Genomic DNA, 68188 nt, shown 5'->3' with positions numbered 1-68188 from the left:
GGAAAGTGTGTGAGTGTGAGACTGGGAGAGTGTGAGACTGGGAAAGTGTGTGAGTGTGAGACTGGAAAAGTGTGTGAGTGTGAGAAAGAGAGAGTGTGAGACTGGGAAAGTGTGTGAGTGTGAGAGAGATTGTAAGAGAGACTGGGAAAGTGTGTGAGTGTGAGAGAGAGAGTGTGATACTGGGAAAATATGTGAGTGTGAGAGAGAGAGCGTGAGACTGGGAAAGTGTGTGAGAGACCTGGAAAGTGTGTGAGAGCGCGTGTGAGACTGGGAAAGTGTGTGTGAGAGAGAGTGTGAAACTGGGAAAGTGTGTGAGAGATAGTGTGAGAGACTGGGAATGTGAGTGAGAGAGAGAGTGTGAGAGACTGGGAATGTGAGTGAGAGAGAGAGTGTGAGAGACTGGGAATGTGAGTGAGAGAGAGAGTGTGAGAGACCTGGAAAGTGTGTGAGAGAGAGTGTGAGACCTGGAAAGTGTGTGAAAGTGTGAAAGAGATTGTAAGACTGGGAATGTGTGTGAGAGTGAGAGAGTGTGAGACTGGGGAAGTGTGTGAGTGTTAGAGAGAGAGTGTGAGACTGGGAAAGTATATGAGTGTGAGAGAGAGAGTGTGGGACTGGGAAAGTGTGTGAGTGTGAGAGAGAATGTGAGACCGGGAAAGTGTGTGAGTGTGAGAGAGAATGTGAGACTGGGAAAGTGTGTGAGTGTGAGAGAGAATGTGAGACTGGGAAAGTGTGTGAGTGTGAGACTGGGAAAGTGTGAGACTGGGAAAGTGTGTGAGTGTCAGTGACATCGTCAGTGAGAGAGTGTGAGAGACCTGGGAAGTGTGTGAAAGAGAGTGTGGGACTGGGAAAGTGTACGAGTGTCAGAGAGAGAGAGTGTGAGACTGGGAAAGTGTGTGAGTGTGAGACTGGAAAAGTGTGTGAGTGTGAGAAAGAGAGAGTGTGAGACTGGGAAAGTGTGTGAGTGTGAGAGAGATTGTAAGAGAGACTGGGAAAGTGTGTGAGTGTGAGAGAGAGAGCGTGAGACTGGGAAAGTGTGTGAGAGACCTGGAAAGTGTGTGAGAGCGCGTGTGAGACTGGGAAAGTGTGTGAGAGAGAGAGAGAGAGAGAGAGAGTGAGACTGGGAAAGTGTGTGTGAGAGAGTGTGTGAGAGTGGGAAAGTGTGTGAGTGTGAGAGAGAGAGCGTGTGAGACTGGGAAAGTGTATGAATGTGAGAGAGAGAGAGCGTGAGACTGGGAAAGTGTATGAATGTGAGAGGGAGTGAGTGTGAGACTGAGAAAGTGTATGAGTGTGAGAGAGAGAGAGTGTGAGACTGGGAAAGTGTGTGAGAGAGAGAGTGTGAGACTGGGAAAGTGTGTGAGTGTGAGAGAGAGAGTGTGAGACTGGGAAAGTGTAAGAATGTGAGAGAGAGAGAGAGTGTGAGGCTGGGATAGTGTGTGAGTGAGAGTGAGCATGTGAGTCTGGGAAAGTGTGAGATTGTGAGACTGTTATAGTGTGTGAGTGAGAGAGAGCGTGTGAGACTGGGAATATGTGTGACTGTGAGAGAGAGTGTGAGACTGGGAAATTGTATGAGTGTGTGAGAGAGAGAGCATGAGACTGGGAAAGTGTATGAATGTGAGAGAGAGTGAGTGTGAGAGACTGGGAAATTGTGTGAGTGTGAGAGAGTGAGCGTGTGAGACTGGGAAAGTGTATGAGTGTGAGAGAGAGAGAGCGTGAGACTGGGAAAGTGCATGAATGTGAGAGAGAGTGAGTGTAAGACTGGGAAAGTGTGTGAGAGAGAGAGTGTGAGACTGGGAAAGTGTGTGACTGTGAGAGAGAGAGTGTGAGATTGGGAAAGTGTATGAGTGTGAGAGAGATTGTAAGAGAGACTGGGAAATTGTATGAGTGTGAGAGAGAGTGTCTGAGACTGGGAAAGTGTGTGAGTGTGAGAGAGAATGTGAGACTGGGAAAGTGTGTGAGTGTGAGACTGGGAAAGTGTGAGACTGGGAAATGTGTGAGTGTCAGTGACATCGTCAGTGAGAGAGTGTGAGAGACCTGGGAAGTGTGTGAAAGAGAGTGTGGGACTGGGAAAGTGTACGAGTGTCAGAGAGAGAGAGAGTGTGAGACTGGGAAAGTGTGTGAGTGTGAGACTGGGAAAGTGTATGAGTGTGAGACTGGGAGAGTGTGAGACTGGGAAAGTGTGTGAGTGTGAGACTGGGAAAGTGTGTGAGTGTGAGAAAGAAAGAGTGTGAGACTGGGAAAGTGTGTGAGTGTGAGAGAGATTGTAAGAGAGACTGGGAAAGTGTGTGAGTGTGAGAGAGAGAGTGTGATACTGGGAAAATATGTGAGTGTGAGAGAGAGAGCGTGAGACTGGGAAAGTGTGTGAGAGACCTGGAAAGTGTGTGAGAGTGCGTGTGAGACTGGGAAAGTGTGTGAGAGAGAGAGAGAGAGTGAGACTGGGAAAGTGTGTGTGAGAGAGTGTGTGAGAGTGGGAAAGTGTGTGAGTGTGAGAGAGAGAGCGTGTGAGACTGGGAAAGTGTATGAATGTGAGAGAGAGTGAGTGTGAGACTGGGAAAGTGTATGAGTGTGAGAGAGAGAGAGCGTGAGACTGGGAAAGTGAATGAATGTGAGAGGGAGTGAGTGTGAGACTGAGAAAGTGTATGAGTGTGAGAGAGAGAGTGTGAGACTGGGAAACTGTGTGAGAGAGAGAGAGTGTGTGAGAGACCTGGAAAGTGTGTGAGAGAGAGTGTGAAACTGGGAAAGTGTGTGAGAGAGTTTGAGAGACAGGGAAAGTGTGTGAGAGAGAGAGTGTGAGAGACCTGGAAATTGTGTGACAGAGAGTTTGAAACTGGGAAAGTGTGTGAGAGAGAGTGTCACGGACTGGGAAAGTGTGTGAGTGTGAGAGAGAGAGTGTGATACTGGGAAAGTATGTGAGTGAGAGAGAGAGCGTGAGAGACTGGGAAAGTGTGTGAGTGAGAGAGAGCGTGTGAGACTGGGAAATTGTATGAGTGTGAGAGAGAGAGTGTGAGACTGGGAAAGTGTGTGAGTGTGAGAGAGGTAGTGTGATACTGGGAAAATGTGTGAATGTGAGGGAGAGAGAGTGTGATACTGGGAAAGTGTGTGAGTGTGAGAGAGAGAGAGTGTGAGACTGGGAACGTGTGTGAGTGTGAGCGAGAGAGAGTGTGATACTGGGAAAGTGTGTGAGTGTGAGGGAGAGAGAGTGTGATACTGGGAAAGTGTGTGAGTGTGAAGGAGAGAGAGTGTGAGACTGGGAACGTTTGTGAGTGTGAGGGAGAGTGTGTGAGAGACCTGGAAAGTGTGTGAGAGAGAGTGTGAGACTGGGAAAGTGTGTGAGAGAGAGTGTGTGAGAGTCCTGGAAAGTGTGTGAGAGAGAGTGTGAAACTGGGAAAGTGTGTGAGAGAGTGTGAGAGACTGGGAAAGTGTGTGAGTGTGCGAGAGAGAGCGTGTGAGACTGGGAAAGTATATGAGTGTGAGGGAGAGAAAGTGTGATTCTGGGAAAGTGAGTGAGTGTGAGGGAGAGAGAGTGTGAGACTGGGAACGTGTGTGAGTGTGAGGGAGAGTGTGTGAGAGACCTGGAAAGTGTGTGAGAGAGAGTGTGTGAGAGACCTGGAAAGTGTGTGAGAGAGAGTGTGAAACTGGGAAAGTGTGTGAGAGATAGTGTGAGAGACTGGGAATGTGAGTGAGAGAGAGAGTGTGAGAGACCTGGAAAGTGTGTGAGAGAGAGTGTGAGACCTGGAAAGTGTGTGAAAGTGTGAAAGAAATTGTAAGACTGGGAATGTGTGTGAGAGTGAGAGAGTGTGAGACTGGGGAAGTGTGTGAGTGTTAGAGAGAGAGTGTGAGACTGGGAAAGTATATGAGTGTGAGAGAGAATGTGAGACTGGGAAAGTGTGTGAGTGTGAGACTGGGAAAGTGTGAGACTGGGAAAGTGTGTGAGTGTCAGTGACATCGTCAGTGAGAGAGTGTGAGAGACCTGGAAAGTGTGTGAAAGAGAGTGTGGGACTGGGAAAGTGTACGCGTGTCAGAGAGAGAGAGAGTGTGAGACTGGGAAATGTGTGAGTGTCAGTGACATCGTCAGTGAGAGAGTGTGAGAGACCTGGAAAGTGTGTGAAAGAGAGTGTGGGACTGGGAAAGTGTACGAGTGTCAGAGAGAGAGAGTGTGAGACTGGGAAAGTGTGTGAGTGTGAGACTGGGAAAGTGTGTGAGTGTGAGACTGGGAGAGTGTGAGACTGGGAAAGTGTGTGAGTGTGAGACTGGAAAAGTGTGTGAGTGTGAGAAAGAGAGAGTGTGAGACTGGGAAAGTGTGTGAGTGTGAGAGAGATTGTAAGAGAGACTGGGAAAGTGTGTGAGTGTGAGAGAGAGAGTGTGATACTGGGAAAATATGTGAGTGTGAGAGAGAGAGCGTGAGACTGGGAAAGTGTGTGAGAGACCTGGAAAGTGTGTGAGAGCGCGTGTGAGACTGGGAAAGTGTGTGTGAGAGAGAGTGTGAAACTGGGAAAGTGTGTGAGAGATAGTGTGAGAGACTGGGAATGTGAGTGAGAGAGAGAGTGTGAGAGACTGGGAATGTGAGTGAGAGAGAGAGTGTGAGAGACTGGGAATGTGAGTGAGAGAGAGAGTGTGAGAGACCTGGAAAGTGTGTGAGAGAGAGTGTGAGACCTGGAAAGTGTGTGAAAGTGTGAAAGAGATTGTAAGACTGGGAATGTGTGTGAGAGTGAGAGAGTGTGAGACTGGGGAAGTGTGTGAGTGTTAGAGAGAGAGTGTGAGACTGGGAAAGTATATGAGTGTGAGAGAGAGAGTGTGGGACTGGGAAAGTGTGTGAGTGTGAGAGAGAATGTGAGACTGGGAAAGTGTGTGAGTGTGAGAGAGAATGTGAGACTGGGAAAGTGTGTGAGTGTGAGAGAGAATGTGAGACTGGGAAAGTGTGTGAGTGTGAGACTGGGAAAGTGTGAGACTGGGAAAGTGTGTGAGTGTCAGTGACATCGTCAGTGAGAGAGTGTGAGAGACCTGGGAAGTGTGTGAAAGAGAGTGTGGGACTGGGAAAGTGTACGAGTGTCAGAGAGAGAGAGTGTGAGACTGGGAAAGTGTGTGAGTGTGAGACTGGAAAAGTGTGTGAGTGTGAGAAAGAGAGAGTGTGAGACTGGGAAAGTGTGTGAGTGTGAGAGAGATTGTAAGAGAGACTGGGAAAGTGTGTGAGTGTGAGAGAGAGAGCGTGAGACTGGGAAAGTGTGTGAGAGACCTGGAAAGTGTGTGAGAGCGCGTGTGAGACTGGGAAAGTGTGTGAGAGAGAGAGAGAGAGAGAGTGAGACTGGGAAAGTGTGTGTGAGAGAGTGTGTGAGAGTGGGAAAGTGTGTGAGTGTGAGAGAGAGAGCGTGTGAGACTGGGAAAGTGTATGAATGTGAGAGAGAGAGAGCGTGAGACTGGGAAAGTGTATGAATGTGAGAGGGAGTGAGTGTGAGACTGAGAAAGTGTATGAGTGTGAGAGAGAGAGAGTGTGAGACTGGGAAAGTGTGTGAGAGAGAGAGTGTGAGACTGGGAAAGTGTGTGAGTGTGAGAGAGAGAGTGTGAGACTGGGAAAGTGTAAGAATGTGAGAGAGAGAGAGAGTGTGAGGCTGGGATAGTGTGTGAGTGAGAGTGAGCATGTGAGTCTGGGAAAGTGTGAGATTGTGAGACTGTTATAGTGTGTGAGTGAGAGAGAGCGTGTGAGACTGGGAATATGTGTGACTGTGAGAGAGAGTGTGAGACTGGGAAATTGTATGAGTGTGTGAGAGAGAGAGCATGAGACTGGGAAAGTGTATGAATGTGAGAGAGAGTGAGTGTGAGAGACTGGGAAATTGTGTGAGTGTGAGAGAGTGAGCGTGTGAGACTGGGAAAGTGTATGAGTGTGAGAGAGAGAGAGCGTGAGACTGGGAAAGTGCATGAATGTGAGAGAGAGTGAGTGTAAGACTGGGAAAGTGTGTGAGAGAGAGAGTGTGAGACTGGGAAAGTGTGTGACTGTGAGAGAGAGAGTGTGAGATTGGGAAAGTGTATGAGTGTGAGAGAGATTGTAAGAGAGACTGGGAAATTGTATGAGTGTGAGAGAGAGTGTCTGAGACTGGGAAAGTGTGTGAGTGTGAGAGAGAATGTGAGACTGGGAAAGTGTGTGAGTGTGAGACTGGGAAAGTGTGAGACTGGGAAATGTGTGAGTGTCAGTGACATCGTCAGTGAGAGAGTGTGAGAGACCTGGGAAGTGTGTGAAAGAGAGTGTGGGACTGGGAAAGTGTACGAGTGTCAGAGAGAGAGAGAGTGTGAGACTGGGAAAGTGTGTGAGTGTGAGACTGGGAAAGTGTGTGAGTGTGAGACTGGGAGAGTGTGAGACTGGGAAAGTGTGTGAGTGTGAGACTGGGAAAGTGTGTGAGTGTGAGAAAGAAAGAGTGTGAGACTGGGAAAGTGTGTGAGTGTGAGAGAGATTGTAAGAGAGACTGGGAAAGTGTGTGAGTGTGAGAGAGAGAGTGTGATACTGGGAAAATATGTGAGTGTGAGAGAGAGAGCGTGAGACTGGGAAAGTGTGTGAGAGACCTGGAAAGTGTGTGAGAGCGCGTGTGAGACTGGGAAAGTGTGTGAGAGAGAGAGAGAGAGTGAGACTGGGAAAGTGTGTGTGAGAGAGTGTGTGAGAGTGGGAAAGTGTGTGAGTGTGAGAGAGAGAGCGTGTGAGACTGGGAAAGTGTATGAATGTGAGAGAGAGTGAGTGTGAGACTGGGAAAGTGTATGAGTGTGAGAGAGAGAGAGCGTGAGACTGGGAAAGTGTATGAATGTGAGAGGGAGTGAGTGTGAGACTGAGAAAGTGTATGAGTGTGAGAGAGAGAGTGTGAGACTGGGAAAGTGTGTGAGAGAGAGAGTGTGAGACTGGGAAAGTGTGTGAGTGTGAGAGAGAGAGTGTGAGACTGGGAAAGTGTAAGAATGTGAGTGAGAGAGAGTGTGAGGCTGGGATAGTGTGTGAGTGAGAGAGAGCATGTGAGTCTGGGAAAGTGTGAGATTGTGAGACTGTTATAGTGTGTGAGTGAGAGAGAGCATGTAAGACTGGGAATATGTGTGACTGTGAGAGAGAGTGTGAGACTGGGAAATTGTATGAGTGTGTGAGAGAGAGAGCATGAGACTGGGAAAGTGTATGAATGTGAGAGAGAGTGAGTGTGAGAGACTGGGAAAGTGTATGAGTGTGAGAGAGTGAGCGTGTGAGACTGGGAAAGTGTATGAGTGTGAGAGAGAGACAGCGTGAGACTGGGAAAGTGCATGAATGTGAGAGAGAGTGAGTGTAAGATTGGGAAAGTGTGTGAGAGAGAGAGTGTGAGACTGGGAAAGTGTGTGACTGTGAGAGAGAGAGTGTGAGATTGGGAAAGTGTATGAGTGTGAGAGAGATTGTAAGAGAGACTGGGAAATTGTATGAGTGTGAGAGAGAGTGTCTGAGACTGGGAAAGTGTGTGAGTGTGAGAGAGAGAGTGTGATACTGGGAAAATGTGTGAGTGTGAGGGAGAGAGAGTGTGATACTGGGAAAGTGTGTGAGTGTGAGGGAGAGAGAGTGTGAGACTGGGAAAGTGTGTGAGTGTGAGGGAGAGAGAGTGTGATACTGGGAAAGTGTGTGAGTGTGAGGGAGAGAGAGTGTGAGACTGGGAACGTGTGTGAGTGTGAGGGAGAGAGTGTGAGAGACCTGGAAAGTGTGTGAGAGAGAGTGTGAGATTGGGAAAGTGTGTGATAGAGAGAGAGTGTGTGAGAGACCTGGAAAGTGTGTGAGAGAGAGTGTGAAACTGGGAAAGTGTGTGAGAGAGTTTGAGAGACTGGGAAAGTGTGTGAGAGAGAGAGTGTGAGAGACCTGGAAAGTGTGTGAGAGAGAGTGTGAGACTGGGAAAGTGTGTGAGTGTGAAGGAGAGAGAGTGTGAGACTGGGAACGTGTGTGAGTGTGAGGGAGAGAGAGTGTGATACTGGGAAAGTGTGTGAGTGTGAGGGAGAGAGAGTGTGATACTGGGAAAGTGTGTGAGTGTGAAGGAGAGAGAGTGTGAGACTGGGAACGTTTGTGAGTGTGAGGGAGAGTGTGTGAGAGACCTGGAAAGTGTGTGAGAGAGAGTGTGAGACTGGGAAAGTGTGTGAGAGAGAGTGTGTGAGAGTCCTGGAAAGTGTGTGAGAGAGAGTGTGAAACTGGGAAAGTGTGTGAGAGAGTGTGAGAGACTGGGAAAGTGTGTGAGTGTGCGAGAGAGAGCGTGTGAGACTGGGAAAGTATATGAGTGTGAGGGAGAGAAAGTGTGATTCTGGGAAAGTGAGTGAGTGTGAGGGAGAGAGAGTGTGAGACTGGGAACGTGTGTGAGTGTGAGGGAGAGTGTGTGAGAGACCTGGAAAGTGTGTGAGAGAGAGTGTGTGAGAGACCTGGAAAGTGTGTGAGAGAGAGTGTGAAACTGGGAAAGTGTGTGAGAGATAGTGTGAGAGACTGGGAATGTGAGTGAGAGAGAGAGTGTGAGAGACCTGGAAAGTGTGTGAGAGAGAGTGTGAGACCTGGAAAGTGTGTGAAAGTGTGAAAGAAATTGTAAGACTGGGAATGTGTGTGAGAGTGAGAGAGTGTGAGACTGGGGAAGTGTGTGAGTGTTAGAGAGAGAGTGTGAGACTGGGAAAGTATATGAGTGTGAGAGAGAGAGTGTGGGACTGGGAAAGTGTGTGAGTGTGAGAGAGAATGTGAGACTGGGAAAGTGTGTGAGTGTGAGAGAGAATGTGAGACTGGGAAAGTGTGTGAGTGTGAGACTGGGAAAGTGTGAGACTGGGAAAGTGTGTGAGTGTCAGTGACATCGTCAGTGAGAGAGTGTGAGAGACCTGGAAAGTGTGTGAAAGAGAGTGTGGGACTGGGAAAGTGTACGCGTGTCAGAGAGAGAGAGAGTGTGAGACTGGGAAATGTGTGAGTGTCAGTGACATCGTCAGTGAGAGAGTGTGAGAGACCTGGGAAGTGTGTGAAAGAGAGTGTGGGACTGGGAAAGTGTACGAGTGTCAGAGAGAGAGAGAGTGTGAGACTGGGAAAGTGTGTGAGTGTGAGACTGGGAAAGTGTGTGAGTGTGAGACTGGGAGAGTGTGAGACTGGGAAAGTGTGTGAGTGTGAGACTGGAAAAGTGTGTGAGTGTGAGAAAGAGAGAGTGTGAGACTGGGAAAGTGTGTGAGTGTGAGAGAGATTGTAAGAGAGACTGGGAAAGTGTGTGAGTGTGAGAGAGAGAGTGTGATACTGGGAAAATATGTGAGTGTGAGAGAGAGAGCGTGAGACTGGGAAAGTGTGTGAGAGACCTGGAAAGTGTGTGAGAGCGCGTGTGAGACTGGGAAAGTGTGTGTGAGAGAGAGTGTGAAACTGGGAAAGTGTGTGAGAGATAGTGTGAGAGACTGGGAATGTGAGTGAGAGAGAGAGTGTGAGAGACTGGGAATGTGAGTGAGAGAGAGAGTGTGAGAGACTGGGAATGTGAGTGAGAGAGAGAGTGTGAGAGACCTGGAAAGTGTGTGAGAGAGAGTGTGAGACCTGGAAAGTGTGTGAAAGTGTGAAAGAGATTGTAAGACTGGGAATGTGTGTGAGAGTGAGAGAGTGTGAGACTGGGGAAGTGTGTGATTGTTAGAGAGAGAGTGTGAGACTGGGAAAGTATATGAGTGTGAGAGAGAGAGTGTGGGACTGGGAAAGTGTGTGAGTGTGAGAGAGAATGTGAGACTGGGAAAGTGTGTGAGTGTGAGAGAGAATGTGAGACTGGGAAAGTGTGTGAGTGTGAGAGAGAATGTGAGACTGGGAAAGTGTGTGAGTGTGAGACTGGGAAAGTGTGAGACTGGGAAAGTGTGTGAGTGTCAGTGACATCGTCAGTGAGAGAGTGTGAGAGACCTGGGAAGTGTGTGAAAGAGAGTGTGGGACTGGGAAAGTGTACGAGTGTCAGAGAGAGAGAGTGTGAGACTGGGAAAGTGTGTGAGTGTGAGACTGGAAAAGTGTGTGAGTGTGAGAAAGAGAGAGTGTGAGACTGGGAAAGTGTGTGAGTGTGAGAGAGATTGTAAGAGAGACTGGGAAAGTGTGTGAGTGTGAGAGAGAGAGCGTGAGACTGGGAAAGTGTGTGAGAGACCTGGAAAGTGTGTGAGAGCGCGTGTGAGACTGGGAAAGTGTGTGAGAGAGAGAGAGAGAGAGAGTGAGACTGGGAAAGTGTGTGTGAGAGAGTGTGTGAGAGTGGGAAAGTGTGTGAGTGTGAGAGAGAGAGCGTGTGAGACTGGGAAAGTGTATGAATGTGAGAGAGAGAGAGCGTGAGACTGGGAAAGTGTATGAATGTGAGAGGGAGTGAGTGTGAGACTGAGAAAGTGTATGAGTGTGAGAGAGAGAGAGTGTGAGACTGGGAAAGTGTGTGAGAGAGAGAGTGTGAGACTGGGAAAGTGTGTGAGTGTGAGAGAGAGAGTGTGAGACTGGGAAAGTGTAAGAATGTGAGAGAGAGAGAGAGTGTGAGGCTGGGATAGTGTGTGAGTGAGAGTGAGCATGTGAGTCTGGGAAAGTGTGAGATTGTGAGACTGTTATAGTGTGTGAGTGAGAGAGAGCGTGTGAGACTGGGAATATGTGTGACTGTGAGAGAGAGTGTGAGACTGGGAAATTGTATGAGTGTGTGAGAGAGAGAGCATGAGACTGGGAAAGTGTATGAATGTGAGAGAGAGTGAGTGTGAGAGACTGGGAAATTGTGTGAGTGTGAGAGAGTGAGCGTGTGAGACTGGGAAAGTGTATGAGTGTGAGAGAGAGAGAGCGTGAGACTGGGAAAGTGCATGAATGTGAGAGAGAGTGAGTGTAAGACTGGGAAAGTGTGTGAGAGAGAGAGTGTGAGACTGGGAAAGTGTGTGACTGTGAGAGAGAGAGTGTGAGATTGGGAAAGTGTATGAGTGTGAGAGAGATTGTAAGAGAGACTGGGAAATTGTATGAGTGTGAGAGAGAGTGTCTGAGACTGGGAAAGTGTGTGAGTGTGAGAGAGAATGTGAGACTGGGAAAGTGTGTGAGTGTGAGACTGGGAAAGTGTGAGACTGGGAAATGTGTGAGTGTCAGTGACATCGTCAGTGAGAGAGTGTGAGAGACCTGGGAAGTGTGTGAAAGAGAGTGTGGGACTGGGAAAGTGTACGAGTGTCAGAGAGAGAGAGAGTGTGAGACTGGGAAAGTGTGTGAGTGTGAGACTGGGAAAGTGTGTGAGTGTGAGACTGGGAGAGTGTGAGACTGGGAAAGTGTGTGAGTGTGAGACTGGGAAAGTGTGTGAGTGTGAGAAAGAAAGAGTGTGAGACTGGGAAAGTGTGTGAGTGTGAGAGAGATTGTAAGAGAGACTGGGAAAGTGTGTGAGTGTGAGAGAGAGAGTGTGATACTGGGAAAATATGTGAGTGTGAGAGAGAGAGCGTGAGACTGGGAAAGTGTGTGAGAGACCTGGAAAGTGTGTGAGAGCGCGTGTGAGACTGGGAAAGTGTGTGAGAGAGAGAGAGAGAGTGAGACTGGGAAAGTGTGTGTGAGAGAGTGTGTGAGAGTGGGAAAGTGTGTGAGTGTGAGAGAGAGAGCGTGTGAGACTGGGAAAGTGTATGAATGTGAGAGAGAGTGAGTGTGAGACTGGGAAAGTGTATGAGTGTGAGAGAGAGAGAGCGTGAGACTGGGAAAGTGTATGAATGTGAGAGGGAGTGAGTGTGAGACTGAGAAAGTGTATGAGTGTGAGAGAGAGAGTGTGAGACTGGGAAAGTGTGTGAGAGAGAGAGTGTGAGACTGGGAAAGTGTGTGAGTGTGAGAGAGAGAGTGTGAGACTGGGAAAGTGTAAGAATGTGAGAGAGAGAGAGTGTGAGGCTGGGATAGTGTGTGAGTGAGAGAGAGCATGTGAGTCTGGGAAAGTGTGAGATTGTGAGACTGTTATAGTGTGTGAGTGAGAGAGAGCATGTAAGACTGGGAATATGTGTGACTGTGAGAGAGAGTGTGAGACTGGGAAATTGTATGAGTGTGTGAGAGAGAGAGCATGAGACTGGGAAAGTGTATGAATGTGAGAGAGAGTGAGTGTGAGAGACTGGGAAAGTGTATGAGTGTGAGAGAGTGAGCGTGTGAGACTGGGAAAGTGTATGAGTGTGAGAGAGAGAGAGCGTGAGACTGGGAAAGTGCATGAATGTGAGAGAGAGTGAGTGTAAGATTGGGAAAGTGTGTGAGAGAGAGAGTGTGAGACTGGGAAAGTGTGTGACTGTGAGAGAGAGTGTGAGATTGGGAAAGTGTATGAGTGTGAGAGAGATTGTAAGAGAGACTGGGAAATTGTATGAGTGTGAGAGAGAGTGTCTGAGACTGGGAAAGTGTGTGAGTGTGAGAGAGAGAGTGTGATACTGGGAAAATGTGTGAGTGTGAGGGAGAGAGAGTGTGATACTGGGAAAGTGTGTGAGTGTGAGGGAGAGAGAGTGTGAGACTGGGAAAGTGTGTGAGTGTGAGGGAGAGAGAGTGTGATACTGGGAAAGTGTGTGAGTGTGAGGGAGAGAGAGTGTGAGACTGGGAACGTGTGTGAGTGTGAGGGAGAGTGTGTGAGAGACCTGGAAAGTGTGTGAGAGAGAGTGTGAGATTGGGAAAGTGTGTGATAGAGAGAGAGTGTGTGAGAGACCTGGAAAGTGTGTGAGAGAGAGTGTGAAACTGGGAAAGTGTGTGAGAGAGTTTGAGAGACTGGGAAAGTGTGTGAGAGAGAGAGTGTGAGAGACCTGGAAAGTGTGTGAGAGAGAGTGTGAGACTGGGAAAGTGTGTGAGAGAGAGTGTGTGAGAGTACTGGAAAGTGTGTGAGAGAGAGTGTGAAACTGGGAAAGTGTGTGAGAGAGTGTGAGAGACTGGGAAAGTGTGTGAGTGTGAGAGAGAGAGCGTGTGAGACTGGGAAAGTATATGAGTGTGAGGGAGAGAAAGTGTGATTCTGGGAAAGTGAGTGAGTGTGAGGGAGAGAGACTGTGAGACTGGGAACGTGTGTGAGTGTCAGGGAGAGTGTGTGAGAGACCTGGAAAGTGTGTGAGAGAGAGTGTGTGAGAGACCTGGAAAGTGTGTGAGAGAGAGTGTGAAACTGGGAAAGTGTGTGAGAGATAGTGTGAGAGACTGGGAATGTGAGTGAGAGAGAGAGTGTGAGAGACCTGGAAAGTGTGTGAGAGAGAGTGTGAGACCTGGAAAGTGTGTGAAAGTGTGAAAGAAATTGTAAGACTGGGAATGTGTGTGAGAGTGAGAGAGTGTGAGACTGGGGAAGTGTGTGAGTGTTAGAGAGAGAGTGTGAGACTGGGAAAGTATATGAGTGTGAGAGAGAGAGTGTGGGACTGGGAAAGTGTGTGAGTGTGAGAGAGAATGTGAGACTGGGAAAGTGTGTGAGTGTGAGAGAGAATGTGAGACTGGGAAAGTGTGTGAGTGTGAGACTGGGAAAGTGTGAGACTGGGAAAGTGTGTGAGTGTCAGTGACATCGTCAGTGAGAGAGTGTGAGAGACCTGGAAAGTGTGTGAAAGAGAGTGTGGGACTGGGAAAGTGTACGAGTGTCAGAGAGAGAGAGAGTGTGAGACTGGGAAATGTGTGAGTGTCAGTGACATCGTCAGTGAGAGAGTGTGAGAGACCTGGAAAGTGTGTGAAAGAGAGTGTGGGACTGGGAAAGTGTACGAGTGTCAGAGAGAGAGAGTGTGAGACTGGGAAAGTGTGTGAGTGTGAGACTGGGAAAGTGTGTGAGTGTGAGACTGGGAGAGTGTGAGACTGGGAAAGTGTGTGAGTGTGAGACTGGAAAAGTGTGTGAGTGTGAGAAAGAGAGAGTGTGAGACTGGGAAAGTGTGTGAGTGTGAGAGAGATTGTAAGAGAGACTGGGAAAGTGTGTGAGTGTGAGAGAGAGAGTGTGATACTGGGAAAATATGTGAGTGTGAGAGAGAGAGCGTGAGACTGGGAAAGTGTGTGAGAGACCTGGAAAGTGTGTGAGAGCGCGTGTGAGACTGGGAAAGTGTGTGTGAGAGAGAGAGAGAGAGAGTGAGACTGGGAAAGTGTGTGTGAGAGAGTGTGTGAGAGTGGGAAAGTGTGTGAGTGTGAGAGAGAGAGCGTGTGAGACTGGGAAAGTGTATGAATGTGAGAGAGAGTGAGTGTGAGACTGGGAAAGTGTATGAGTGTGAGAGAGAGAGAGCGTGAGACTGGGAAAGTGTATGAATGTGAGAGGGAGTGAGTGTGAGACTGAGAAAGTGTATGAGTGTGAGAGAGAGAGTGTGTGAGACTGGGAAAGTGTGTGAGAGAGAGAGTGTGAGACTGGGAAAGTGTGTGAGTGTGAGAGAGAGAGTGTGAGACTGGGAAAGTGCAAGAATGTGAGAGAGAGAGAGAGTGAGGCTGGGATAGTGTGTGAGTGAGAGAGAGCATGTGAGTCTGGGAAAGTGTGAGATTGTGAGACTGTTATAGTGTGTGAGTGAGAGAGAGCGTGTGAGACTGGGAATATGTGTGACTGTGAGAGAGAGTGTGAGACTGGGAAATTGTATGAGTGTGTGAGAGAGAGAGCATGAGACTGGGAAAGTGTATGAATGTGAGAGAGAGTGAGTGTGAGAGACTGGGAAAGAGTGTGAGTGTGAGAGAGAGAGAGCGTGAGACTGGGAAAGTGCATGAATGTGAGAGAGAGTGAGTGTGAGACTGGGAAAGTGTGTGAGAGAGAGAGTGTGAGACTGGGAAAGTGTGTGAGTGTGAGAGAGAGAGTGTGAGACTGGGAAAGTGTATGAGTGTGAGAGAGAGCATGTGAGACTGGGAAGGTGTGTGAGTGAGAGAGAGAGCGTGTGAGACTGGGAACGTTTGTGAGTGAGAGAGAGCGTATGAGATTGGGAAAGTGTATGAGTGTGAGAGAGATTGTAAGAGAGACTGGGAAATTGTATGAGTGTGAGAGAGAGTGTCTGAGACTGGGAAAGTGTGTGATTGTGAGAGAGAGAGTGTGATACTGGGAAAATGTGTGAGTGTGAGGGAGAGAGAGTGTGATACTGGGAAAGTGTGTGAGTGTGAGGGAGAGAGAGTGTGAGACTGGGAAAGTGTGTGAGTGTGAGGGAGAGAGAGTGTGATACTGGGAAAGTGTGTGAGTGTGAGGGAGAGAGAGTGTGAGACTGGGAATGTGTGTGAGTGTCAGGGAGAGAGTGTGAGAGACCTGGAAGGTGTGTGAGAGAGAGTGTGAGATTGGGAAAGTGTGTGATAGAGAGAGAGTGTGTGAGAGACCTGGAAAGTGTGTGAGAGAGAGTGTGAAACTGGGAAAGTGTGTGAGAGAGTTTGAGAGACTGGGAAAGTGTGTGAGAGAGAGAGTGTGTGAGACCTGGAAATTGTGTGAGAGAGAGTGTGAGACTGGGAAAGTGTGTGAGAGAGAGAGTGTGTGAGAGATCTGGAAAGTGTGTGACAGAGAGTGTGAAACTGGGAAAGTGTGTGAGAGAGAGTGTGTGAGACTGGGAAAGTGTGTGAGTGTGAGAGAGAGAGTGTGATACTGGGAAAGTGTGTGAGTGAGAGAGAGAGCGTGAGAGACTGGGAAAGTGTGTGAGTGAGAGAGAGCGTGTGAGACTGGGAAATTGTATGAGTGTGAGAGAGAGAGTCTGAGACTGGGAAAGTGTGTGAGTGTGAGGGAGAGAGAGTGTGAGACTGGGAACGTGTGTGAGTGTGAGGGAGAGAGAGTGTGAGACTGGGAAAGTGTGTGAGTGTGAGGGAGAGAGAGTGTGACACTGGGAAAGTGTGTGAGTGTGAGGGAGAGAGAGTGTGAGACTGGGAACGTGTGTGAGTGTGAGGGAGAGAGTGTGAGAGACCTGGAAAGTGTGTGAGAGAGAGTGTGAGATTGGGAAAGTGTGTGATAGAGAGAGAGTGTGTGAGAGACCTGGAAAGTGTGTGAGAGAGAGTGTGAAACTGGGAAAGTGTGTGAGAGAGTTTGAGAGACTGGGAAAGTGTGTGAGAGAGAGAGTGTGAGAGACCTGGAAATTGTGTGAGAGAGAGTGTGAGACTGGGAAAGTCTGTGAGAGAGAGAGTGTGTGAGAGACCTGGAAAGTGTGTGACAGAGAGTTTGAAACTGGGAAAGTGTGTGAGAGAGAGTGTGACAGACTGGGAAAGTGTGTGAGTGTGAGAGAGAGAGTGTGATACTGGGAAAGTATGTGAGTGAGAGAGAGAGCGTGAGAGACTGGGAAAGTGTGTGAGTGAGAGAGAGAGAGTGTGATACTGGGAAAGTGTGTGAGTGTGAGGGAGAGAGAGTGTGATACTGGGAAAGTGTGTGAATGTGAAGGAGAGAGAGTGTGAGACTGGGAACGTTTGTGAGTGTGAGGGAGAGTGTGTGAGAGACCTGGAAAGTGTGTGAGAGAGAGTGTGAGACTGGGAAAGTGTGTGAGAGAGAGTGTGTGAGAGACCTGGAAAGTGTGTGAGAGAGAGTGTGAAACTGGGAAAGTGTGTGAGAGAGTGTGAGAGACTGGGAAAGTGTGTGAGTGTGAGAGAGAGAGCGTGTGAGACTGGGAAAGTATATGAGTGTGAGGGAGAGAAAGTGTGATTCTGGGTAAGTGAGTGAGTGTGAGGGAGAGAGAGTGTGAGACTGGGAACGTGAGTGAGTGTGAGGGAGAGTGTGTGAGAGACCTGGAAAGTGTGTGAGAGAGAGTGTGAGACCTGGAAAGTGTGTGAAAGTGTGAAAGAGATTGTAAGACTGGGATTGTGTGTGATAGAAAGTGTGAAAGAGGTTGTGAGACTGGGAAAGTGTGTGAGAGTGAGAGAGTGTGAGACTGGGGAAGTGTGTGAGTGTTAGAGAGAGAGTGTGAGACTTGGAAAGTATATGAGTGTGAGAGAGAGAGTGTGGGACTGGGAAAGTGTGTGAGTGTGAGAGAGAATGTGAGATTGGGAAAGTGTGTGAGTGTGAGAGAGAATGTGAGACTGGGAAAGTGTGTGAGTGTGAGACTGGGAAAGTGTGAGACTGGGAAAGTGTGTGACTGTCAGTGACATCGTCAGTGAGAGAGTGTGAGAGACCTGGAAAGTGTGTGAAAGAGAGTGTGGGACTGGGAAAGTGTACGAGTGTCAGAGAGAGAGAGTGTGAGACTGGGAAAGTGTGTGAGTGTGAGACTGGAAAAGTGTGTGAGTGTGAGAAAGAGAGAGTGTGAGACTGGGAAAGTGTGTGAGTGTGAGAGAGATTGTAAGAGAGACTGGGAAAGTGTGTGAGTGTGAGAGAGAGAGTGTGATACTGGGAAAATATGTGAGTGTGAGAGAGAGAGCGTGAGACTGGGAAAGTGTGTGAGAGACCTGGAAAGTGTGTGAGAGCGCGTGTGAGACTGGGAAAGTGTGTGAGAGAGAGAGAGAGACTGGGAAAGTGTGTGTGAGAGAGTGTGAGACTGGGCAAGTGTGTGAGAGAGAGAGTGAGACTGGGCAAGTGTGTGAGAGAGAGAGTGAGACTGGGAATGTGGTTGAGAGAGAGTTTGAAAGATATTGTAAGAGTGGGAAAGTGTCTGAGTGTGAGACTGGGAGAGTGTGAGACTGAGAAAGGGTGTGAGTGTGTGACTGGGAGAGTGTGAGTCTGGGAAAGTGTGTGAATGTGAGAGAGAGAGTGAGAGACTGGGAAAGTGCATCCCTGTGAGAGAGAGAGAGTGTGAGACTGGGAAAGTGTATGAGTGTGAGAGACAGTGAGTGTGAGACTGGGAAAGTGTATGAGTGTGAGAGAGAGTGAGTGTGAGACTGGGAAAGTGTATGAGTGTGAGAGAGAGAGAGAGTGTGAGACTGGGAAAGTGTGTGAGAGAGAGAGAGTGTGAGACTGGGAAATTGTATGAGTGTGTGAGAGAGAGTTTGAGACTGCTAAAGTGTATGAATGTGAGAGAGAGTGAGTGTGAGACTGGGAAAGTGTATGAGTGTGAGAGAGAGAGAGTGTGTGAGACTGGGAAAGTGTGTGAGAGAGAGAGTGTGAGACTGGGAAAGTGTGTGAGTGTGAGAGAGAGAGTGTGAGATACCTGGAAAGTGTGTGAGAGAGACTGTGAGAGACCTGGAAAGTGTGTGAGAGACAGTGTGAGAGACCTGGAAAGTGTGTGAGAGAGAGAGAGAGTGAGACTGGGAACGTGTGTGAGAGAGAATGTGAGACTGGGCAAGTGTGTGTGAGAGAGAGAGTGTGAAAGAGATTGTAAGACTGGGAAAGTGTGTGAGTGTGAGAGAGAGTGTGAGACTGGGTAAGTGTATGAGTGTGAGAGAGAGAGAGTGTGAGACTGGGAAAGTGTGTGAGTGTGAGAGAGAGTGTGAGACTGGGAAAGTGTATGAGTGTGAGAGAGAGAGAGTGTGAGGCTGGGATAGTGTGTGAGTGAGAGAGAGCATGTGAGACTGGCAAAGTGTGAGAGTGTGAGACTGGGATAGTGTGTGAGTGAGAGAGAGCGTGTGAGACTGGGAAGATGTGCGAGTGTGAGAGTGAGAGAGAGTGTGATACTGGGAAAGTGTTTGAGTGTGAGGGAGAGAGCATGTGAGACTGGGAACGTGCGTGAGTGTGAGGGAGAGAGAGTGTGAGACTGGGAAAATGTGTGATTGTGAGAGAGAGTGTGAGACTGGGAAAGTGTGTAAGTGAGAGGGTGTTTGAGAGAGTGTGAGACTGGGAAAGTGCATGAATGGAAAGTGAGAATGAGAGAGAGATTATGAGACTGGGAACGTGTGTGATTGTGATCGAGTGTGAGAGAGAGTGTGAGACTGGGAAAGTTTTGAGTTTGAGAGAGAGTGAGAGACTGGGAAAGTTTTGAGATTGAGAGAGAGCGAGAGACTGGGAAAATTTTGAGTTTGAGCGAGAGAGAGAGAGTGTGAGACTGGGAAAGTTTTGAGATTGAGAGAGAGTGTGAGACTGGGAACATTTTGAGTTTGAGAGAGAGTGTGAGAGTGGGAAAGTTTTGAGTTTGAGAGAGAGTGTGAGACTGGGAAAGTTTTGAGTTTGAGAGAGAGTGTGAGACTGGGAAAGTTTTGAGTTTGAGAGAGAGTGTGAGACTGGGAAAGTTTTGAGTTTGAGAGAGAGTGAGAGACTGGGAACGTTTTGAGATTGAGAGAGAGTGTGAGACTGGGAACATTTTGAGTTTGAGAGAGAGTGAGAGACTGGGAAAGTTTTGAGTTTGAGAGTGAGAGACTGGGAAAGTTTTGAGTTTGAGAGAGAGTGTGAGACTGGGAAAGTTTTGAGTTTGAGAGAGAGTGTGAGACTGGGAAAGTTTTGAGTTTGAGAGAGAGTGAGAGACTGGGAAAGTTTTGAGTTTGAGAGAGACTGTGAGACTGGGAACGTTTTGAGTTTGAGAGAGACTGTGAGACTGGGAACGTTTTGAGTTTGAGAGTGAGAGACTGGGAAAGTTTTGAGTTTGAGAGAGGGTGTGAGACTGGGAAAGTTTTGAGATTGAGAGAGAGTGTGAGACTGGGAAAGTTTTGAGTTTGAGAGTGAGAGACTGGGAAAGTTTTGAGTTTGAGAGAGAGTGAGAGACTGGGAAAGTTTTGAGTTTGAGAGAGGGTGTGAGACTGTGAAAGTTTTGAGATTGAGAGTGAGTGTGAGACTGGGAAAGTTTTGAGTTTGAGAGAGAGTGAGAGACTGGGAAAGTTTTGAGTTTGAGAGAGAGTGTGAGACTGGGAACGTTTTGAGTTTGAGAGTGAATGTGAGACTGGGAAAGTTTTGAGTTTGAGAGAGAGTGAGAGACTGGGAAAGTTTTGAGTTTGAGAGAGAGTGTGAGACTGGGAACGTTTTGAGTTTGAGAGTGAGAGACTGGGAAAGTTTTGAGTTTGAGAGAGAGTGTGAGACTGGGAACGTTTTGAGTTTGAGAGTGAGAGACTGGGAAAGTTTTGAGTTTGAGAGAGAGTGAGAGACTGGGAAAGTTTTGAGTTTGAGAGTGAGAGACTGGGAAAGTTTTGAGTTTGAGAGAGAGTGAGAGACTGGGAAAGTTTTGAGTTTGAGAGAGAGTGTGAGACTGGGAAAGTTTTGAGTTTGAGAGAGAATGTGAGACTGGGAAAGTTTTGAGTTTGAGAGAGAGTGTGAGACTGCAATAGTCATGTAAAGGTGAAGATTAGGGCCAACAGGTCAAGGGAACCCTGGATGTCAAGGGATATAGAGGATTGAATAAGGAATAAAAAGGAGGCTTATGACAGATTCAGAGTGCTGAAAACAGTGGAGGCCCCACAGGAGTATAGAAAATGTAGGGGAGTACTTAAAAAAGTAATTAGGAGAGCGAAAAGGGGATATAAAAAATCACTGGCAGACAAGATAAAGGAAAACCCATGGTGTTTTATAAGTATATTAAGGGTAAGAGGATAACCAGGGAAAGAGTGGGGCCTATTCGGGATCAAAGAGGCAATCTGTGTGTGGAGCCAGAGGACATAGGGGAGGTTTTTGAACGATTACTTTTCATCTGTGTTCACTATGGAGAAGGACGATGTAGGTGTAGAGATCAGGGAAGGGGACTGTGATATACTTGATCAAATTAGCATTGAAAAGGAGGAAGTATTAGCGGTTTTAGTGGGCTTAAAAGTGGATAAATCCCCAGGCCCAGATGAGATGTATCCCAGGCTGTTATGTGAGGCAAGGGAGGAGATTGCAGGGGCTCTGACACAAATTTTCAGATCCTCCCAGGCCACAGGAGAGGTACCAGAGGATTGGAGGACAGTGAATGTGGTACCATTATTTAAGAAGGGTAGCAGGGATAAACCAGGTAATTACAGGCCGGTGAGTCTAACATCAGTGGTTGGGAAACTATTGGAAAAAATTCTGAGGGACAGGATTAATCTCCACTTGGAGAGGCAGGGATTAATCAGGGATAGTCAGCATGGCTTTGTCAGGGGGAGATCGTGTCTAACTAACTTGATTGAATTTTTTGAGGCAGTGACAAAATGTGTAAATGAGGGTAAAGCAGTTAATATAGTCTATATGGACTCTATGGGAGATTGGTTAAGAAGGTAAGAGCCCATGGGATCCAGGGAAATTTGGCAAATTGGATCCAAAATTGGCTTAGTGGCAGGAGGCAGAGTGTGATGGTCGAGGGTTGTTTTTGCGAATGGACGTCTGTGACCAGTGGTGTATCACAGGGATTAGTGCTGGGACCCTTGCTGTTTGTAGTGTACATTAATGATTTAGACATGAATATAGGAGGTATGATAAGTAAGTTCACAGATGACATGAAAATTGATGGTGTCGGAAATAGTGAGGAGGAAAGCCTTAGATTACAGGGAGATATAGATGGGCTGGTAGGATGGGCGGAGCAGTGGCAAATGGAATTTAATCCTGAGAAGTGTGAGGTGATGCACTTTGGGAGGACTAACAAGACAAGGGAATATACAATGGATGGTAGGACCCTAGGAAGTACAGAAGGTCAGCGGGACCTTGGGTGCTTGTCCATAGATCACTGAAGGCAGCAGCACAGGGAGATAAGGTGGTTAGGAAGGCATATGGGATACTTGCCTTTATTAACCGAGGCACAGAATATAAGGGCAGGGATGTTATGATGGATCTGTATAAAACACTAGTTAGGCCACAGCTGGAGTACTGTGTACAGTTCTGGTCACCACATTATAGGAAGGATGTGATTGCACTGGAGAGGGTGCAGAGGAGATTCACCAGGATGTTGCCTGGGCTGGAGCATTTCAGCTGTGAAGAGAGACTGGAAAGGCTGTGGTTGTTTTCCTTGGAGTGGAGAAGGCTCAGGGGGGACCTGATTGAAGTACACAAAATTATGAGGGGCATTGATAGGATAGATAGGAAGAAACTTTTTCCCTTAGCGGAGAGGTCAATAACTAGGGGGCATAGATTTAAGGTAAGTGGCAGAAGGTTTAGAGGGGAGTTGAGGAATTTTTTCACCCAGAGCATGTTGGAATCTGGAATGCACTGCCTGAAGGGGTAGTAGAGGCAGGAACCCTCACAACATTCAAGAAATATTTAGATGAGCAATTGAAACGTCATAGCATACAAGGCTACGGGCCAAGTGAGGGGAAATGGGATTAGTTAGGTCAGATGCTTGATGGTTGGCATAGGCTGGTTGGGCTGAAGGGCCTGTTTCTGTGCTGTAAAACTCTATGACTCTATGTCTCTGTCACTATCTCTGTCTCTCTCTCTCTCTCGCTTTGTCTCTGTCTCTCTCTGTCTCTGTCTCACTCTCTCGCTCCTTCTCTGTCTCTGTCTCTCACTCTTCATCCCTCTCTCTGTCTCTCTCTTTCTTTATCTCTCTCTGTCTCTCTCTCACTGTCTCTCTTTCACTGTCTCTCTCCTTCTCTGTCTCTCGCTCTCTCTATCACTCTCTCTCTATTTGTCTCTCTCTGTCTGTCTGTGTATCTCTCTCTCTGTCTCTAGCTCTCTCTCGCTCTCTCTATCTGTCTCTCTCTATCTCTCTCTATCTCTCTGTCTTTGTGCTGCCTCGTCCATTCACCATGAAGTAGGCCGCAGCCGCAGGCTGAATATCAACAGCACAATGGGGAGATATCAGATCTCAACAGGCCCTGACTCCTTACATCAACCCCAACAACAGCTTACATTTATATAGTGCCTATAATGTAATAAAACATTCTAAGGTGCTTCACAGGAGTGCTACCAAACATAAATTTGACACCGAGCCGCAGAGAGAGAGAATGAGTGAGAGAGAGAGAGGTGGAGAGGTTTAGGGAGGGAATTCCAGAGCTCAGGACCCCGGGCAGCTGAAGGCACGGCAGCCAATGGTGGAGCGATGGAAATCGGGGAATGTTCAAGAGGCCGGAATTGGAGGAAAGCAGAGATCTCGGAGGGTTGTAGGAGGAGTACTGTCCTCTTCTCTCCTCCTTCTCTCACATGTTGTCCCTCTTAATCTTTTCTCTGCCTCTGTCTCTCTCTGTCTGTCTGTGGATCTCTCTCTCTGTCTCTCTCTCACTCTCTCTCTTTCCCTGCCTCTCTCTCTCTGTCTTTTTCTCTGTGTCTCTCTCTGTCTATCTGTGTCTCTACCTCTCTTTCTCTGTGTGTCTCTCTCTGTCTCGATCTCTCACTCTCTGCGTCTCTCCGTCTCCCCTCTCACTATGTGTGTGTCTCTCTCTCTTTGTTTGTCCCTCTCTGTGTCTCTCAGTCTCTCTCTGTCTCTCTATGTCTCCATCTCTCATTCTACGTGTCTCTCTCTCTCTGCCTCTCCCTCTCTCTTCTGTGTGTCTCTCTCTCTATCTATCTCTCTATTTCTCATTCTCTGTGTCGCTATCTGTGTGTCACTCTGTCTCTGTCTCTCTCTCTCTGTCAATCTATCTCTCTACTTCTCGTTCTCCGAGTCTCTCTCTCTGTGTCACTCTGTCTCTGTCTCTCTCTCTCTGTCTATCTCTCAATTTCTCGTTCTCTGTTTGTCTCTCTGACTCTCTCTCTGTCTATCTGTCTCTCTATTTCTCATTCTCTGTGTCTCTCTCTCTGTGTCACTCTCTCTCTCTCTCTCTGTCCATCTATCTCTCCATTTCTCATTCCCTGTGTCTCTCTCTCTCTCTCTGTCACTCTGTCTATGTCTCTGTCTCTGTCTCTCTCTGTTTATCTATCTCTCTATTTCTCATTCTCTGTGTCTCTCTCTGAATCTCTCTCTCTGTCTGTCTGTCTCTCTATTTCTCATTCTCTGTGTCTCTCTCTCTGTGTCACTCTGTCTTTGTCTCTCTCTCTCTCTCTGTCTATCTATCTCTCTATTTCTCGTTCTCTGTGTCTCTCTCTCTGCGTCACTCTGTCTATGTCTCTGTCTCTCTCTCTCTGTCTATCTATCTCTCTATTTCTCGTTCTCTGTGTCTCTCTCTCTGTCTATCTATCTCTCTATTTCTCGTTCTCTGTTTCTCTCTCTCTGCGTCACTCTGTCTCTGTCTCTCTCTCTCTCTGTCTATCTATCTCTCTACTTCTCGTTCTCTGTGTCTCTCTCTCTGTGTCACTCTGTCTCTGTCTCTGTCTCTCTCTCTCTCTCTGTCTATCTATCTCTCTATTTCTCGTTCTCTGTGTCTCTCTCTCTCTGTCTCTCTGTCTCTGTCTTTCTCTCTCTATCTATCTCTCTATTTCTCGTTCTCTGTGTCTCTCTCTGTGTGTCACTCTGTCTATGTTTCTGTCTCTCTCTCTCTGTCTATCTATCTCTCTATTTCTCGTTCTCTGTGTGTCTCTCTCTCTGTCACTCTGTCTATGTCTCTGTCTCTCTCTCTCTATCTATCTCTCTATTTCTCATTCTATGTGTCTCTCTCTCTCTGTCATTCTGTCTATGTCTCTGTCTCTCTCTGTCTATCTCTCTACTTCTCATTCTCTGTGTCTCTCTCTCTGTGTCACTCTGTCTCTGTCTCTCTCTGTCTATCTATCTCTCTATTTCTCGTTCTCTGTGTCTCTCTCTCTCTGTCACTCTGTTTCTGTCTCTCTCTCTCTCTCTGTCTATCTATCTCTCTATTTCTCGTTCTCTGTGTCTCTCTCTGTGTGTCACTCTCTCTCTCTCTGTCTATCTATCTCTCTACTTCTCATTCTCTGTGTCTCTCTCTCTGTGTCACTCTGTCTCTGTCTCTCTCTCTGTCTATCTATCTGTCTATTTCTCGTTCTCTGTGTGTCTCTCTCTCTCTGTCTCTATCTGTCTCTCTCTCTGTCTGTCTGTGTATCTCTCTGTCTGTCTCTGTCTCTCTCACTCTCTCTATTTCCCTGCCTGTCTCTCTCTCTGTCTTTTTCTCTGTGTCTCTCTCTGTCTATCTGTGTCTCTACCTCTCTTTATCTGTGTCTCTCTGTCTGTCACTCTGTCTCTGTCTCTCTCTGTCTATCTCTACTTCTCGTTCTCTGTGTCTCTCTCTCTGTGTCACTCTGTCTCTGTCTCTCTCTCTCTGTCTATCTATCTCTCTATTTCTCGTTCTCTGTGTCTCTCTCTCTGTGTCACTCTGTCTATGTCTCTGTCTCTCTCTGTCTCTCTATCTGTCTATTTCTCGTTCTCTGTGTCTCTCTTTCTCTGTCTCTCTGTCTGTCTGTGTATCTCTCTCTCTGTCTCTGTCTCTCTCTCACTCTCTCTCTTTCCCTGCCTCTCTCTCTCTGTCTTTTTATCTGTGTCTCTCTCTGTCTATCTGTGTCTCGACCTCTCTTTCTCTGTGTGTCTCTCTCTGTCTCGATCTCTCACTCTCTGTCTCTCTGTCTCGCCTCTCGCTATGTGTGTGTCTCTCTCTCTTTGTTTGTCCCTCTCTGTGTCTCTCAGTCTCTCTCTCTCTCTCTCTCTCTCTATGTCTCGATCTCTCATTCTCCGTGTCTCTCTCTCTCTGCCTCTCCCTCTCTCTTCTGTCTCTCTATCTCTATATATATCTATCTGTCCATTTCTCATTCTCTGTGGCTCTCTGTCTCTGTCTCTCTCTCTCTGTCTATCTATCTCTCTATTTCTTATTCTCTGTGTCTCTCTCTCTCTGTCACTCTGTCTCTGTCTCTGTCTCTCTCTGTCCATCTATCTCTCTACTTCTCGTTCTCTGTGTGTCTCTCTCTGTGTCACTCTGTCTCTGTCTCTCTCTCTGTCTATCTATCTCTCTATTTCTCATTCTCTGTGTGTCTCTCTCTGTGTCACTCTGTCTATGTCTCTCTCTCTCTCTGTCTATCTATCTCTCTATTTCTCATTCTCTGTGTCTCTCTCTGTGTGTCACTCTGTCTCTGTCTCTCTCTCTCGCTCTCTGTCTATCTATCTCTCTACTTCTCGTTCTCTGTGTCTCTCTCTGTGTGTCACTCTGTCTCTGTCTCTGTCTCTCTCTCTGTCTATCTATCTCTCTACTTCTCGTTCTCTGTGTCTCTCTCTGTGTGTCACTCTGTCTCTCTCTCTCTCTCTCTCTGTCTATCTATCTCTCTACCGATCGTTCTCTGTGTCTCTCTCTCTGTGTCACTCTGTCTCTGTCTCTGTCTCTCTCTCTGTCTATCTATCTCTCTATTTCTCATTCTCTGTGTGTCTCTCTCTGTGTCACTCTGTCTCTGTCTCTCTCTCGCTCTCTGTCTATCTATCTCTCTACTTCTCGTTCTCTGTGTCTCTCTCTCTGTGTCACTCTGTCTCTGTCTCTGTCTCTCTCTCTGTCTATCTATCTCTCTACTTCTCGTTCTCTGTGTCTCTCTCTGTGTGTCACTCTGTCTCTCTCCCTCTCTCTCTCTGTCTATCTATCTCTCTACTGATCGGTCTCTGTGTCTCTCTCTGTGTGTCACTCTGTCTCTGTCTCTGTCTCTGTCTCTCTCTCTGTCTATCTATCTCTCTATTTCTCATTCTCTGTGTCTCTCTCTGTGTCATTCTGTCTCTGTCTCTGTCTCTCTCTCTGTCTATCTATCTCTCTACTTCTCGTTCTCTGTGTCTCTCTCTGTGTGTCTCTCTGTCTCTGTCTCTGTCTCTCTCTCTGTCTATCTATCTCTCTACTTCTCGTTCTCTGTGTCTCTCTCTGTGTGTCACTCTGTCTATGTCTCTCTCTCTCTCTGTCTATCTCTCTACTTCTCATTCTCTGTGTCTCTCTCTCTGTGTCACTCTGTCTCTGTCTCTCTGTCTATCTATCTCTCTACTTCTCGTTCTCTGTGTCTCTCTCTGTGTGTCACTCTGTCCCTGTCTCTGTCTCTCTCTCTGTCTATCTAGCTCTCTACTTCTCGTTCTCTGTGTCTTTCTCTGTGTGTCACTTTGTCTCTGTCTCTGTCTCTCTCTCTGTCTATCCATCTCTCTACTTCTCGTTCTCTGTGTCTCTCTCTGTGTCACTCTGTCTCTGTCTCTCTCTCTCTCTGTCTATCTATCTCTCTATTTCTCATTCTCTGTGTCTCTCTCTCTCTGTCTATCTCTATATTTCTCGTTCTCTGTGTCTCTCTCTCTGTGTCACTCTGTCTCTCTGTCTATCTATCTCTCTATTTCTCATTCTCTGTGAGTCTCTCTCTCTGTCTCTGTCTCTCTCTGTCTATCTATCTCTCTATTTCTCGTTCTCTGTGTCTCTCTCTGTGTGTCTTTCTGTCTCTGTCTCTGTCTCTCTGTCTATCTCTCTACTTCTCGTTCTCTGTGTCTCTCTCTCTGTGTCACTCTGTCTCTCTGTCTATCTATCTCTCTATTTCTCATTCTCTGTGAGTCTCTCTCTCTGTCTCTGTCTCTCTCTGTCTATCTATCTCTCTATTTCTCGTTCTCTGTGTCTCTCTCTGTGTGTCTTTCTGTCTCTGTCTCTGTCTCTCTGTCTATCTATCTCTCTATTTCTCATTCTCTGTCTCTCTCTCTCTCTGTCTATCTATCTCTCTATTTCTCATTCTCTGTGTCTCTCTCTGTGTGTCACTCTGTCTATGTCTCTCTCGCTGTCTCTCTGTGTCACTCTGTCTATCTCTCTCTCTCTCTCTCTGTCTATCTATCTCTCTATTTCTCGTTCTCTGTGTCTCTCTGTCTCTCTCTCTGTCTATCTATCTCTCTATTTCTCGTTCTCTGTGTCTCTGTGTGCCTCTCTGTCTCTGTCTATCTATCTCTCTATTTCTCGTTCTCAGTGTCTCTCTCTCTGTGTCACTCTGTCTCTGTCTCTCTCTCTCTCTGTCTATCTATCTCTCTATTTCTCATTCTCTGTATCTCTCTCTGTGTGTCTCTCTGTCTCTGTCTATCTATCTCTCTATTTCTCGTTCTCAGTGTCTCTCTCTCTGTGTCACTCTGTCTCTGTCTATCTCTCTGTCTATCTATCTCTCTACTTCTCGTTCTCTGTGTCTCTCTCTCTGTGTCACTCTTTCTCTGTCTCTCTCTCTCTCTCTGTCTATCTATCTCTCTACTTCTCGTTCTCTGTATCTCTCTCTCTCTGTCATTCTGTCTCTGTCTCTGTCTCTCTCTGTCTATCTATCTCTCTATTTCTCATTCTCTGTCTCTCTCTCTCTCTGTCTATCTAACTCTCTATTTCTCATTCTCTGTGTCTCTCTCTGTGTGTCACTCTGTCTATGTCTCTCTCGCTGTCTCTCTCTCTCTCTCTGTCTATCTATCTCTCTATTTCTTGTTCTCTGTGTGTCACTCTGTCTATCTCTCTCTCTCTCTATCTATCTCTCTATTTCTCGTTCTCTGTGTCTCTCTCTCTGTGTCACTCTGTCTCTGTCTCTCTCTCTGTCTCTCTATTTCTCATTCTCTGTGTCTCTCTGTCTCTGTCTCTCTGTCTCTCTCTCTGTCTATCTATCTCTCTATTTCTCGTTCTCTGTGTCTCTGTGTGTCTCTCTGTCTCTGTCTATCTATCTCTCTATTTATCGTTCTCAGTGTCTCTCTCTCTGTGTCACTCTGTCTCTGTCTCTCTCTCTCTCTCTGTCTATCTATCTTTCTATTTCTCGTTCTCTGTGTCTCTCTCTCTGTGTCACTCTGTCTCTGTCTCTGTCTCTCTATTTCTCATTCTCTGTGTCTCTCTGTCTCTCTCTCTGTCTATCTATCTCTCTATTTCTCGTTCTCTGTGTCTCTGTGTGTCTCTCTGTCTCTGTCTATCTATCTCTCTATTTCTCGTTCTCAGTGTCTCTCTCTCTGTGTCACTCTGTCTCTGTCTCTCTCTCTCTCTATCTATCTATCTCTCTATTTCTCATTCTCTGTATCTCTCTCTGTGTGTCTCTCTGTCTCTGTCTATCTATCTCTCTATTTCTCGTTCTCAGTGTCTCTCTCTCTGTGTCACTCTGTCTCTGTCTATCTCTCTGTCTATCTATCTCTCTACTTCTCGTTCTCTGTGTCTCTCTCTCTGTGTCACTCTTTCTCTGTCTCTCTCTCTCTCTCTGTCTATCTATCTCTCTACTTCTCATTCTCTGTATCTCTCTCTCTCTGTCATTCTGTCTCTGTCTCTGTCTCTCTCTGTCTATCTATCTCTCTATTTCTCATTCTCTGTCTCTCTCTCTCTCTGTCTATCTATCTCTCTATTTCTCATTCTCTGTGTCTCTCTCTGTGTGTCACTCTGTCTATGTCTCTCTCGCTGTCTCTCTCTCTCTCTGTCTATCTATCTCTCTATTTCTTGTTCTCTGTGTGTCACTCTGTCTATCTCTCTCTCTCTCTATCTATCTCTCTATTTCTCGTTCTCTGTGTCTCTCTCTCTGTGTCACTCTGTCTCTGTCTCTCTCTCTGTCTCTCTATTTCTCATTCTCTGTGTCTCTCTGTCTCTGTCTCTCTGTCTCTCTCTCTGTCTATCTATCTCTCTATTTCTCGTTCTCTGTGTCTCTGTGTGTCTCTCTGTCTCTGTCTATCTATCTCTCTATTTATCGTTCTCAGTGTCTCTCTCTCTGTGTCACTCTGTCTCTGTCTCTCTCTCTCTCTGTCTATCTATCTTTCTATTTCTCGTTCTCTGTGTGTCTCTCTCTGTGTCACTCTATCTCTGTCTCTCTCTCTCTCTCTGTCTATCTATCTCTCTATTTCTCATTCTCTGTATCTCTCTCTGTGTGTCTCTCTGTCTCTGTCTATCTATCTCTCTATTTCTCATTCTCAGTGTATCTCTCTCTGTGTCACTCTGTCTCTGTCTCTCTCCCTCTCTATCTATCTCTCTATTTCTCGTTCTCTGTGTCTCTCTCTCTGTGTCACTCTATCTCTGTCTCTCTCTCTCTCTCTGTCTATCTATCTCTCTATTTCTCGTTCTCTGTGTCTCTCTCTGTGTGTCACTCTATCTCTGTCTCTCTCTCTCTCTCTCTCTGTCTATCTATCTCTCTATTTCCCGTTCTGTGTCTCTCTCTCTCTGTCACTCTGTCTGTCTGTCTCTCTCTCTCTCTCTCTCTGTCTATCTATCTCTCTATTTCTCATTCTCTGTGTCTCTCTCTCTCTGTGTCACTCTATCTCTGTCTCTCTCTCTCTCTCTCTCTGTCTATCTATCTCTCTATTTCCCGTTCTGTGTCTCTCTCTGTGTGTCACTCTGTCTGTCTGTCTCTCTCTCTCTCTCTCTCTGTCTCTCTATTTTTCGTTCTGTCTCTCTCTCTCTCTGTCACTCTGTCTGTCTCTCTCTCTCTCTGTCTATCTATCTTTCTATATCTCGTTCTCTGTGTGTCTCTCTCTGTGTCACTCTATCTCTGTCTCTCTCTCTCTCTCTGTCTATCTATCTCTCTATTTCTCATTCTCTTTATCTCTCTCTGTGTATCTCTCTGTCTCTGTCTATCTATCTCTCTATTTCTCGTTCTCAGTGTCTCTCTCTCTGTGTCACTCTGTCTCTGTCTCTCTCCCTCTCTATCTATCTCTCTATTTCTCGTTCTCTGTGTCTCTCTCTCTGTGTCACTCTATCTCTGTCTCTCTCTCTCTCTCTGTCTATCTATCTCTCTATTTCTCGTTCTCTGTGTCTCTCTCTCTGTGTCACTCTGTCTCTGTCTCTCTCTCTGTCTCTCTATTTCTCATTCTCTGTGTCTCTCTGTCTCTGTCTCTCTGTCTCTCTCTCTGTCTATCTATCTCTCTATTTCTCGTTCTCTGTGTCTCTGTGTGTCTCTCTGTCTCTGTCTATCTATCTCTCTATTTATCGTTCTCAGTGTCTCTCTCTCTGTGTCACTCTGTCTCTGTCTCTCTCTCTCTCTGTCTATCTATCTTTCTATTTCTCGTTCTCTGTGTGTCTCTCTCTGTGTCACTCTATCTCTGTCTCTCTCTCTCTCTCTGTCTATCTGTCTCTCTATTTCTCATTCTCTGTATCTCTCTCTGTGTGTCTCTCTGTCTCTGTCTATCTATCTCTCTATTTCTCATTCTCAGTGTCTCTCTCTCTGTGTCACTCTGTCTCTGTCTCTCTCCCTCTCTATCTATCTCTCTATTTCTCGTTCTCTGTGTCTCTCTCTCTGTGTCACTCTATCTCTGTCTCTCTCTCTCTCTCTGTCTATCTATCTCTCTATTTCTCGTTCTCTGTGTCTCTCTCTGTGTGTCACTCTATCTCTGTCTCTCTCTCTCTCTCTCTGTCTATCTATCTCTCTATTTCCCGTTCTGTGTCTCTCTCTCTCTGTCACTCTGTCTGTCTGTCTCTCTCTCTCTCTCTCTCTGTCTATCTATCTCTCTATTTCTCATTCTCTGTGTCTCTCTCTCTCTGTGTCACTCTATCTCTGTCTCTCTCTCTCTCTCTCTCTGTCTATCTATCTCTCTATTTCCCGTTCTGTGTCTCTCTCTGTGTGTCACTCTGTCTGTCTGTCTCTCTCTCTCTCTCTCTCTGTCTCTCTATTTTTCGTTCTGTCTCTCTCTCTCTCTGTCACTCTGTCTGTCTCTCTCTCTCTCTGTCTATCTATCTTTCTATATCTCGTTCTCTGTGTGTCTCTCTCTGTGTCACTCTATCTCTGTCTCTCTCTCTCTCTCTGTCTATCTATCTCTCTATTTCTCATTCTCTTTATCTCTCTCTGTGTGTCTCTCTGTCTCTGTCTATCTATCTCTCTATTTCTCGTTCTCAGTGTCTCTCTCTCTGTGTCACTCTGTCTCTGTCTCTCTCCCTCTCTATCTATCTCTCTATTTCTCGTTCTCTGTGTCTCTCTCTCTGTGTCACTCTATCTCTGTCTCTCTCTCTCTCTCTGTCTATCTATCTCTCTATTTATCGTTCTCTGTGTCTCTCTCTGTGTGTCACTCTATCTCTGTCTCTCTCTCTCTATCTATCTCTCTATTTCCCGTTCTGTGTCTCTCTCTCTCTGTCACTCTGTCTGTCTGTCTCTCTCTCTCTCTCTGTCTATCTATCTCTCTATTTCTCATTCTCTGTGTCTCTCTCTGTGTGTCACTCTATCTCTGTCTCTCTCTCTCTCTCTCTCTCTCTGTCTCTCTATTTTTCGTTCTGTCTCTCTCTCTCTCTCTCTCTCTCTCTCTGTCTATCTATCTCTCTATTTTTTGTTCTGTCTCTCTCTCTCTCTCTCTCTCTCTCTCTGTCTATCTATCTCTCTACTTCTCGTTCTCTGTGTCTCTCTCTGTGTGTCTCTCTGTCTCTGTCTCTGTCTCTCTCTCTGTCTATCTATCTCTCTACTTCTCGTTCTCTGTGTCTCTCTCTGTGTGTCACTCTGTCTATGTCTCTCTCTCTCTCTGTCTATCTCTCTACTTCTCATTCTCTGTGTCTCTCTCTCTGTGTCACTCTGTCTCTGTCTCTCTGTCTATCTATCTCTCTACTTCTCGTTCTCTGTGTCTCTCTCTGTGTGTCACTCTGTCCCTGTCTCTGTCTCTCTCTCTGTCTATCTAGCTCTCTACTTCTCGTTCTCTGTGCCTTTCTCTGTGTGTCACTCTGTCTCTGTCTCTGTCTCTCTCTCTGTCTATCCATCTCTCTACTTCTCGTTCTCTGTGTCTCTCTCTGTGTCACTCTGTCTCTGTCTCTCTCTCTCTCTGTCTATCTATCTCTCTATTTCTCATTCTCTGTGTCTCTCTCTCTCTGTCTATCTCTATATTTCTCGTTCTCTGTGTCTCTCTCTGTGTGTCACTCTATCTCTGTCTCTCTCTCTCTCTCTCTGTCTATCTATCTCTCTATTTCCCGTTCTGTGTCTCTCTCTCTCTGTCACTCTGTCTGTCTGTCTCTCTCTCTCTCTCTCTCTGTCTATCTATCTCTCTATTTCTCATTCTCTGTGTCTCTCTCTGTGTGTCACTCTATCTCTGTCTCTCTCTCTCTCTCTCTCTCTGTCTATCTATCTCTCTATTTCCCGTTCTGTGTCTCTCTCTGTGTGTCACTCTGTCTGTCTGTCTCTCTCTCTCTCTCTCTCTGTCTCTCTATTTTTCGTTCTGTCTCTCTCTCTCTCTGTCACTCTGTCTGTCTCTCTCTCTCTCTGTCTATCTATCTTTCTATATCTCGTTCTCTGTGTGTCTCTCTCTGTGTCACTCTATCTCTGTCTCTCTCTCTCTCTCTGTCTATCTATCTCTCTATTTCTCATTCTCTTTATCTCTCTCTGTGTGTCTCTCTGTCTCTGTCTATCTATCTCTCTATTTCTCGTTCTCAGTGTCTCTCTCTCTGTGTCACTCTGTCTCTGTCTCTCTCCCTCTCTATCTATCTCTCTATTTCTCGTTCTCTGTGTCTCTCTCTCTGTGTCACTCTATCTCTGTCTCTCTCTCTCTCTCTGTCTATCTATCTCTCTATTTCTCGTTCTCTGTGTCTCTCTCTCTGTGTCACTCTGTCTCTGTCTCTCTCTCTGTCTCTCTATTTCTCATTCTCTGTGTCTCTCTGTCTCTGTCTCTCTGTCTCTCTCTCTGTCTATCTATCTCTCTATTTCTCGTTCTCTGTGTCTCTGTGTGTCTCTCTGTCTCTGTCTATCTATCTCTCTATTTATCGTTCTCAGTGTCTCTCTCTCTGTGTCACTCTGTCTCTGTCTCTCTCTCTCTCTGTCTATCTATCTTTCTATTTCTCGTTCTCTGTGTGTCTCTCTCTGTGTCACTCTATCTCTGTCTCTCTCTCTCTCTCTGTCTATCTATCTCTCTATTTCTCATTCTCTGTATCTCTCTCTGTGTGTCTCTCTGTCTCTGTCTATCTATCTCTCTATTTCTCATTCTCAGTGTCTCTCTCTCTGTGTCACTCTGTCTCTGTCTCTCTCCCTCTCTATCTATCTCTCTATTTCTCGTTCTCTGTGTCTCTCTCTCTGTGTCACTCTATCTCTGTCTCTCTCTCTCTCTCTGTCTATCTATCTCTCTATTTCTCGTTCTCTGTGTCTCTCTCTGTGTGTCACTCTATCTCTGTCTCTCTCTCTCTCTCTCTGTCTATCTATCTCTCTATTTCCCGTTCTGTGTCTCTCTCTCTCTGTCACTCTGTCTGTCTGTCTCTCTCTCTCTCTCTCTCTGTCTATCTATCTCTCTATTTCTCATTCTCTGTGTCTCTCTCTCTCTGTGTCACTCTATCTCTGTCTCTCTCTCTCTCTCTCTCTGTCTATCTATCTCTCTATTTCCCGTTCTGTGTCTCTCTCTGTGTGTCACTCTGTCTGTCTGTCTCTCTCTCTCTCTCTCTCTGTCTCTCTATTTTTCGTTCTGTCTCTCTCTCTCTCTGTCACTCTGTCTGTCTCTCTCTCTCTCTGTCTATCTATCTTTCTATATCTCGTTCTCTGTGTGTCTCTCTCTGTGTCACTCTATCTCTGTCTCTCTCTCTCTCTCTGTCTATCTATCTCTCTATTTCTCATTCTCTTTATCTCTCTCTGTGTGTCTCTCTGTCTCTGTCTATCTATCTCTCTATTTCTCGTTCTCAGTGTCTCTCTCTCTGTGTCACTCTGTCTCTGTCTCTCTCCCTCTCTATCTATCTCTCTATTTCTCGTTCTCTGTGTCTCTCTCTCTGTGTCACTCTATCTCTGTCTCTCTCTCTCTCTCTGTCTATCTATCTCTCTATTTATCGTTCTCTGTGTCTCTCTCTGTGTGTCACTCTATCTCTGTCTCTCTCTCTCTATCTATCTCTCTATTTCCCGTTCTGTGTCTCTCTCTCTCTGTCACTCTGTCTGTCTGTCTGTCTCTCTCTCTCTGTCTATCTATCTCTCTATTTCTCATTCTCTGTGTCTCTCTCTGTGTGTCACTCTATCTCTGTCTCTCTCTCTCTCTCTCTCTGTCTCTCTATTTTTCGTTCTGTCTCTCTCTCTCTCTCTCTCTGTCTATCTATCTCTCTATTTTTTGTTCTGTCTCTCTCTCTCTCTCTCTCTCTCTCTCTCTGTCTATCTATCTCTCTATTTTTCGTTCTCTGTGTCTCTATCTGTGTGTCACTCTATCTCTGTCTCTCTCTCTCTCTCTGTCTATCTATCTCTCTATTTCCCGTTCTGTGTCTCTCTCTCTCTCTGTCACTCTGTGTGTCTGTCTCTCTCTCTCTCTGTCTCTCTCAGAATCACAGAACTGTTACAGCAAAGAAGTAGGTCATTCAACCTGTCATATCTCTAAATGATCAGTTCTCCTCAGTTCCATTTCCCTTGCCTTCTCCCCATAACTCTACACATTCTTCCTTTTCATACAACCGTCTAAATCCCTTTTGAATACTTCAATTGAACCTGCCTTCACCACACTCCCAGGCAGCACATTCCAGACCTTAACCACTCGCTGTGTGAAAAAAACAATCTCATGTTACTTTTGCTTCTCTTACCAAATACTTTCAATCTGTGCCCTCTCGTTCTTGATCCTTTCCCGAGTGGGAACAGTTTCTCTCTATCTGCTCTGTCCAGACCCCTCATTATTTTAATACCTCTATCAAATCACCTCTCAGCCTTCTCTTCTCCAAGGAAAACAGTCCTAACTTCTCCAGTCTATCTTCATAACTGAAATTCCTCATTCCTGGAACCATTCTAGTGAATTTTTTCTGCACTCTCTCCAATGCCCTCATGTCTTTCCTAAAGTGTGGCACCCAGAACTGGACACAATACTCCAGCTGAGGCCGCACTACTGTCTCGTACAAGTTCAACATAACTTCCTTGCTCTTGTACTCTATGCCTCTATTAATAAAGCCTAGGATCTTTCTTTGGCCTCCTTGTCTCGAGAGACAATGGATACGCGCCTGGAGGTGGTCAGTGGTTTGTGAAGAAGCGCCTGGAGTGACTATAAAGGCCAATTCTAGAGTGACAGACTCTTCCACAGGTGCTGCAGATAAAATTTGTTTTTCGGGGCTGTTACACAGTTGGCTCTGCCCTTGCGTTTTTGTCTTTTTTCCTGCCAACGGCTAAGTCTCTTCGACTCGCCACACTTTAGCCCCGCCTTTATGGCTGCCCGCCAGCTCTGGCGAACGCTGGCAACTGACTCCAACGACTTGTGATCAATGTCACACGATTTCATGTCGCGTTTGCAGACATCTTTAAAGCGGAGACGTGGACGGCCGGTGGGTCTGATATCAGTGGCGAGCTCGCTGTACAATGTGTCTTTGGGGATCCTGCCATCTTCCATGCGGCTCACATGGCCAAGCCATCTCAAGCGCCGCTGACTCAGTAGTGTGTATAAGCTGGGGATGTTGGCCGCCTCGAGGGCTTCTGTGTTGGAGATACGGTCCTGCCACCTGATGCCAAGTATTCTCCGGAGGCAGCGAAGATGGAATGAATTGAGACGTCGCTCTTGGCTGACATACGTTGTCCAGGCCTCGCTGCCATAGAACAAGGTACTGAGGACACAGGCTTGATACACTCGGACTTTTGTGTTCCGTGTCAGTGCGCCATTTTCCCACACTGTCTTGGCCAGTCTGCACATAGCAGTGGAAGCCTTACCCATGCGCTTGTTGATTTCTGCATCTAGAGACAGGTTACTGGTGATAGTTGAGCCTAGGTAGGTGAACTCTTGAACCACTTCCAGAGTGTGGTCGCCAATATTGATGGATGGAGCATTTCTGACATCCTGTCCCATGATGTTCGTTTTCTTGAGGCTGATGGTTAGGCCAAATTCGTTGCAGGCAGACGCAAACCTGTCGATGAGACTCTGCAGACACTCTTCAGTGTGAGATGTTAATACAGCATCATCAGCAAAGAGGAGTTCCCTGATGAGGACCTCCCGTACTTTGGTCTTCACTCTTAGACGGGCAAGGTTGAACAACTGCCCCCTGATCTTGTGTGGAGGAAAATTCCTTCTTCTGAAGACTTGAACGCATGTGAGAGCAGCAGGGAGAAGAAAATCCCAAAGAGTGTGTGTGCGAGAACACAGCCCTGTTTCACACCACTCAGGATAGGAAAGGGGTCTGATGAGGTGCCGCTATGCTGAATTGTGTCTTTCATATTGTCATGGAATGAGGTGATGATACTTAGTAGCTTTGGTGGACATCGGATCTTTTCTAGTAGTCTGAAGAGACCACGTCTGCTGACGAGGTCAAAAGCTTTGGTGAGATCAATGAAAGCAATGTAGAGGGGCATCTGTTGTTCGCGGCATTTCTCCTGTATCTGACGAAGGGAGAACAGCATGTCAACGGTCGATCTCTCTGCACGAAAGCCACACTGTGCCTCAGGGTAGACGCGCTCGGCCAGCTTCTGGAGCCTGTTCAGAGCGACTCGAGCAAAGACTTTCCCCACTATGCTGAGCAGGGAGATTCCACGGTAGTTGTTGCAGTCACCGCGGTCACCTTTGTTTTTATAGAGGGTGATGATACTGTATGCTTTATTAACTACTGTCTCAACCTGTCCTGCCATCTTCAATGACTTATGCACATATACACCCAGGTCCCTCTGCTCCTGCGCCCACTTTAGAATTGTACCCTTTATTTTATATTGTCTCTCCATGTTCTTCCTACCAAAAAGAATCACCTCACATTTCTCTGTATTGAACTTCATCTGCCACCTGTCTGCCCATTTCACCAACTTGTCTATGTCCTTTTGAACTTCTACACTATCCTCCTCACAGTTCACAATGCTTCCAAGTTTCATATCACTGCAAATTTTGAAATTGTTCCCTGTACACCGAGGTCTAGGTCACTAATATATATCAGAAAAAGCAAGGGTCCCAACACTGATCCCGGGGGAACTCCACTGCAAACCTTCCTCCAGCCCGAAAAACATCCATTAACCACTACTCTTTGTTTTCTGTCACTCAACGAAATTCATATCCATGTCCCTTTTTATTCCATGAGATACAAGTTTACTCACAAGTCTGTTGTGCGACACTGTATCAAAGACCTTTTGAAAGTTCATGTACACCACATCAACAGCATTGCCCTCATCAACCCTCTCTGTTACCTCCTCAAAAAACCCAAGCAAGTTAGTTAGCATGACTTTCACTGAAGAAATCCATTGCTGGCTTCCCTTAATGAACCCACATTCACCCAAGTGACTATTAATTTTGTCCCTAACTGTTGTTTCCAGAAGTTTCCCCACCACTGAAGTTAAACTGACTGGCCTGTAGTTGCTGGGATTATCTTTACCACCTTTTTTGAACAAGAGTGTAAGGTTTGCAATTCTCCCTGTCCCTCTGTGTCTCTCCCTTTCTCTGCCTCCCTCTGTGTGTGTGTGTGTGTGTGTGTCTGTCTGTCTCTCTCTCATTCTCTCTCTCTCCGACCCCCACACTTTCAGTGAGTGAATTCTGGGAGGTGACAGACTAGACTTTAGAAAAGTGTCCTCATTTTTATCCAATCAGAAATGAGAAAACAGATCCTTTGTATCACACCTGCATGAGGAAAATGATCAGAGTAATTGAGGTTAAAGAGAGTCAGAGAGAGAGAACGAGAGACAGATCCAGACAGAGACCGAGGCAGAGAGACAGGGACAGAGATAGAGAGACAGGGACAGAGAGAAAGAGAGGCAGAGAGAGAAAGAGAAAGACAGTGAGAGACACAGAGAAACAGAGACAGAGAGACAGGGACAGAGAGAGTGAGAGAGAGTGAGAGAGACAGACAGAGAAACACAGATAGAGAGACACACACACACAGAGACAGAGTGACAGAAACGGAGAGATAGGGACAGACAGAGAGAAAGAGAGGCGGAGACAAGAGAGAGGACACAGAGAGAGAGACAGAGAGGAAGAGAGAGACAGAGACAGGCAAGAGATAGTCACAAAGACAGAGTGGTAGAGGGAGAAAGAGAACGGGATTCCGAGAGAAGGAGACATAGACAGAAAGAGGGAGAAAGAGAGAATGAGAGACATGGAGAGAGGGAGAAAGAGAGCGAGAACATGCTTTTTCAATCAGGTCAGTCCCTATCTGATTTTACTTTCTGGTGTTATTGTTTTACAAACCTCACAGTAAATACTCTCCAGGGAATAACTATTAGTGGATTGGAGTCAATTATGCAAATTTACCTTGAGAGAAAGGGCATCTGGCAATGTGATGATTTTCACAGTAATCACTGAACAAAGTCAATGTGGCTGCTCCACCGTGTGAGGCAGCACCCTCGTGCTGGGGGAAGCCTCGTGCAGACTCCTAGACAGGGGTGAAGAGTGGCGGGGGTAGGGATGTGGGATCTCCCTGGGCATGTCTGTGACGCAGGACCCTGTGGGGAGCAATGCCAGGGGTGAAGAAGTGAGCAGGATCCCGCTGTGCGAGTCTGTGGGGAGCAATGCCAAGGGCGAGGGAGAGAGCGGGATCTTGCTGCGCGTGCCTGTGCCTCACGAACCCGTTGGGAGCAATGCCAAGTGTGAGGGCACAGGCGGGATCTCCCTGTGCGTGTCTGTGACTCAGGCCCCTGTGGGGAGCAATGCCGAGGGGTGGCCTGGGAGTGGGGTCACAGGTGTCTGATGAATCTCCCCTTTCCTCTCCCCCAGCAGAAGATGAGCCTTGCCCTCCTCCTCGGATTGGCTACCTTCCCATCGGTCCAGGAGTCCCTGCAAAGCTGCACGGGAAACCCCACTCTCCGAGCCACAGGTAGGTCAGAAACTGTTGGCCACTGCACCCCCACCGGGCATGGTACTGACCCCATCCCCCCCCCCCCCCTCTCCCTTACATACAGAGACACAGCAAGATCCCGTTCTCCTTCCAGCCTGTGGGCTCCGCATTCATCCCCTTCTGTGCCTGTGGGATCTTGCTTTGCATAATATTGCTGCCATGACCTTTTATGTGACGGCAGTCAGGAGAGGGATGATTAGGATGGGAATGGCTGCGTCAACTCTCCCTCCACCTCCTTACATTTCTCACTCCTTGTATCTCTCTCTATCTCCCTCTCTCATTCGCTCTGTCTCTGTCTCTGTCTCTCTCTCTATCTCCCTGTCTCCCTCTCATTCACTCTGTCTCTGTCTCTCTCTCTCTATCTCCCTCTCTCCCTCTCTCATTCGCGCTCTCTCTCTCTCTCTATCTCCCTGTCTCCCTCTCTCATTCACGCTCTCTCTCTCTCTATCTCCCTGTCTCCCTCTCTCATTCACGCTCTCTCTCTCTCTCTATCTCCCTGTCTCCCTCTCTCATTCACGCTCTCTCTCTCTCTCTATCTCCCTGTCTCCCTCTCTCATTCACGCTCTCTCTCTCTCTCTATCTCCCTGTCTCCCTCTCTCATTCACGCTCTCTCTCTCTCTCTATCTCCCTGTCTCCCTCTCTCATTCGCGCTCTCTCTGTCTCTCTCTCTCTCTCTATCTCCCTGTCTCCCCCTCTCATTCACGCTCTCTCTCTCTCTCTATCTCCCTGTCTCCCTCTCTCATTCGCTCTGTCTCTGTCTCTATCTTTCTATCTCCCTGATTCCCTCTCTCATTCACTCTGTCTCTGTCTCTCTCTATTTCTCTATCTCCCTCTCATTTGCTAAGTCCCTGTCTCTCTCTCTATCTCCCTGTCTCCCTCTCTCATTCACTCTGTCTCTGTGTGTGTGTCTCTCTCTCTCTCTATCTCCATCTCCCTCTCTCATTCGCTGTCCCTCTCTCTCTCTGCCTCTCTCTCTCTGCCTCTCTCTCTATCTCCCTGTCTCTCCCTCTCTCTCTGTCTCTGTCTTTCTGTCTCTCTCTCTCCCTTTGTCTCTCTCTCTCTGTCTCTCTCTGTCTTTGTCTCTCTCTGTCTCCCCGTCTCTGTTTCACTCTCTCCTTCTCTCTCTCTCTCTGTGTCTCTGTCTCTCTCTCTCTGTGTGTCTCTATCTCACTGTCTCTCCCCCTCTCTCGTTCGCTCTCTATCTCTCTCTCTCTCTGTGTCTCAATCTCTGTCTCTCCCCCTCTCTCGTTCGCTCTCTATCTCTCTCTCTCTCTGTGTCTCAATCTCTCTGTCTCTCCCCCTCTCTCATTCGCTGTCCCTCTCTCTGCCTCTCTCTCTCTGCCTCTCTCTCCATCTCTCTGTCTCTCCCTTTCTCTGTCCCTTTGTCTCTCTGTCTCTGTCTCTCTCTCTGTCTTTGTCTCTCTCTCTCTGTCACCCCATCTCTGTTTCACTCTCTCCTCTCTATCTGTCTCTATCTCTCTGACTCTCCCTCTCTCTCTGTCTCTGTCTTTCTGTCTCTCTCTCTCCCTTTGTCTCTCCGTCTCTGTCTCTCTCTCTGTCTTTGTCTCTTTGTCTCTGTCTCCCCATCTCTGTTTCACTCTCTCCTCTCTCTCTGTCTCTGTCTCTCTGTCTCTATCTCTCTCTATCTCTCTGTCTCTCCCTCTCTCTCTGTCTCTGTCTTTCTGTCTCCCCGTCTCTGTTTCACTCTCTCCTCTCTCTCTGTCTCTCTGTCTCTATCTCTCTCTCTATCTCTCTGTCTCTCCCTCTCTCTCTGTTCTGTCTTTCTGTCTCTCTCTCTCCCTTTGTCTCTCTGTCTCTGTCTCTCTGTCTCTGTCTCTCTCTCTGTCTTTGTCTCTCTCTGTCACCCCATCTCTGCCTCTCTATCTCTCTGACTCTCCCTCTCTCTGTCTCTGTCTTTCTGTCTCTCTCTCTCCCTTTGTCTCTCTGTCTGTGTCTCTCTGTCTCTGTCTCTCTCTCTGTCTTTGTCTCTGTCTGTCTCCCCATCTCTGTTTCACTCTCTCCTCTCTCTCTGTCTCTCTGTCTCTATCTCTCTCTCTATCTCTCTGTCTCTCCCTCTCTCTCTGTCTTTGTCTCTCTCTTTGTCTCTGTCTCTCTCTCTGTCTCCCCGTCTCTGTTTCACTCTCTCGTTCTCTCTCTCTGTCTCTGTCTCTCTCTCTCTCTGTGTCTCTATCTCTCTGTCTCTCCCCCTCTCTCGTTCGCTCTCTCTCTCTCTCACTCTGTGGTTCAGTCAGTTACATTGTTGCCTCGGAATCACAAGCTTTTGGTTTCAAATCCACTCCAGAGAATTGAGCATAAACCCGAAGGCTGACACTCCAATGCACTACTGAGGGAGTGCTGCACTGTCCGAGGTGCCGTCTTTCTGATGAGACATTAAACCCAGGCCCCCGTCTGCCCTCTCAGGTGGATGTAACCGATCCCGTGGCCACTATTGGAAGAGGAGCAGGGGGGAGAGCTCCCCCCTGGTGTCCTGGGGTCCAATATTTATCCCTCAACCAACATCACTGAAAAACAAATCACCAGGGTCATTATCACATTACTATTTTTGTGGGATCTTGCTGTGCACGAATTGGCTGCTGTGCTTCCTACATTATAAAACAGAGACTAGACTTCTAAAAGTATTTCATTGTCTTTCAAACGCATGGGGAGCTCCTGGGGTGGTGATAGGCGCTACTGAAATGCACATCAGTCTTTATCTTTTCATCTCACTCTCTCTCTCTCTCTCTCAATTCCAGCAAACAGTGATCTGATGGTATTTTGCAGCCTGCAGTACATTGAGCTGACCATTCTGCTGTGCCCGGCCTACTTCTCAGGCTACAATGAGACCTTGCTGGTCATGAACAACTTTGACCAGCCGGAGTGTTCCGGTGAAACGGACTGGAATTCCAGTGTTCCTATCCTCCGCTTCCAGTTCCCCATCACAGAGAGCTCAATCGACAAATGTGGCAACAGATTCCAGGTACTGAGGCCAACGGTTAGTTGTGGGGGTGGGTGGTGGGGGATTGAGGAGTCCCACAGTTATCTGGGCAGGTGATGGTGCTGTCTGTTTAACTGCAGGTCCTAGATGAAGGCGGCGTGGGGATTTTTTGGGATTATTCCCGAGTTCAGACGATGAACGTTTACGGATCGATCACATCGCTGGAGCCCAGGGAGAGGACGGTGTCATACAGAGAGCGTCTGCTCTATCATTATTCCTGTAGCTACCCACTGCTGTACATCATCAACAACACTCAGCTTTCAGTGTGAGTACCAGGGAGGGCTTCTCCAATCCCCAGGAATCGCTCAATCCCCAGAAATCTCTCAATCCCGGGAATCACAAAATCCTGGGAATCTCTCAATCCCAGCATTCTCACAATCCCCGGGATCTCCAATTAAACCCAGGACCGTCAACCTGGAGATCCCTCAATTCCAGGGTTCTCACCTCAATCCTGGGGAACTCCCATCAGTCTCTCAGCACCCAAATTCCAGTGGTCTCTCCCTCCCAGCTCTCTCTCCAGAATCCCAATGGTCTTCCCGAATCCTGGTGGAGGGTGTGGGGGCATGGCTTGGGAGGTCTCAAGGTCTCCCTGACGTTTGCGGGTGGTTTCGGGTGGGGATCACAGGGAGGCTTTGGGGGAGTGGGATTCTCTGGAGGTGTCCGAAATGTTCTTGGAGGGGTTGGGTTGTCTCTTTGCTTCTGACTCGGTTTCTTCCCTCCAGGAACGGTTTCAATGTGGCTATCAGGGACTATCGAGGAAAGTTCATCAGCACCCTGGGACTCGAGTTGTACTCGGTGAGAAACACTGTGCTCTATTATCAGCTCGAAACCCTTCCCCTCTCTCTGTCCACTCTCTCTGTCCACTCTCTCTGTCCACCTCTCTCTGTCCACCTCTCTCTGTCCCCTCTCTCTGTCCTCTCTCTCTGTCCTCTCTCTCTGTCCTCTCTCTGTCCCTCTCTCTGTCCCCTCTCTATCCCCCTCTCAATCCCTCTCTCTCTGTCCCCTCTCTCTGTCCCCTCTCTCTGTCCCTCTCTCTGTCCCCTCTCTCTGTCCCCTCTCTATCCCCCTCTCAATCCCTCTCTCTCTGTCCCTCTCTCTCTGTCCCCTCTCTCTGTCCCCTCTCTCTGTCCACTCTCTCTGTCCACTCTCTCTGTCCACCTCTCTCTGTCCACCTCTCTCTGTCCCCTCTCTCTGTCCACTCTCTCTGTCCTCTCTCTCTCTGTCCTCTCTCTCTCAGTCCCACTCTCTCTGTCCCTCTCTCTGTCCCTCTCTCTGTCCCTCTCTCTGTCCCCTCTCTCTGTCTGCCTCTCTGTCCCTCTCTCTGTCCCTCTCTCTGTCCCTCTCTCTGTCCCCTCTCTATCCCCCTCTCAATCCCTCTCTCTCTGTCCCTCTCTCTCTGTCCCTCTCTCTCTGTCCCTCTCTCTGTCCCTCTCTCTGTCCCCTCTCTCTGTCACCTCTCTCTGTCCCGTCTCTCTGTATGCCTCTCTGTCCCTCTCTCTGTCTGCCTCTCTGTCCCTCTCTCTGTCCCCTCTCTATCCCCCTCTCAATCCCTCTCTCTCTGTCCCTCTCTCTCTGTCCATCTCTCTCTGTCCCTCTCTCTGTCCCCTCTCTCTGTACGCCTCTCTGTCCCTCTCTCTGTCCCTCTCTCTGTCCCCTCTCTCTGTCCCTCTCTCTGTCCCCTCTCTCTGTCCCCTCTCTCTGTCCCCTCTCTGTCACCTCTCTCTGTCACCTCTCTCTGTCCGCCTCTCTCTGTCCGCCTCTCTCTGTCCGCCTCTCTCTGTCCGCCTCTCTGTCCCCCTCTCTGTCCCTCTCTCTGTCCCACTCACTCTGTCCCCTCTCTCTATCCCACTCACTCTATCCCACTCTCTCTGTCCCTCTCTCTCTGTCCCTCTCTCTCTGTCCCCTCTCTCTGTCCCCTCTCTCTGTCCGCCTCTCTGTCCCTCTCTCTGTCCGCCTCTCTGTCCGCCTCTCTGTCCGCCTCTCTGTCCCTCTCTCTGTCCCTCTCTCTGTCCCCCTCTCTGTCCCCCTCTCTGTCCCCCTCTCTGTCCCCCTCTCTGTCCCTCTCTCTCTATCCCTCTCTCTATCCCTCTCACTCTATCCCTCTCACTCTCGCCCCTCTTGAACCCCCCTCTCCCTGTCCCCCCTCTCCCTGTCCCCCCTCTCCCTGTCCCCCCTCTCCCTGACCCCCTCTCCCTGACCCCCTCTCCCTGTCCTCCCTCTATGCCCCCTCTCTATCCCTCTCTCTATCCCACTCACTCTGCCCCCTCTCTCTGCCCCCTCTCTCTGCCCCCTCTCTCTGCCCCCTCTCTCTGTCCCCTCTCTCTGTCCCCTCTCTATACCACTCTTCCTATCCCACTCTCTCTGTCCCCTCTCTCTGTCCCCTCTCTCTGTCCCCTCTCTCTGTCCGCCTCTCTCTGTCCGCCTCTCTCTGTCCGCCTCTCTGTCCCTCTCTCTATCCCACTCTCTCTGTCCCCTCTCTCTCTCCCCTCTTGATCCCCCCTCTCTCTGTCCCCTCTCTCTGTCCCCTCTCTCTGCCCCCTCTCTCTGCCCCCTCTCTCTGCCCCCTCTCTATATCCCCTCTCTATCCCTGTCTCTGTCCCACTCACTCTGTCCCCTCTCTCTGTCCCACTCTCTCTATCCCACTCTCTCTGTCCCACTCTCTCTGTCCCCTCTATCTGTCCGCCTCTCTGTCCCTCTCTCTGTCCCCCCCTCTGTCCCCTCTCTATCCGTCTCTCTATCCCCTCTCTCTCTACCCCTTTCTCTCTATCCCTTTCTCTCTGTCCCTTTATCTCTGTCCCTTTATCTCTGTTCCTCTCTCTGTCCCCTCTCTCTGTCCCCTCTCTCTGTCCCCTCTCTCTGTCCCCCCTCTCTGTCCCCCCTCTCTGCCCCCTCTCTATAAGTGTCTCTGTCCCCTCTCTCTGTCCCCTCTTGATCCCCCCTCTCTGCCCCCTCCCTATTCTTCTCTCTCTGTCCCTCTCTATAACTCTCTCTGTCCCCTCTCTCTGTCCCCTCTCTCTGTCCCCTCTCTATGTCCCCTCTCTCTGTCCCCTCTTGATCCCCCCTCTCTCTGTCCCCCCTCTCTGCCCCCTCCCTATTCTTGTCTCTCTGTCCCCTCTCTCAATCCCCTCTCTCTGTACCCTCTCTCTGTCCCTCTCTCGATCTCCTTTCTATCCCTCTCTCTCTCGCCCCTCTCCCTGCCCCCTCTCTCTCTCCCACTCTCTCTCTCCCACTCTCTCTCTCCCACTCTCTCTCTCCCACTCTCTCTCTCCCACTCTCTCTCTCCCACTCTCTCTCTCCCACTCTCTCTCTCCCACTCTCTATCCCACTCTCTATCCCACTCTCTCTGAACCCTCTCTCTGTCCGTCTCTCTGTCCCCTCTCTATCCATCTCTCTCTGTTCCCTCTCTCTCTATCCCTTTTCTCAATCCCCTTTCTATCCCTCTCTGTCCCCTCTCTGTCCCTCTCCCTGTCCCCCTTCTCTATCCCTCGCTCTCTATCCCTCGCTCTCTATCCCACTCTCTCTGTCCCTCTCTCTCTGTCCCTCTCTCTCTGTCCCTCTCTCACTGTCCCCTCTCGATAACTCTCTCTGTCCCCTCTCTATAACTCTCTCTGTCCCTCTCTCTCTGTCCCTCTCTCTCTGTCCCTCTCTCTCTGTCCAATCTCTATAACTCTCTGTCCCCTCTCTCTGTCCCCTCTTGATCCCCCCTCTCTCTGTCCCCCCTCTCTGCCCCCTCTCTATAACTCTCTCTGTCCCTCTCTCTCTGTCCCTCTCTCTCTGTCCCTCTCTCTCTGTCCTCTCTCTCTGTCCAATCTCTATAACTCTCTGTCCCCTCTCTCTGTCCCCTCTTGATCCCCCCTCTCTCTGTCCCCCCTCTCTGCCCCCTCTCTATAACTCTCTCTGTCCCCTCTCTCTGTCCCCTCTTGATCCCCCCTCTCTCTGTCCCCCCTCTCTGCCCCCTCTCTATTCTTCTCTCTCTCTCCCCTCTCTCAATCCCTTCTCTCTGTCCCCCCTCTATCACTCTCTCTGTACCCTCTCTCTGTCCCCTCTCTCTATCTCCTTTCTATCCCTCTCTCTGTGTCCCCTCTCTCTGTACCCTCTCTCTATCTCCTTTCTATCCCTTTCTCCCTGTCCCCTCTCTCTATATCCTTTCTATCCCTCTCTCTCTGTCCCCTCTCTCTGTCCCCTCTTGATGTCCATTCTCTCTGTCCCCTCTCCATAACTCTCTCTGTCCCCTCTCTATAAGTGTCTCTGTCCCCTCTCTCTGTCCCCTCTTGATCCCCCCTCTCTGCCCCCTCCCTATTCTTCTCTCTCTGTCCCTCTCTATAACTCTCTCTGTCCCCTCTCTCTGTCCCCTCTCTCTGTCCCCTCTCTCTGTCCCCTCTTGATCCCCCCTCTCTCTGTCCCCCCTCTCTGCCCCCTCCCTATTCTTGTCTCTCTGTCCCCTCTCTCAATCCCCTCTCTCTGTACCCTCTCTCTGTCCCTCTCTCGATCTCCTTTCTATCCCTCTCTCTCTCGCCCCTCTCCCTGCCCCCTCTCTCTGCCCCCTCTCTCTGCCCCCTCTCTCTGCCCCCTCTCTCTCTCCCACTCTCTCTCTCCCACTCTCTCTCTCCCACTCTCTCTCTCCCACTCTCTCTCTCCCACTCTTTCTATCCCACTCTCTATCCCACTCTCTATCCTACTCTCTCTGAACCCTCTCTCTGTCCGTCTCTCTGTCCCCTCTCTATCCATCTCTCTCTGTTCCCTCTCTCTCTATCCCTTTTCTCAATCCCCTTTCTATCCCTCTCTGTCCCCTCTCTGTCCCCTCTCTGTCCCTCTCCCTGTCCCCCTTCTCTGCCCCCTCTCTATCCCTCGCTCTCTATCCCACTCTCTCTGTCCCTCTCTCTCTGTCCCTCTCTCTCTGTCTCCTCACTTTCTGTCCCCTCTCTCTGTCCCCCTTCTCTGCCCCCTCTCTATCCCTCGCTCTCTATCCCACTCTCTCTGTCCCTCTCTCTCTGTCCCTCTCTCTCTGTCCCTCTCTCTCTGTCCCTCTCTCTCTGTCTCCTCACTTTCTGTCCCCTCTCTCTGTCCTCTCTCACTGTCCTCTCTCACTGTCCCCTCTCACTGTCCCCTCTCTCTGTCCTCTCTCACTGTCCCCTCTCGATAACTCTCTCTGTCCCCTCTCTATAACTCTCTCTGTCCCTCTCTCTCTGTCCCTCTCTCTCTGTCCCCTCACTCTCTGTCCTCTCTCTCTGTCCAATCTCTATAACTCTCTGTCCCCTCTCTCTGTCCCCTCTTGATCCCCCCTCTCTCTGTCCCCCCTCTCTGCCCCCTCTCTATAACTCTCTCTGTCCCCTCTCTCTGTCCCCTCTCTCTGTCCCCTCTTGATCCCCCCTCTCTCTGTCCCCCCTCTCTGCCCCCTCTCTATTCTTCTCTCTCTCTCCCCTCTCTCAATCCCTTCTCTCTGTCCCCCCTCTATCACTCTCTCTGTACCCTCTCTCTGTCCCCTCTCTCTATCTCCTTTCTATCCCTCTCTCTGTGTCCCCTCTCTCTGTACCCTCTCTCTATCTCCTTTCTATCCCTTTCTCCCTGTCCCCTCTCTCTATATCCTTTCTATCCCTCTCTCTCTGTCCCCTCTCTCTGTCCCCTCTTGATGTCCATTCTCTCTGTCCCCTCTCCATAACTCTCTCTGTCCCCTCTCTCTATCCCCTTTCTATCCCACCCTCTCTGTCCCCTCTCTCTGTCCCCTCTCTAACCCTCTCTCTGTACCCTCTGTGCCCTCTCTCTATCTCCTTTCTATCCCTCTCTCTCTGTCCCCTCTCTCTATCTCCTTTCTATCCCTCTCTCTCTGTCCCCTCTCTCTGTCCCCTCTATCTCCTTTCTATCCCCCTCTCTCTGTCCCCTCTCTCTATCTCCTTTCTATCCCTCTCTCTCTGTCCCCTCTTGATGTCCATTCTCTCTGTCCCCTCTCTCTGTCCTCTTGTCGCTATCCCCTTTCTTTCCCTCTCTCTCTGTCCCCTCTCTATCCCTCTCTCTGTAACATCTCTCTGTTCCCTCTTGATCCCCCTCTCTCTGTCCCCCTTCTCTGCCCCCACTCTATCCCTCTCTCTGTCACCTCTCTCTGTCCCCTCTTGATCACCCCTCTCTCTATCCCTCTCACTCTATCCCTCTCTCTCTGTCCCCTCTCTCTGTCCCCTCTCTCTGTCCCCTCTCTCTGCCCCCTCTCTCTGCCCCCTCTCTATCCCTCTCTCTATCCCTCTCTCTATGTCCCCACTCTCTGTCCCCTCTTGATGTCCATTCTCTCTGTCCCCTCTCTCTGTCCTCTGTCGCTATCCCCTTCTTTCCCTCTCTCTCTTTCCCCTCTCTCTGTCCTCTCTCTGTACCATCTCTCTGTCCCCTCTTAATCCCCCCTCTCTCTGTCCCCCCTCTCTGCCCCCTCTCTATCCCTCTCCCTCTGTCCCCTCTCTCTGTCCCCTCTCTCTGTCCCCTCTCTCTGTCCCCTCTCTCTGTCCCCTCTCCCCGTCCCCTCTCCCCATCCCCTCTCCCCGTCCCCTCTCTCTGCCCCCTCTTGATTTCCCCCTACTGTCCCCCGTCTCTGCCCCCTCTCTTTCCCTCTCTCTCTGTCCCCTCTCTCTGTCCCTCCTCTCTGTCCCTCCTCTCTGTCCCCTCTTGATCCCCCCTCTCTCTGTCCCCCCCTCTGCCCCTTTCTCTATCCCTCTCCCTCTATCCTCTCTCTCTGTCCCCTCTCTCTGTCCCCTCTATCTCCTTTCTATCCCCCTCTCTCTGTCCCCTCTCTCTATCTCCTTTCTATCCCTCTCTCTCTGTCCCCTCTTGATGTCCATTCTCTCTGTCCCCTCTCTCTGTCCTCTTGTCGCTATCCCCTTTCTTTCCCTCTCTCTCTGTCCCCTCTCTATCCCTCTCTCTGTAACATCTCTCTGTTCCCTCTTGATCCCCCTCTCTCTGTCCCCCTTCTCTGCCCCCACTCTATCCCTCTCTCTGTCACCTCTCTCTGTCCCCTCTTGATCACCCCTCTCTCTATCCCTCTCACTCTATCCCTCTCTCTCTGTCCCCTCTCTCTGTCCCCTCTCTCTGTCCCCTCTCTCTGCCCCCTCTCTCTGCCCCCTCTCTATCCCTCTCTCTATCCCTCTCTCTATGTCCCCACTCTCTGTCCCCTCTTGATGTCCATTCTCTCTGTCCCCTCTCTCTGTCCTCTGTCGCTATCCCCTTCTTTCCCTCTCTCTCTTTCCCCTCTCTCTGTCCTCTCTCTGTACCATCTCTCTGTCCCCTCTTAATCCCCCCTCTCTCTGTCCCCCCTCTCTGCCCCCTCTCTATCCCTCTCCCTCTGTCCCCTCTCTCTGTCCCCTCTCTCTGTCCCCTCTCTCTGTCCCCTCTCTCTGTCCCCTCTCCCCGTCCCCTCTCCCCGTCCCCTCTCCCCGTCCCCTCTCCACGTCCCCTCTCCCCGTCCCCTCTCTCTGCCCCCTCTTGATTTCCCCCTACTGTCCCCCGTCTCTGCCCCCTCTCTTTCCCTCTCTCTCTGTCCCCTCTCTCTGTCCCTCCTCTCTGTCCCTCCTCTCTGTCCCCTCTTGATCCCCCCTCTCTCTGTCCCCCCCTCTGCCCCTTTCTCTATCCCTCTCCCTCTATCCCCTCTCTCCGTCCGCTATCTCCGTCCACTCTCTCCGTCCCCTCTCTCCGTCCCCTGTCTCCGTCCCCTGTCTCCGTCCCCTCTCTCTGTCCCCTCTTGATCCCCCGTCTCTCTGTCCCTCTCTCTCTGTCCCCTCACTCTCTGTCCCCTCACTCTCTGTCCCCTCACTCTCTGTCCCCTCTCTCTGTCCCCTCTCTATCCCTCTCTCTGTACCCTCCGTGCCCTCTCTCTATCTCCTTTCTATCCCTCTCTCTCTGTCCCCTCTCTCTATCTCCTTTCTATCCCTCTCTCTCTGTCCCCTCTCTCTATCTCCTTTCTATCCCACTCTCTCTGTCCCCTCTCTCCATCCCCTCTCTCTATCTCCTTTCTATCCCTCTCTCTCTATCCCCTCTCTCAGTCCCCTCGCGATCCCTCTCTCTGTCCCCTCTCTCTGTCCCCTCTTGATGTCCATTCTCTCTGTCCCCTCTCTCTGTCCTCTGTCGCTATCCCCTTTCTTTCCCTCTCTCTCTGTCCCCTCTCTCTGTCCCCTCTCTATCCCTCTCTCTGTACCATCTCTCTGTCCCCTCTTAATCCCCCCTCTCTGCCCCCTCTCTATCCCTCTCCCTCTGTCCCCTCTCTCTGTCCCCTCTCTCTGACCCCTCTCTCTGACCCCTCTCTCTGACCCCTCTCTCTGTCCCCCTCTCTCTGTCCCCCTCTCTCTGTCCCCCTCTGTCTGTCCCCTCTCTCCGTCCCCTCTCTCCGTCCCCTCTCTCCGTCCCCTCTCTCCGTCCCCTCTTTCTGCCCCCTCTTGATTTCCCCCCTACTGTCCCCCTCTCTGCCCCCTCTCTATCCCTCTCTCTCTGTCCCCTCTCTCTGTCCCCTCTTGATCCCCCCTCTCTGCCCCCTCTCCCTCTATCCCCTGTCTCCGTCCCCTCTCTCCGTCCCATCTCTCTGTCCCCTCTTGATCCCCCGTCTCTCTGTCCCCCCTCTCTATCCCTCTCTCTCTGTCCCTCTCTCTCTGTCCTTCTCTCTCTGTCCCCTCTCTCTGTCCTCTCTCTCTGTCCCCTCTCCATAACTATCTCTGTCCCCTCTCATTATCCCCTTTCTATCCCAACCTCTCTGTCCCCTCTCTCTGTCCCCACTCTATCCCTCTCTCTGTACCCTCCGTGCCCTTTCTCTATCTCCTTTCTATCCCTCTCTCTCTGTCCCCTCTCTCTATCTCCTTTCTATCCCTCTCTCTCTGTCCCCTCATTCAGTCCCCTCGCGATCCCTGTCTCTGTCCCCTCTCTCTGTCCCCTCTTGATGTCCATTCTCTCTGTCCCCTCTCTCTGTCCTCTGTCGCTATCCCCTTTCTTTCCCTCTCTCTCTGTCCCCTCTCTCCGTCCCCTCTCTCTGTCCCCTCTCTCCGTCCCCTCTCTCCGTCCCCTCTCTCCGTCCACTCTCTCCGTCCACTCTCTCTGACCCCTCTTGATCCCCCGTCTCTCTATCCCCCCTGTCTATCCCACTCTCGCTGTCCCCAATCTCGCTGTCCCCTCTCTCTCTGTCCCCTCTCTCTCTGTCCCCTCTCACTGTCCCCTCTCACTGTCCCCTCTCTCTAGCCCTCTCTCTCTGTCCCCTCTCTCTAGCCCTCTCTCTGTCCCGTCTCTATTCCTCTCCCTGTCCCCTCTCTCCGTCCCCTCTTGATCCCCCCCTCTCTGTCCCCCCTCCCTATCCCTCTCTCTATCCCTCTCTCTATCTCTCTCTATCCCTCTCTCTATCCCTCTCTCTATCCCTCTCTCTCTATCCCTCTCTCTCTGTCCCGTCTCTATCCCACTCTCTGTCCCCTCTTCACCCCCCTGTCTATCCCTCTCTCTCTATCCCTCTCTCTCTATCCCCTCTCTCTGTCCCCTCTCTATAAATCTCTCTGTCCTCTCTCTCTGTCCCACGTCTCTGCCCCCTCTCTCTGTCCCCTCTCTATCCCTCTCCCTGTCCCCTCTTGATCCCCCCTCTTGCTGTCCCCTCTCTCTGTCCCCTCTCTATCCCGCTCCCTGTCCCCTCTTGATCCCCCCTCTCTCTGTCCCCTCTCTCTGTCCCCACTCTCTGTCCCCTCTCTCTGTCCCCTCTCTCTGTCCCCTCTCTCTGTCACTTCTCTCTGTCCCCTCTTGATCCCCCCTCTCTCTGTCCCCCGTCTCTGCCCCCTCTCTATCCCTCCCTCTCCGTCCCCTCTCTCCGTCCCCTCTCTCCGTTCCATGTCTCCGTCCCCCCTCTCTGTCCCCTCTCTCTGTCCCCTCTTGATCCCCCCTCTCTCTGTACCCCCTCTCTGCCCCCTCTCTATTCTTCTCTCTCTGTCCCCTCTCTCAATTCCTTCTCTCTGTCCCCCCTCTATCCCTCTCTCTGTACCCTCTCTCTGTCCCCTTTCTCTATTTCCATTCTATCCCTCTCTCTGTGTCCCCTCTCTCTGTACCCTCTCTCTGTCTCCTTTCTATCCCTTTCTCTCTGTCCCTTCTCTCTGTCCCCTTTCCATCCCACCCTCTCTGTCCCCTCTCTATCCCTCTCTCAGTACCCTCTGTCTATCTCCTTTCTATCCCTATCTCTCTGTCCCCTCTCTCTGTCCACTCTCTCTATCTCCTTTCTATCCCCCTCTCTCTGTCCCCTCTCTCTGTCCCCCCTCTCTATCTCCTTTCTATCCCTCTCTCTCTGTCCCCTCTTGATGTCCATTCTCTCTGTCCCCTCTCTCTGTCCTCTGTCGCTATCCCCTTTCTTTCCAACGCTCTCTGTCCCCTCTCTCTGTCCCCTCTCTAACCCTCTCTCTGCACCATCTCTCTGTTCCCTCTTGATCCCCCTCTCTCTGTCCCCCTTCTCTGCCCCCACTCTATCCCTCTCTCTGTCACCTCTCTCTGTCCCCTCTTGATCCCCTCTCTCTGTATCCCTCTCTCTCTATCCCTCTCTCTCTATCCCCTCTTGATCCCCCCTCGCTGTCCCTCTCTCTCTGTCCCCACTCTCTGTCCCCACTCTCTGTCCCCACTCTCTGCCCCCACTCTCTGCCCCCTCTCTCTGTCCCCTCTCTCTGTCCCCACTCTCTGTCCCCACTCTCTGTCCCCTCGCTATCCCTCTCTCTGTCCCCTCTATCTGTCCCCTCTCCCTGTGCCCTCTCTATAATTCTCTCTGTCCCCTCTCTCTGTCCCTTCCCTCTGTCCCCTCTTGATCCCCCCTCTCTCTGCCCCCTCTCTATCCCTCACCCTCTGTCCCCTCCCTCTGTCCCCTCTCCCTGTCCCCTCTCTATAACTCTCTCTGTCCCCACTCTCTGTCCCTTCTCTCTGTCCCTTCTCTCTGTTCCCTCATGATCCCCCCTCTCTCTGACACCCCTCTCTGCCCCCTCTCTGCCCCCTCTCTATCCCCTCCCTCTGTCCCCTCCCTCTGTCCCCTCCCTCTGTCCCCTCTTGATCCCCCCTCTCTCTGTCCCCCCTCTATCCCTCTCCCTGTCCCCTCTTGATCCCCCCTCTCTCTGTCCCCCCTCTCTGCCCCCTCTCTATCCCTCTCTCTCTGTCCCCCTCTCTCTGTCCCTTCTCTCTTTCCCCTCATGATCCCCCCTCTCTCTGTCCCCCCTCTCTGCCCCCTCTCTATCCCTCTCTCTCTGTCCCCCTCTCTCTGTCCCCTCTCTCTGTCCCCTCTTAATCCCCCCTCTCTGCCCCCTCTCTATCCCTCTCCCTCTATCCCCTCTCTCTGTCCCTTCTCTCTGTCCCTTCTCCCTGTCCCCTCTTGATGCAACCTCTCTCTGTCCCCCCTCTCTGCCCCCTCTCTATCCCTCTCTCTCTGTCCCCCTCTCTCTGTCCCTTCTCCCTGTCCCCTCTTGATGCAACCTCTCTCTCTATCCCTCTCTCTCTGTCCCGTCTCTATCCCACTCTCTGTCCCCTCTTCACCCCCTGTCTATCCCTCTCTCTCTATCCCTCTCTCTCTTTCCCTCTCTCTCTGTCCCTCTCTCTCTGTCCCTCTCTCTCTGTCCCCTCTCTATAAATCTCTCTGTCCTCTCTCTCTCTCCCCCGTCTCTGCCCCCTCTCTCTGTCCCCTCTCTATCCCTCTCCCTGTCCCCTCTTGATGCCCCCTCTCTCTGTCCCCTCTCTCTGTCCCCTCTCTCTGTCCCCTCTTGATCCCCCCTCTCTCTGTCCCCCGTCTCTGCCCCCTCTCCATCCCCTCTCTCCGTGCACTCTCTCCGTTCCATGTCTCCGTCCCCCTCTCTGTCCCCTCTCTCTGTCCCCTCTCTCTGTCCCCTCTCTCTGTCCCCTCTCTCTGTCCCCTCTTGATCCCCCCTCTCTCTGTCCCCCCTCTCTGCCCCCTCTCTATTCTTCTCTCTCTGTCCCCTCTCTCAATTCCTTCTCTCTGTCCCCCCTCTATCCCTCTCTCTGTACCCTCTCTCTGTCCCCTTTCTCTATTTCCTTTCTATCCCTCTCTCTGTGTCCCCTCTCTCTGTACCCTCTCTCTATCTCCTTTCTATCCCTTTCTCTCTGTCCCTTCTCTCTGTCCCCTTTCCATCCCACCCTCTCTGTCCCCTCTCTCTGTCCCCTCTCTATCCCTCTCTCTGTACCCTCTGTCTATCTCCTTTCTATCCCTATCTCTCTGTCCCCTCTCTCTATCTCCTTTCTATCCCCCTCTCTCTGTCCCCTCTCTCTATCTCCTTTCTATCCCTCTCTCTCTGTCCCCTCTTGATGTCCATTCTCTCTGTCCCCTCTCTCTGTCCTCTGTCGCTATCCCCTTTCTTTCCCACGCTCTCTGTCCCCTCTCTCTGTCCCCTCTCTAACCCTCTCTCTGTACCATCTCTCTGTTCCCTCTTGATCCCCCTCTCTCTGTCCCCCTTCTCTGCCCCCTCTCTATCCCTCTCTCTGTCACCTCTCTCTGTCCCCTCTTGCTCCCCTCTCTCTCTATCCCTCTCTCTCTATCCCTCTCTCTCTGTCCCCTCTCTCTGTCCCCACTCTCTGTCCCCTCTCTCTGTCCCCTCTTGCTCCCCTCTCTCTCTATCCCTCTCTCTCTATCCCTCTCTCTCTCTCCCTCTCTCTCTGTCCCTCTCTCTCTGTCCCCACTCTCTCTGTCCCCACTCTCTCTGTCCCCACTCTCTCTGTCCCCACTCTCTCTGTCCCCACTCTCTGTCCCCTCTCTCTGTCCCCTCTCTCTGTCCCCTCGCTATCCCTCTCTCTGTCCCCTCTATCTGTCCCCTCTATCTGTCCCCTCTATCTGTCCCCTCTATCTGTCCCCTCTCTATAATTCTCTCTGTCCCCTCTCTCTGTCCCTTCCCTCTGTCCCCTCTTGATCCCCCCTCTCTCTGCCCCCTCTCTATCCCTCACCCTCTGTCCCCTCTCTCTGTCCCCTCTCCCTGTCCCCTCTCTATAACTCTCTCTGTCCCCTCTCTCTGTCCCTTCTCTCCGTCCCTTCTCTCTTTTCCCTCATGATACCCCCTCTCTCTGACACCCCTCTCTGCCCCCTCTCTATCCCCTCCCTCTGTCCCCTCCCTCTGTCCCCTCTTGATCCCCCCTCTCTCTGTCCCCCCTCTATCCCTCCCCCGTCCCCTCTTGATCCCCCCGCTCTCTGTCCCCTCTCTCTGTCCCCTCTTTATCCCGCTCCCTGTTCCCTCTTGATTCCCCCTCTCTCTGTCCCCATTCTCTGTCCCCTCTCTCTGTCCCCTCTCTCTGTCCCCTCTCTCTGTCCCTCTCAATCTGTCCCTCTCTCTCTGTCCCTCTCTCTCTGTCCCCACTCTCTGGCCCCACTCTCTGGCCCCACTCTCTGGCCCCACTCTCTGGCCCCACTCTCTGGCCCCACTCTCTGCCCCCTCTCTCTGCCCCCTCTCTCTATACCCTGTCCCTGTCCCCTCTCTATAACTCTCTCTGTCCTCTCTCTCTGTCCCTTCCCTCTGTCCCCTCTTGATCCCTCCTCTCTCTGTCTCCCCTCTCTGCCCCCTCTCTTTCCCTCTCTCTCTGTCCCTTCTCTCTGTCCCTTCTTGATCCCCCCTCTCTCTGTCCCCTCTCTCTGTCCCCCCTCTCTGCCCCCTCTCTATCCCTCTCTCTCTGTCCCTTCTCTCTTTCCCCTCTTGACCCCCCCTCTCTCTGTCCCCCCTCTCTGCCCCCTCTCTATCCCTCTCTCTCTGTCCCCCTCTCTCTGTCCCTTCTCTCTTTGCCCTCTTGATCCCCCCTCTCTCTGTCCCCTCTCTCTGTCACCTCTCTCTGTCCCCTCTTAATCCCCCCTCTTAATCCCCCCTCTTAATCCCCCCTCTCTATCCCTCTCCCTCTATCCCCTCTCTCTGTCCCTTCTCTCTGTCCCTTCTCCCTGTCCCCTCTTGATGCAACCTCTCTCTGTCCCCCCTCTCTGCCCCCTCTCTATCCCTCTCTCTCTGTCCCCTTCTCTCTGTCCCTTCTCCCTGTCCCCTCTTGATGCAGCCTCTCTCTGTCCCCCCTCTCTGCCCCCTCTCTATCCCTCTCTCTCTGTCCCCCCTCTCTATCCCTCTCTCTATCCCTCTCTCTCTATCCCTCTCTCTCTGTCCCGTCTCTATCCCACTCTCTGTCCCCTCTTCACCCCCCTGCCTATCCCTCTCTCTCTATCCCTCTCTCTCTATCCTTCTCTCTCTATCCCTCTCTCTCTATCCCTCTCTCTCTATCCCTCTCTCTCTGTCCCCTCTCTCTGTCCCCTCTCTATAAATCTCTCTGTCCTCTCTCTCTGTCCCCCATCTGTGCCCCCTCTCTCTGTCCCCTCTCTATCCCTCTCCCTGTCCCCTCTTGATCCCCCCTCTTGCTGTCCCCTCTCTCTGTCCCCTCTCTATCCCGCTCCCTGTCCCCTCTTGATCCCCCCTCTCTCTGTCCCCTCTCTCTGTCCCCTCTCTCTGTCCCCACTCTCTGTCCCCACTCTCTGTCCCCTCTCTCTGTCCCCTCTCTCTGTCCCTTCTCTCTGTCCCCTCTTGATCCTCCCTCTCTCTGTCCCCCGTCTCTGCCCCCTCTCTTCCCTCCCTCTCCATCCCCTCTCTCCGTCCCCTCTCTCCGTTCCATGTCTCCGTTCCATGTCTCCGTCCCCCCTCTCTGTCCCCTCTCTCTGTCCCCTCTATCTCCTTTCTATCCCCCTCTCTCTGTCCCCTCTCTCTATCTCCTTTCTATCCCTCTCTCTCTGTCCCCTCTTGATGTCCATTCTCTCTGTCCCCTCTCTCTGTCCTCTTGTCGCTATCCCCTTTCTTTCCCTCTCTCTCTGTCCCCTCTCTATCCCTCTCTCTGTAACATCTCTCTGTTCCCTCTTGATCCCCCTCTCTCTGTCCCCCTTCTCTGCCCCCTCTCTATCCCTCTCTCTGTCACCTCTCTCTGTCCCCTCTTGAACCCCCCTCTCTCTATCCCTCTCACTCTATCCCTCTCTCTCTGTCCCCTCTCTCTGTCCCCTCTCTCTGTCCCCTCTCTCTGCCCCCTCTCTATCCCTCTCTCTATGTCCCCATTCTCTGTCCCCTCTTGATGTCCATTCTCTCTGTCCCCTCTCTCTGTCCTCTGTCGCTATACCCTTCTTTCCCTCTCTCTCTTTCCCCTCTCTCTGTCCCCTCTCTATCCCTCTCTCTGTACCATCTCTCTGTCCCCTCTCTCTGACCCCTCTCTCTGACCCCTCTCTCTGACCCCTCTCTCTGACCCCTCTCTCTGTCCCCCTCTCTCTGTCCCCTCTCTCTGTCCCCTCTCTCTGTCCCCTCTCTCTGTCCCCTCTCTCCGTCCCCTCTCTTCGTCCCCTCTTTCTGCCCCCTCTTGATTTCCCCCCTACTGTCCCCCTCTCTGCCCCCTCTCTATCCCTCTCTCTCTGTCCCCTCTCTCTGTCCCCTCTTGATCCCCCCTCTCTGCCCCCTCTCTATCCCTCTCCCTCTATCCCCTGTCTCCGTCCCCTCTCTCCGTCCCATCTCTCTGTCCCCTCTTGATCCCCCGTCTCTCTGTCCCCCCTCTCTATCCCTCTCTCTCTGTCCCTCTCTCTCTGTCCTTCTCTCTCTGTCCCCTCTCCATAACTCTCTCTGTCCCCTCTCATTATCCCCTTTCTATCCCAACCTCTCTGTCCCCTCTCTCTGTCCCCACTCTATCCCTCTCTCTGTACCCTCCGTGCCCTTTCTCTATCTCCTTTCTATCCCTCTCTCTCTGTCCCCTCTCTCTATCTCCTTTCTATCCCTCTCTCTCTGTCCCCTCTCTCTATCTCCTTTCTATCCCCCTCTCTCTGTCCCCTCTCTCTGTCCCCTCTCTCTGTCCCCTCTCTCCGTCCCCTCTCTCTATCTCCTTTCTATCCCTCTCTCTCTGTCCCCTCTCTCAGTCCCCTCGCGATCCCTCTCTCTGTCCCCTCTCTCTGTCCCCTCTTGATGTCCATTCTCTCTGTCCCCTCTCTCTGTCCTCTGTCGCTATCCCCTTTCTTTCCCTCTCTCTCTGTCCCCTCTCTCCGTCCCCTCTCTCCGTCCCCTCTCTCCGTCCCCTCTCTCCGTCCCCTCTCTCCGTCCCCTCTCTCCGTCCCCTCTTGATCCCCCGTCTCTCTATCCCCCCTGTCTATCCCACTCTCGCTGTCCCCAATCTCGCTGTCCCCTCTCTCTCTGTCCCCTCTCTCTCTGTCCCCTCTCTCTAGCCCTCTCTCTCTGTCCCCTCTCTCTGTCCCGTCTCTATTCCTCTCCCTGTCCCCTCTCTCCGTCCCCTCTTGATCCCCCCCTCTCTGTCCCCCCTCTCTATCCCTCTCTCTATCCCTCTCTCTATCTCTCGCTATCCCTCTCTCTATCCCTCTCTCTATCCCTCTCTCTCTATCCCTCTCTCTCTGTCCCGTCTCTATCCCACTCTCTGTCCCCTTTTCACCCCCCTGTCTATCCCTCTCTCTCTATCCCCTCTCTCTGTCCCCTCTCTATAAATCTCTCTGTCCTCTCTCTCTGTCCCACGTCTCTGCCCCCTCTCTCTGTCCCCTCTCTCTGTCCCCACTCTCTGTCCCCACTCTCTGTCCCCACTCTCTGTCCCCACTCTCTGTCACTTCTCTCTGTCCCCTCTTGATCCCCCCTCTCTCTGTCCCCCGTCTCTGCCCCCTCTCTATCTCTCCCTCTCCGTCCCCTCTCTCCGTCCCCTCTCTCCGTTCCATGTCTCCGTCCCTCCTCTCTGTCCCCTCTCTCTGTCCCCTCTTGATCCCCCCTCTCTCTGTACCCCCTCTCTGCCCCCTCTCTATTCTTCTCTCTCTGTCCCCTCTCTCAATTCCTTCTCTCTGTCCCCCCTCTATCCCTCTCTCTGTACCCTCTCTCTGTCCCCTTTCTCTATTTCCATTCTATCCCTCTCTCTGTGTCCCCTCTCTCTGTACCCTCTCTCTATCTCCTTTCTATCCCTTTCTCTCTGTCCCTTCTCTCTGTCCCCTTTCCATCCCACCCTCTCTGTCCCCTCTCTCTGTCCCCTCTCTATCCCTCTCTCAGTACCCTCTGTCTATCTCCTTTCTATCCCTATCTCTCTGTCCCCTCTCTCTGTCCACTCTCTCTATCTCCTTTCTATCCCCCTCTCTCTGTCCCCTCTCTCTGTCCCCCCTCTCTATCTCCTTTCTATCCCTCTCTCTCTGTCCCCTCTTGATGTCCATTCTCTCTGTCCCCTCTCTCTGTCCTCTGTCGCTATCCCCTTTCTTTCCAACGCTCTCTGTCCCCTCTCTCTGTCCCCTCTCTAACCCTCTCTCTGCACCATCTCTCTGTTCCCTCTTGATCCCCCTCTCTCTGTCCCCCTTCTCTGCCCCCACTCTATCCCTCTCTCTGTCACCTCTCTCTGTCCCCTCTTGATCCCCTCTCTCTCTATCCCTCTCTCTCTATCCCTCTCTCTGTCCCCTCTCTATCCCTCTCTCTGTCCCCTCTTGATCCCCCCTCGCTGTCCCTCTCTCTCTGTCCCTCTCTCTCTGTCCCCACTCTCTGTCCCCACTCTCTGTCCCCACTCTCTGCCCCCACTCTCTGCCCCCACTCTCTGCCCCCTCTCTCTGTCCCCTCTCTCTGTCCCCACTCTCTGTCCCCTCTCTCTGTCCCCTCTCTCTGTCCCCTCTCTCTGTCCCCTCGCTATCCCTCTCTCTGTCCCCTCTATCTGTCCCCTCTCCCTGTGCCCTCTCTATAATTCTCTCTGTCCCCTCTCTCTGTCCCTTCCCTCTGTCCCCTCTTGATCCCCCCTCTCTCTGCCCCCTCTCTATCCCTCACCCTCTGTCCCCTCCCTCTGTCCCCTCTCCCTGTCCCCTCTCTATAACTCTCTCTGTCCCTTCTCTCTGTCCCTTCTCTCTGTTCCCTCATGATCCCCCCTCTCTCTGACACCCCTCTCTGCCCCCTCTCTATCCCCTCCCTCTGTCCCCTCCCTCTGTCCCCTCTCTCTGTCCCCTCTTGATCCCCCCTCTCTCTGTCCCCCCTCTATCCCTCTCCCTGTCCCCTCTTGATCCCCCCTCTCTCTGTCCCCCCTCTCTGCCCCCTCTCTATCCCTCTCTCTCTGTCCCCCTCTCTCTGTCCCTTCTCTCTTTCCCCTCATGATCCCCCCTCTCTCTGTCCCCCCTCTCTGCCCCCTCTCTATCCCTCTCTCTCTGTCCCCCTCTCTCTGTCCCTTCTCTCTTTCCCCTCTTGATCCCCCCTCTCTCTGTCCCCTCTCTCTGTCCCCTCTCTCTGTCCCCTCTTAATCCCCCCTCTTAATCCCCCTTCTCTGCCCCCTCTCTATCCCTCTCTCTGTCCCTTCTCTCTGTCCCTTCTCCCTGTCCCCTCTTGATGCAACCTCTCTCTGTCCCCCCTCTCTGCCCCCTCTCTATCCCTCTCTCTCTGTCCCCCTCTCTCTGTCCCTTCTCCCTGTCCCCTCTTGATGCAACCTCTCTCTCTATCCCTCTCTCTCTGTCCCGTCTCTATCCCACTCTCTGTCCCCTCTTCACCCCCTGTCTATCCCTCTCTCTCTATCCCTCTCTCTCTATCCCTCTCTCTCTATCCCTCTCTCTCTGTCCCCTCTCTATAAATCTCTCTGTCCTCTCTCTCTCTCCCCCGTCTCTGCCCCCTCTCTCTGTCCCCTCTCTATCCCTCTCCCTGTCCCCTCTTGATCCCCCCTCTTGTGGTCCCCTCTCTCTGTCCCCTCTCTCTGTCCCCTCTCTCTGTCCCCTCTCTCTGTCCCCTCCCTCTGTCCCTTCTCTCTGTCCCCTCTTGATCCCCCCTCTCTCTGTCCCCCGTCTCTGCCCCCTCTCTATCCCTCCCTCTCCATCCCCTCTCTCCGTGCACTCTCTCCGTTCCATGTCTCCGTCCCCCTCTCTGTCCCCTCTCTCTGTCCCCTCTCTCTGTCCCCTCTCTCTGTCCCCTCTCTCTGTCCCCTCTCTCTGTCCCCTCTTGATCCCCCCTCTCTCTGTCCCCCCTCTCTGCCCCCTCTCTATTCTTCTCTCTCTGTCCCCTCTCTCAATTCCTTCTCTCTGTCCCCCCTCTATCCCTCTCTCTGTACCCTCTCTCTGTCCCCTTTCTCTATTTCCTTTCTATCCCTCTCTCTGTGTCCCCTCTCTCTGTACCCTCTCTCTATCTCCTTTCTATCCCTTTCTCTCTGTCCCTTCTCTCTGTCCCCTTTCCATCCCACCCTCTCTGTCCCCTCTCTCTATCCCCTCTCTATCCCTCTCTCTGTACCCTCTGTCTATCTCCTTTCTATCCCTATCTCTCTGTCCCCTCTCTCTGTCCACTCTCTCTATCTCCTTTCTATCCCCCTCTCTCTGTCCCCTCTCTCCATCTCCTTTCTATCCCTCTCTCTCTGTCCCCTCTTGATGTCCATTCTCTCTGTCCCCTCTCTCTGTCCTCTGTCGCTATCCCCTTTCTTTCCCACGCTCTCTGTCCCCTCTCTCTGTCCCCTCTCTAACCCTCTCTCTGTACCATCTCTCTGTTCCCTCTTGATCCCCCTCTCTCTGTCCCCCTTCTCTGCCCCCTCTCTATCCCTCTCTCTGTCACCTCTCTCTGTCCCCTCTTGATCCCCTCTCTCTCTATCCCTCTCTCTCTGTCCCTCTCTCTCTGTCCCCTCTCTCTGTCCCCTCTCTCTGTCCCCTCTTGATCCCCCCTCTCTCTGCCCCCTCTCTGTCCCTCTCTCTCTCTCCCTCTCTCTCTCTCCCTCTCTCTCTGTCCCTCTCTCTCTGTCCCCACTCTCTGTAACCTCTCTCTGTCCCCTCTCTCTGTCCCCACTCTCTGTCCCCTCTCTCTGTCCCCTCTCTCTGTCCCCTCGCTATCCCTCTCTCTGTCCCCTCTATCAGTCCCCTCTCCCTGTGCACTCTCTATAATTCTCTCTGTCCCCTCTCTCTGTCCCTTCCCTCTGTCCCCTCTTGATCCCCCCTCTCTCTGCCCCCTCTCTATCCCTCACCCTCTGTCCCCTCCCTCTGTCCCCTCCCTCTGTCCCCTCTCCCTGTCCCCTCTCCCTGTCCCCTCTCTATAACTCTCTCTGTCCCCTCTCTCTGTCCCTTCTCTCTGTCCCTTCTCTCTTTTCCCTCATGATACCCCCTCTCTCTGACACCCCTCTCTGCCCCCTCTCTATCCCCTCCCTCTGTCCCCTCCCTCTGTCCCCTCCCTCTGTCCCCTCCCTCTGTCCCCTCTTGATCCCCCCTCTCTCTGTCCCCCCTCTATCCCTCCCCCTGTCCCCTCTTGATCCCCCCGCTCTCTGTCCCCTCTCTCTGTCCCCTCTTTATCCCGCTCCCTGTTCCCTCTTGATTCCCCCTCTCTCTGTCCCCATTCTCTGTCCCCTCTCTCTGTCCCCTCTCTCTGTCCAATCTCTCTGTCCCTCTCTCTCTGGCCCCACTCTCTGGCCCCACTCTCTGGCCCCACTCTCTATACCCTGTCCCCTCTCTATAACTCTCTCTGTCCTCTCTCTCTGTCCCTTCCCTCTGTCCCCTCTTGCTCCCCCCTCTCTCTGTCTCCCCTCTCTGCCCCCTCTCTGCCCCCTCTCTATCCCTCTCTCTCTGTCCCCCTCTCTCTGTCCCTTCTCTCTTTCCCCTCTTGATCCCCCCTCTCTCTGTCCCCCCTCTCTGCCCCCTCTCTATCCCTCTCTCTCTGTCCCCCTCTCTCTGTCCCTTCTCTCTTTCCCCTCTTGATCCCCCCTCTCTCTGTCCCCTCTCTCTGTCACCTCTCTCTGTCCCCTCTTAATCCCCCCTCTTAATCCCCCCTCTCTGCCCCCTCTCTATCCCTCTCCCTCTATCCCCTCTCTCTGTCCCTTCTCTCTGTCCCTTCTCCCTGTCCCCTCTTGATGCAACCTCTCTCTGTCCCCCCTCTCTGCCCCCTCTCTATCCCTCTCTCTCTGTCCCCTTCTCTCTGTCCCTTCTCCCTGTCCCCTCTTGATGCAGCCTCTCTCTGTCCCCCCTCTCTGCCCCCTCTCTGTCCCCCCTCTCTGCACCCTCTCTATCCCTCTCTCTCTGTCCCCCCTCTCTATCCCTCTCTCTATCCCTCTCTCTCTATCCCTCTCTCTCTATCCCTCTCTCTCTGTCCCGTCTCTATCCCACTCTCTGTCCCCTCTTCACCCCCCTGCCTATCCCTCTCTCTCTATCCCTCTCTCTCTATCCCTCTCTCTCTATCCCCTCTCTATAAATCTCTCTGTCCTCTCTCTCTGTCCCCCATCTGTGCCCCCTCTCTCTGTCCCCTCTCTATCCCTCTCCCTGTCCCCTCTTGATCCCCCCTCTTGCTGTCCCCTCTCTCTGTCCCCTCTCTATCCCGCTCCCTGTCCCCTCTTGATCCCCCCTCTCTCTGTCCCCTCTCTCTGTCCCCTCTCGATCCTCCCTCTCTCTGTCCCCCGTCTCTGCCCCCTCTCTTTCCCTCCCACTCCATCCCCTCTCTCCGTCCCCTCTCTCCGTTCCATGTCTCCGTCCCCCCTCTCTGTCCCCTCTCTCTGTCCCCTCTATCTCCTTTCTATCCCCCTCTCTCTGTCCCCTCTCTCTATCTCCTTTCTATCCCTCTCTCTCTGTCCCCTCTTGATGTCCATTCTCTCTGTCCCCTCTCTCTGTCCTCTTGTCGCTATCCCCTTTCTTTCCCTCTCTCTCTGTCCCCTCTCTATCCCTCTCTCTGTAACATCTCTCTGTTCCCTCTTGATCCCCCTCTCTCTGTCCCCCTTCTCTGCCCCCTCTCTATCCCTCTCTCTGTCACCTCTCTCTGTCCCCTCTTGAACCCCCTCTCTCTATCCCTCTCACTCTATCCCTCTCTCTCTGTCCCCTCTCTCTGTCCCCTCTCTCTGCCCCCTCTCTCTGCCCCCTCTCTCTGCCCCCTCTCTCTGCCCCCTCTCTCTGCCCCCTCTCTATCCCTCTCTCTATGTCCCCACTCTCTGTCCCCTCTTGATGTCCATTCTCTCTGTCCCCTCTCTCTGTCCTCTGTCGCTATACCCTTCTTTCCCTCTCTCTCTTTCCCCTCTCTCTGTCCCCTCTCTATCCCTCTCTCTGTACCATCTCTCTGTCCCCTCTTAATCCCCCCTCTCTCTGTCCCCCCTCTCTATCCCTCTCCCTCTGTCCCCTCTCTCTGTCCCCTCTCTCTGTCCCCTCTCTCTGTCCCCTCTCTCTGTCCCCTCTCCCCGTCTCCTCTCCCCGTCTCCTCTCCCCGTCCCCTCTCCCCGTCCCCTCTCCCCGTCCCCTCTCACCGTCCCCTCTCTCTGCCCCCTCTTGATTTCCCCCTACTGTCCCCCCTCTCTGCCCCCTCTCTTTCCCTCTCTCTCTGTCCCCTCTCTCTGTCCCTCCTCTCTGTCCCCTCTTGATCCCCCCTCTCTCTGTCCCCCCCTCTGCCCCTTTCTCTATCCCTCTCCCTCTGTCCCCTCTCTCTGTCCGCTATCTCCGTCCCCTCTCTCCGTCCCCTCTCTCCGTCCCCTGTCTCCGTCCCCTGTCTCCGTCCCCTGTCTCCGTCCCCTCTCTCTGTCCCCTCTTGATCCCCCGTCTCTCTGTCCCCCCTCTCTGTCCCTCTCTCTCTGTCCCTCACTCTCTGTCCCCTCACTCTCTGTCCCCTCACTCTCTGTCCCCTCACTCTCTGTCCCCTCTCCATAACTCTCTCTGTCCCCTCTCATTATCCGCTTTCTATCCCACCCTCTCTGACCCCTCTCTCTGTCCCCTCTCTCTGTCCCCTCTCTCTGTCCCCTCTCTCTGTCCCCTCTCTCTGTCCCCTCTCTATCCCTCTCTCTGTACCCTCCGTGCCCTCTCTCTATCTCCTTTCTATCCCTCTCTCTCTGTCCCCTCTCTCTATCTCCTTTCTATCCCTCTCTCTCTGTCCCCTCTCTCTATCTCCTTTCTATCCCACTCTCTCTGTCCCCTCTCTCCGTCCCCTCTCTCTATCTCCTTTCTGTCCCTCTCTCTCTATCCCCTCTCTCAGTCCCCTCGCGATCCCTCTCTCTGTCCCCTCTCTCTGTCCCCTCTTGATGTCCATTCTCTCTGTCCCCTCTCTCTGTCCTCTGTCGCTATCCCCTTTCTTTCCCTCTCTCTCTGTCCCCTCTCTCTGTCCCCTCTCTATCCCTCTCTCTGTACCATCTCTCTGTCCCCTCTTAATCCCCCCTCTCTGCCCCCTCTCTATCCCTCTCCCTCTGTCCCCTCTCTCTGTCCCCTCTCTCTGACCCCTCTCTCTGACCCCTCTCTCTGACCCCTCTCTCTGACCCCTCTCTCTGTCCCCCTCTCTCTGTCCCCCTCTCTCTGTCCCCTCTCTCTGTCCCCTCTCTCTGTCCCCTCTCTCTGTCCCCTCTCTCCGTCCCCTCTCTCCGTCCCCTCTTTCTGCCCCCTCTTGATTTCCCCCCTACTGTCCCCCTCTCTGCCCCCTCTCTGCCCCCTCTCTATCCCTCTCTCTCTGTCCCCTCTCTCTGTCCCCTCTTGATCCCCCCTCTCTGCCCCCTCTCTATCCCTCTCCCTCTATCCCCTGTTTCCGTCCCCTCTCTCCGTCCCCTCTCTCCGTCCCATCTCTCTGTCCCCTCTTGATCCTCCGTCTCTCTGTCCCCCCTCTCTATCCCTCTCTCTCTGTCCCTCTCTCTCTGTCCTTCTCTCTCTGTCCCCTCACTCTCTGTCCTCTCTCTCTGTCCCCTCTCCATAACTCTCTCTGTCCCCTCTCATTATCCCCTTTCTATCCCAACCTCTCTGTCCCCTCTCTCTGTCCCCACTCTATCCCTCTCTCTGTACCCTCCGTGCCCTTTCTCTATCTCCTTTCTATCCCTCTCTCTCTGTCCCCTCTCTCTATCTCCTTTCTATCCCTCTCTCTCTGTCCCCTCTCTCTATCTCCTTTCTATCCCCCTCTCTCTGTCCCCTCTCTCAGTCCCCTCGCGATCCCTCTCTCTGTCCCCTCTCTGTCCCCTCTTGATGTCCATTCTCTCTGTCCCCTCTCTCTGTCCTCTGTCGCTATCCCCTTTCTTTCCCTCTCTCTCTGTCCCCTCTCTCCGTCCCCTCTCTCCGTCCACTCTCTCCGTCCACTCTCTCCGTCCACTCTCTCCGTCCACTCTCTCTGTCCCCTCTTGATCCCCCGTCTCTCTATCCCCCCTGTCTATCCCACTCTCGCTGTCCCCAATCTCGCTGTCCCCTCTCTCTCTGTCCCCTCTCTCTCTGTCCCCTCTCTCTCTGTCACCTCTCTCTGTCGCCTCTCTCTAGCCCTCTCTCTCTGTCCCCTCTCTCTGTCCCGTCTCTATTCCTCTCCCTGTCCCCTCTCTCCGTCCCCTCTTGATCCCCCCCTCTCTGTCCCCCCTCTCTATCCCTCTCTCTATCCCTCTCTCTATCTCTCTCTATCCCTCTCTCTATCCCTCTCTCTATCCCTCTCTCTATCCCTCTCTCTCTATCCCTCTCTCTCTGTCCCGTCTCTATCCCACTCTCTGTCCCCTCTTCACCCCCCTGTCTATCCCACTCTCTCTATCCCTCTCTCTCTATCCCCTCTCTCTGTCCCCTCTCTCTGTCCCCTCTCTCTGTCCCCTCTCTATAAATCTCTCTGTCCTCTCTCTCTGTCCCACGTCTCTGCCCCCTCTCTCTGTCCCCTCTCTATCCCTCTCCCTGTCCCCTCTTGATCCCCCCTCTTGCTGTCCCCTCTCTCTGTCCCCTCTCTATCCCGCTCCCTGTCACCTCTTGATCCCCCCTCTCTCTGTCCCCTCTCTCTGTCCCCACTCTCTGTCCCCTCTCTCTGTCCCCTCTCTCTGTCCCCTCCCTCTGTCCCTTCTCTCTGTCCCCTCTTGATCCCCCCTCTCTCTGTCCCCCGTCTCTGCCCCCTCTCTATCCCTCCCTCTCCATCCCCTCTCTCCGTGCACTCTCTCCGTTCCATGTCTCCGTCCCCCTCTCTGTCCCCTCTCTCTGTCCCCTCTCTCTGTCCCCTCTCTCTGTCCCCTCTCTCTGTCCCCTCTTGATCCCCCCTCTCTCTGTCCCCCCTCTCTGCCCCCTCTCTATTCTTCTCTCTCTGTCCCCTCTCTCAATTCCTTCTCTCTGTCCCCCCTCTATCCCTCTCTCTGTACCCTCTCTCTGTCCCCTTTCTCTATTTCCTTTCTATCCCTCTCTCTGTGTCCCCTCTCTCTGTACCCTCTCTCTATCTCCTTTCTATCCCTTTCTCTCTGTCCCTTCTCTCTGTCCCCTTTCCATCCCACCCTCTCTGTCCCCTCTCTCTGTCCCCTCTCTATCCCTCTCTCTGTACCCTCTGTCTATCTCCTTTCTATCCCTATCTCTCTGTCCCCTCTCTCTGTCCACTCTCTCTATCTCCTTTCTATCCCCCTCTCTCTGTCCCCTCTCTCCATCTCCTTTCTATCCCTCTCTCTCTGTCCCCTCTTGATGTCCATTCTCTCTGTCCCCTCTCTCTGTCCTCTGTCGCTATCCCCTTTCTTTCCCACGCTCTCTGTCCCCTCTCTCTGTCCCCTCTCTAACCCTCTCTCTGTACCATCTCTCTGTTCCCTCTTGATCCCCCTCTCTCTGTCCCCCTTCTCTGCCCCCTCTCTATCCCTCTCTCTGTCACCTCTCTCTGTCCCCTCTTGATCCCCTCTCTCTCTATCCCTCTCTCTCTTACCCTCTCTCTCTGTCCCCTCTCTCTGTCCCCTCTCTCTGTCCCCTCTTGATCCCCCCTCTCTCTGCCCCCTCTCTGTCCCTCTCTCTCTCTCCCTCTCTCTCTCTCCCTCTCTCTCTGTCCCTCTCTCTCTGTCCCCACTCTCTGTAACCTCTCTCTGTCCCCTCTCTCTGTCCCCACTCTCTGTCCCCTCTCTCTGTCCCCTCTCTCTGTCCCCTCGCTATCCCTCTCTCTGTCCCCTCTATCAGTCCCCTCTCCCTGTGCACTCTCTATAATTCTCTCTGTCCCCTCTCTCTGTCCCTTCCCTCTGTCCCCTCTTGATCCCCCCTCTCTCTGCCCCCTCTCTATCCCTCACCCTCTGTCCCCTCCCTCTGTCCCCTCTCCCTGTCCCCTCTCCCTGTCCCCTCTCTATAACTCTCTCTGTCCCCTCTCTCTGTCCCTTCTCTCTGTCCCTTCTCTCTTTTCCCTCATGATACCCCCTCTCTCTGACACCCCTCTCTGCCCCCTCTCTATCCCCTCCCTCTGTCCCCTCCCTCTGTCCCCTCCCTCTGTCCCCTCCCTCTGTCCCCTCTTGATCCCCCCTCTCTCTGTCCCCCCTCTATCCCTCCCCCTGTCCCCTCTTGATCCCCCCGCTCTCTGTCCCCTCTCTCTGTCCCCTCTTTATCCCGCTCCCTGTTC

Source organism: Heterodontus francisci, unplaced genomic scaffold (assembly GCF_036365525.1).
Source record: "Heterodontus francisci isolate sHetFra1 unplaced genomic scaffold, sHetFra1.hap1 HAP1_SCAFFOLD_549, whole genome shotgun sequence".
Taxonomy (NCBI): Eukaryota; Metazoa; Chordata; class Chondrichthyes; order Heterodontiformes; family Heterodontidae; genus Heterodontus; species Heterodontus francisci.
The sequence above is the reverse complement of the archived record's forward strand: the minus strand, read 5'-3'. Positions refer to the sequence as shown.